Here is a 72,089-nt window from a genome sequence, read left to right as displayed (position 1 = left end):
TGCGCCTGCGCAGGACACTCCCGGCAATGGGAGCGTGACCAAAGACGCGTGAGGCCAGAGCCGAGTAGCCACAGTGGCCATCAACGTTACGTATCAGTTGTTGAAAGTGAAACGGAACCGCAGCGGGGCGGGGGAATCTTTCCAGGTTGGCGCGGGCACAGGGTGGCTACAGGGGACTTGCAGAAGACTCAGGTAAGTGAAACTCTTTTTTTTTTTAAGTTTATTACAGGTTTCCTTTAAAGGGAACCCGAGGTGAGAGGGATAGGGAGGCAGACATGTTTATTTCCTTTTAGATAAGACACATTGCCTGGCAGCCCTGCTGATCCTCTGCCTCTAATCCTTTTAGCCACAGCCCCTGAACAAGCATGCAGCAGATCAGGTGTTCTGACTGAAGTCAGACTGGATTAGCTGCATCATGCTTGTTTCAGGTGTGTGATTCAGATACTACTGCAGCCAAAGAGATCAGCAGCCAAATAGATCAGCAGGGCTGCCAGGCAACTGGTATTGTTTAAAAACAAATAAATATGGCAGCCTCCATATCCCTCTCACTTCAGGTGTGCTTTAAAGGCACAGTTCAAACAAATTCATATGCCTTAAATTGCACCGTTTTATAGTCAATTACGCATAATCTGATTAGTAAAAAAAAAATGTAATTTAGTGAAATAAGGAGGTTTTACCACTTCGTAGATCTTTATCTTGCCCTTTATGACCCACTGCTGCCTGCTCACTCCCATTCAATCTGAGACACTTAAGTCACATGGGCATGCAGAGGGGACACAGAGGAGGCCACACCTCTCTGGTGCCTAGTAGCCTATCACTGTAAGTCTCTAGAAGAGAGACTTGGCTTTAGACTGGGAGTGACTGGCATGGACAGACAGCTGGACATTTCTGAGGAGGACATAAGGATATATAGGTTTCCTTTTATAATTTTGCCAAATTTTGTAATAACATTCTGAAATAAATAACACAAATGAAATAAACTTTTCCCGAGTATCTTACCTACAGCCAAGTGATGCAATATGTTGTATGGTGAAGTGGGGAGGAGCACAGACAAGACACGCCTCCAACTCACTCCCAGTGGCTTTATACAATAATACAATAACATTTCTATAGCGCTTTTCTCCCATAGGACTCAAAGCGCTTAGGCTCTCTCAGATTCAGTAATTAGTAGGATGAAGTATTCACACAACAAAAGTTATATTTCTGCAAATGCCAAACTGAACAGGTGGGTTTTCAGTCTGGATTTAAACACATCCAGGGATGGAGCTGTCCTGATCTGTTGAGGTAAGGAGTTCCAAAACGTAGGGGCAGCATGACAGAAGGCTCTGGGACCAAACGTTTCCAAGTGGACTCTGGGTATGACTAGATTATTAGAACCTGTGGATCTGAGAATGCAGGGATTGCTACGCAGCTGCAACATATCTTTCATGTATCCAGGGCCCAGATTATTCAGGGATTTAAATGTCAGTAGGCCGATCTTGAATAGGACCCTCCATTCTATAGGTCGCCAGTGAAGGGAGTGCAGGACTGGCGTTATGTGGCAGTGACGGGGTTGGTTGGTTAGCAGTCTGGCAGCAGTATTCTGTATCAGCTGTAGGCGGTACAAGGCCTTTTTTGGAAGGCCAGTGTAGAGAGCATTGCAGTAGTCCAGTCGGGAGGTAATGAAGGCGTGGACTAAGGTTGGCAGATCTTCTGGGGGGATGAGGTGCTTAATTTTTGCGATGTTCTTAACCCTCTGGGCGATACAATTACATCGCCCAGGAGGGGGCGCAGCACTTTTTTAATTTATTTTTTTTTAAATCATGTAGCTAGCCTAGCGCTAGCTACATGATAGCCGCTGTGCAGCGGCATCCCCCCACCCACTCCGATCGCCTTCGGCGATCAGAGTAAGCCGGAAATTCCCTGCTGGGCTTCCCCGGTCGCCATGGCGACGGGGCGGGATGACGTCATAGACGTCAGATGGAGTCCCAATCCACCCCTCAGCGCTGCCTGGCACTGATTGGCCAGGCTGCGCAAGGGGTCTGCGGGGGGGCTGTGCGGCACGGCGGGTAGCGGCGGATCAGCGGCGAGCGGCGGCGATCGGAAGTTACAAGCAGCTAGCAAAGTGTTAGCTGCATGTAACAAAAAAAAATTATGCAAATCGGTCCACCAGGGCCTGAGAAATCCTCCTGCGCGACATACCCCGAGCTCAGCTCGGGATTATCGCCCAGGAGGTTAAGGCATAGCTCCCAACTGTCCCTCTTTTGGAGGGACAGTCCCTCTTTGGGAGCCCCGTCCCTCTGTCCCTCTTTCCTCCTTATTTGTCCCTCTTTCAGAACTTTGTCCCTCTTTCTATATAAATATATATATTTCTATACTAAAAATGTGTTTGATTGACTCTAAACTTTATTCCCATCCTTTAAATTGATATATTACTAATTTTAAAATGTTACTATAAAAGAAAATGTACCAGGATAGAAAGGACCAGTGTGGTCTGAATTATAAAACATATTTTTCTTATGAAATCTTTATGGTATGCGTGACTAGGGGGTGTGGTGGGGGCATGGGCAGGGGTGTGGCAGGGGCGTGGCTTAAGTGTCCCTTTTTCTCATCTCAAAAAGTTGGGAGGTATGCTTGAGGCGAAAATAGGATGATTTCACCACAGCAGAGATGTGAGTTCTGAAGTTTAAATCCCCATCAATTAGAACTCCCAGGCTACGCACATCATCAGAGCTGCGTAGATCCGTCACTTCCAGTGGCTTTAACCCTTTAGCAGCCAATTTATTTAGAGACTTGCAAGTGCTCTAGGCCAATTTATTTTAACACCATTTTTTTTTTTACAATTCCTTGCTTCTAATTATTAGTACTGCTGTAATGTGTATTTATGTCATCTTGTCAATAGGTGGCAGTATGAGACAATAAAAGGCAATAACTTCTGCTTTCAGTTTATATATTTTCTGCTAGTAGAGCGAGATCAAAGCATTCCAAGAATTTACAGCCGACTGAGGTCAAAAGCAGCACATTTATCTCAAACGAGATATCTCTATTGATGCCGCTATTGGGTTAAAGCAACGCGCACACAGACAATTCCTCTGGTGGTGATGTAGTAAATCTGATTATTTTCAGATTATCAGCTCCTCCCCACTGCACTTCTAAAGTCTATTTTTAAAAGGTTATATTTAGGAATGGGAAGAATTCTGGAAAAGTTCATGTTTAGGTTTCCTCTTCCCTATAGATTCCGGACGTCCTGCGGTGTTGTTTTATTTTCCTGATATAATTACGGGTCTGGCAGCTTATGGAATAATTAGCCGCGCAGATAAATGAAACCTATACATCATTTAGGATTCGTTCTCGGCAGGAAGTCAGAGCAGCAAGTGGCGGATTTACAAAAGATTGAAGCCCTTAATGTCTTTCCAGCCTCATGTTGTTTTCCCCTCACAGCTCCAACTCCTGGAGGGTCCCTCCAACGCCACCGGAAATCATACATATACCGCAACCTCACCTTCATACGCAGGACGCCATTCATCAGATCCAAGCTGCCTGGCCCCCGAAATCCACCCAAGTCTGAGCGACGCAAATCCAAAAATACACAATTCTATGCTCGTTGTAGAAGACAATTTCTTAAGATGACACTGAAGCGAAAAAAAAAATTTATGATATAATGAATTGTTTGTTTAGTACGGGTAATTCATAGAACATTAGTAGTAAAGAAAAGAGTTTTGTATTTTTATTTTCACTTATATAGCTTTTTTTTCCCTAATAACATTGCATCATTCTCTAATATATACAGTTTACACACTACACTCTGCTTTTTAAACTATGAAACAGAGCAAAGCTAATGACCCTTTGAACTCTCCTGCAGTAAAACCTTATCTGACAATGTCTGTCACTGTTTCTTTGATGTATAAGTGCTTCAGAAAACAGCATTGCTCAAATTAGTCGGAAAGCTCAGTGAAGCTCTTTTGAATAGTCTAGATAACAACTGAAGTTTCTTAAGGCTACTTTCCCATCAGGACGTTGCGTCTGATGCGACGTTAAGGTCGCACAACGTGCCCCTAATGCAACGCATTGAAAGACTATAGCTTGGACGTTATAGTACATTCTTTAGCCCCGTGTTTGGTGCGCCGTTTTCATCGCATACTGATGGAAGGAAAACGACGCATGCACTACATTAAAAGAAAAAAATACATTACTGAGCATGTGCAACACACATAACATAACGCAACAGATTTATTGCTAAACGCACAGCATGCAGCACTGCTAAATATTGCTACACGTTACACACAACGCAACGTGTGCACTGTGATTGTGTCGCACAGACTTTGCATTGCTGTGCGTTAGTCCACGATAAAACATTTTCTAACGTGCGACTTTAACGTCCTACTGTGAAAGAGGCTTAACTCTTCCTGTCCTGGAAACAATATGAGACTCATATCTTTGCTACTAATGTTCTACGTCCTAGCTGTACGACAAATACAATTCATTATATCATAAGTATCATAAGTCAAACGTAACTTTTAATTTACATTTAAAATGGATTCCTCCTGTATTGCCCATAACGTTACAATGACTGGGTAGGAGGATGGGATTTGTGACTAAGCCCCCTTTTTGGACAAACTATTTAGTAATATTCAAAATAATAGGCTGCTATACCCTCTGCTCCACCCGCAATGAATGTACATTTACAAACACATCACCACCTAACCCAACATGTTTCACCCCATATACTTTATGGGCTTCGTCAGGGGAACATAACAGAGAGCAGAAGTGATAATTGTGCTTAAAAACAAACAACAAAACACATTCATAATGTCCCAGCAGCATAGCACAGCTAGCTTGTACATATAGCCAAAAGGCTATGCTACGCTGCTGGGACATTATGAATGTGCTTTATTATTTTTTTTTATTTATATATTATTATTATATATTTATTATTTTTATTTTTGTTTTAATATGCAAACCTAGGCAGTCACCTAGGGCCTGGAAAGAGAGTGTAGGGGCCTAGTGGATGCTAGCCCCCACCAAATCTTACATAAAAAAGCCAGATGACCATCAGAGGTGGACAAAATCTGCTCTCTGTCCCCATTTCTTCTTAAAGTGGACCTGAAGTCAGAACGTCCTCTCTGCTCTAAAAGATACACGACAGCATAATAACCTTTAAGCAAAAAACATTTCTTTGTTACAGCTAATATGAATCCTGCAATAAATCTGCAGTGTATCTACTTCCTGCTTTCATGGAAGCAGACATATTGTTAACAGCCTGTGCTTTCAAATGGGCTTATCTACCATCTCTGCCATGGTAGTCATGCAGGGCTGGGCCGAGGCAGAGGCGAGGGAAGCTCCAGCCTCAGGGCGCAGTGTAGGAGGGGGGGCAGGGCTGAGACAAAGGCGAGAGAGGCTCCAGCCTCAGGGCACAGTGTAGGAGGGGGCGCAGGGCGGGGCAGAGGAGAGAGAGGCTCCAGCCTCAGGGCGCAGTGTAGGAGGGGGGGCAGGGCTAAGGCAAAGGCGAGAGACGCTCCAGCCTCAGGGCAAAGTGTAGGAGGGGGCGCAGGGCGGGGCAGAGGAGAGAGAGGCTCCAGCCTCAGGGCGCAGTGTAGGAGGGGGCGCAGGGCGGGGCAGAGGAGAGAGAGGCTCCAGCCTCAGGGCACAGTGTAGGAGGGGGCGCAGGGCGGGGCAGAGGAGAGAGAGGCTCCAGTCTCAGGGCGCGGTATAGGAGGGGGCGCAGGGCAGAGCAGAGGAGAGAGAGGCTCCAGCCTCAGGGCACAGTGTAGGAGGGGGCGCAGGGCGGGGCAGAGGAGAGAGAGGCTCCAGCCTCAGGGCGCAGTGTAGGAGGGGGTGCAGGGCAGGGCAGAGGAGAGAGAGGCTCTAGCCTCAGGGCGCAGTGTAGGAGGGGGCGCAGGGCGGGGCAGAGGAGAGAGAGGCTCCAGCCTCAGGGCGCGGTATAGGAGGGGGCGCAGAGCAGAGGAGAGAGAGGCTCCAGCCTCAGGGCGCAGTGTAGGAGGGGGCGCAGGGCAGGGCAGAGGAGAGAGAGGATCCAGCCTCAGGGCGCAGTGTAGGAGGGGGCGCAGGGCGGAGCCGAGGCAGAGGCGAGAGAGGCTCCAGCCTCAGGGCGCAGTGTAGGAGGGGGGCGCAGGGCAGAGGCGAGAGAGGCTCCAGCCTCAGGGCGCAGTGTAGGAGGGGGCGCAGGGCAGGGCAGAGGAGAGAGAGGCTCCAGCCTCAGGGCGCAGTGTAGGAGGGGGCGCAGGGCGGGGCAGAGGAGAGAGAGGCTCCAGCCTCAGGGCGCAGTGTAGGAGGGGGTGCAGGGCTGGGCCGAGGCGAGAGAGGCTCCAGCCTCAGGGCGCATTGTAGGAGGGGGCGCAGGGCGGGACCGAGGCAGAGGCGAGAGAGGCTCCAGCCTCAGGGCGCATTGTAGGAGGGGGCGCAGGGCGGAGCCGAGGCAGAGGCGAGAGAGGCTCCAGCCTCAGGGCGCATTGTAGGAGGGGGCGCAGGGCGGAGCCGAGGCAGAGGCGAGAGAGGCTCCAGCCTCAGGGCGCATTGTAGGAGGGGGCGCAGGGCGGAGCCGAGGCAGAGGCGAGAGAGGCTCCAGCCTCAGGGCGCAGTGTAGGAGGGGGAGCAGGGTGGAGCAGAGGAGAGAGAGGCTCCAGCCTCAGGGCGCAGTGTAGGAGGGGGTGCAGGGCGGGGCAGAGGAGAGAGAGGCTCCAGCCTCAGGGCGCAGTGTAGGAGGGGGCACTTGGGTGCTGGAGGACCTTATCCCGGCTCTGCAGTCATGTGACTGATAGGGGACAGATCAAATTACAATTTGTGATTAGACACAAATGAGGGGGAATTAAACAGGCTAATCTCTCTAAATACATACAGAGTGCATTTCTCTATGTTTTCCTTCTGTCCCGTGCAAGAGTTCAGGTCCACTTTAATCCCTTTTCCTATTTCTTCTTAATCCATTTCTGACTAAAGTTACAAAGTTGTAACATGAAGATGTCATTGCCGATCTTTTTCTCTGCAATATTTGAATCTCCGTGCCGTAGAAGACAACACTCGGCCTGGCAATGCCGAAGACGCATAACAAAGCCGGCCGTGAGGCAGAAAACCTTCATCTCACACTGGCAAAATCTGCGCCTGCCGTTTCCATTTCACATCTCAGCACAAGAACTGTCCTGCGGGCTTCAGGCGAAATTGCCACCCTGCCTGATGATAGCGGAGGAGGCCACAGCGCAATTTTCCCTCTGACAGCGGGAGAGCGGCGGTAATAAAACAATCCACCTCTCCAGCACAAATACTGTGCAATCAATCAATCTTTATACTGCGCCTACACTCGCCAATCGCCGCTCTGGCCTCCAATCGGCGGATGACATGTCTTCTCGGTAAATTGCAGGCAGCATGGCCTGGCTTCTGATAGCCCTGCATCCCGCCTATCCCTCCCTTACTGTCCTCCACCCACCGGCAAGCGCTTATTTCTCTACAAATTCCTTTTATTCCCCCCCTTCCCTCTTCATGGCTGCCGGCGGCGCTGTGAAGTGGAGACTTTGGTTTCGCTACAGCGGGCCCCGTATGAATGTTTAACCACGTTCGGTGCCCCCAAGTCTCCTTCGCGAGCGGAGCAGATGGAGCTGTCAGCTTAGCTCATACCTAACCTCCTAGCGAAGCAGCCAGGCGCAGTGCGGAACACAATCCAAGATCCTCGCGGCGGCAGCTGCTCCACGCCTCACGCGGCAGTCACGTGGGAAAAATAACACTAATTAGCATTAATACATGCATAAAAATGTGGAATCAAATAATAACGATGAAAGGGAAACGAAAAAAAAAAAAAATTCCGAACAAACAAGGAAGGTGATTTTGTGGTTCAGATCAGCTTTTTTACGTAAGGTGCCGGCCTGGAGAGGCCGAGCACCTGCAGCGGGCGACGATTTAATGTGTCATTAAACAAAACAAAAATTGTCTGGGAAGCCCCCTTCCCTGCTAGCGGGGGGATACCTGCTGTGCCAGCGGCCCTCAGCCAGAACTCATCAGCGAGAATGGATGGCGTGCAGAGCGGCATTTATTGGGCAACAGAGTGAGATGAAGACATTAAACTGAACCGGTTCACGTCCGTGTCACAATGCAGCATGTGGCGTACTCCTCCTTGCGTGTCATACATGGCGCTCTGCGGCAGCAACGACTGATCCCAAACCTCACCCCCACCAGTCGTCTATAAGGGCCTTTCTCCACTACACAGCTGAATCGCACAATCACAAATCGCGAGTGAATTTTAAATGGCTGGGGTTGCTACTTTATCATAGAAATCATGAGAAGTATTTTCCACTATAGTGATTCGATGTGGAAATCGCAAATTGCAATTGCTTTCTGGAGCGATTTTTAGAGTGATAATGCAATGCAAATGAAAAATCGCAATCGCATAACAGAATTACTGAAAAATCGCAATTGCGATTGCTAGTGGAAAAAGGCCCTGAACGTGGGCTTCAAGTCAAATCTAAGAGCTGTCATGTTTAGAAATCTGAGTCATTAATGTGATGGGGAGCTGCAAACCCAGCGCAAAAAGAGCACAAATTTTGGCTAATTGAAAGGTTTGACGGGCTTCGGTGGAGCTCAAGGCCTTCACTTCTCATTATTACCGATCCTGTGGTCCAGTTATTGAGAGCCTTTACTTAACTCCTCCCACTCCACTTTCGAGTGTCCGATATGGAACAAGCCGGCTGCCGATGGCCGTGTAGCCGTTGTATCTGGTTTGGCGTGGCGTCAGGCCCCTCCTACCCCCTTTTTAGGTGTTGACTATAAATATAACGGGTCTTGTTTAGGCTCCCGCTGGCTGCACTGCTGTTGGATCTAGACCAACATGGTGTCACACCCTTAAAGGGCATCCAAGGTGAAAATTAACAAAGGAGATAAACAATTGTATCTATCCTCCTTTTTCCAAAAATGACCTTTTTTTAGATATCCCACAGTTTTATTTTATATTTAAATCTACTTTTTAAGTTTTTACTGTTCCATGACTTTTCTTCTCAATGACACATGCATTGAAGTACGCCAGAGCTAAAATCTATGAACAATTGACTCTTTATATCTCTTTTCTGCTCTAAAAAGCCATTTACTGCCAGGAAAGTGTTTAATGGCTTCAATTTCTTATCACTAAGGGTTACGCTATAACCTGACCCAGGCCTGACCCAGACAGAAACTATCACTTGCATACCTGATTTTTAACTCTTTCAGAAAGAGGAAAAAAAGGGAACACAGCATAGTTATTTATATTCTTGGCCCTGTACATACACATGTCTATCTCATCATGTCACATATCACCTCAGATTTCCTTTAAGAAGAAAGTGTTAGACCAAGCCCAACAAAATGATCTCCTCCATGATGTGCTGCACTGTGTGCTGAAATATTACATTGGCACGCATGCATTGTGGGATGGAGCTAGAGTGTGGGAACCGGCCCCGCCCCCTCTGACTGACGGGTCACCTCTTTGCACTACTGCAAGGAGGTGGTGAAGCCCCCCGTCACAGGCCACAAAGATCAGCCACATTTTCCTCGCACAGCGGATGCAGAAGTAAGAGGAGGGGGGTGGGGGGTGCATGGGCGATTGCATAAAAAGACTGGAAAGGGTTACTACAGACTAAAGACTGGTGATCATTGTAATCAGCTAATTACAATAACACAAAATTTCACGTACGTTTTTGCAATTATGCCCATACGTTAACTACATCTCCAGGCAAGCATTGTGGCAGTCTGAGGTGCTGATACCACCACGGAAGCATCAAGCAGAGGTCATTCCCTGGGGAACATGGCAAATCCCATATGGACATAGGGCTAGAGGAGCAGCCCCCCCCCCTTCCCCCGCCCCATATGTAGATAATGTTGCTCACCCCAAACTCCGGCCTTCCAACGGCACACTATATTACAAACCTCCCGTACGAGAAGGTTAATTTTAATTTTTTTTAGATTCAGGTGCTCAGTTGCCTTTAAGAGGAGGGACTAGGAGGGTGATAGGCGGGCACCTCATAGCAAGCCCGCCTCTTCCTGTATGAAAATTTGACTTTCACCAAAAGTAAAATTTTGCAAGGAGTGATTAGGGAGACTAGGGGTAACTAGGAGAGGAACGGACAATGCACAGGGGTATGTGGGTCCAGGATGAACATATCTCTGGGCTTAGCTTAGGTAACTTTATCTTTCATCATTGTGCTTTAATTTTTTTCCATGAGCACTGAAGAAAATAAAAGACAGGATTTTTAGTTTTAGTCAAGACAAGACAAGACAAATAACATTTATATTGCGCTTTTCTCCTGGCGGACTCAAAAGCGCCAGAGCAGAGCAGCAGCCACTAGGGCGCGCTCTATTGGCAGTAGCAGTGTTAGGGAGACTTGCCAAAGGTCTCCTACTGAATTAGCTTGTAAAAACGACTGTTCAGTAAGCCAGCACTAAGGATAGCATGAACATGGCAGAACGCGCTGCTTTAGGCTCCTGGGTTCCTTAGTTGTATTTCACATCTCTATGCAGTTGCATTCCTTGTGTTGTTTAAACTCGTGTTTATTGCATCACAAGATGACCTCCCAAACTTGCCTGGAAGCAACCAGGTAAACTTTATATAGGAAACTTGGCCTGGATGTCAGTTCTGTGATCCAGTAATAATTGTGGAGCTCCAGGTCATTGCAGGAATATGAGAAGTGTAGGTTTATTATTTATTGTGCCTTATCTATAAGTCAGAGGGAATGCAGCTCCTGTATCTCACGTCTTATAGAGGATGAGTTATATTGGATAACACGTCCGGGAGAGGGGGAGGAGGGAATGCAGCTCCTGTATCTCACCTCTTATAGAGGATGAGTTATATTGGATAACACGCCCGGGAGAGGGGGAGGAGGGAATGCAGCTCCTGTATCTCACCTCTTATAGAGGATGAGTTATATTATATAACACGCCCGGGAGAGGGGGAGGAGGGAATGCAGCTCCTGTATCTCACCTCTTATAGAGGATGAGTTATATTGGATAACACGCCCGGGAGAGGGGGAGGAGGGAATGCAGCTCCTGTATCTCACGTCTTATAGAGGATGAGTTATATTGGATAACACGCCCGGGAGAGGGGGAGGAGGGAATGCAGCTCCTGTATCTCACGTCTTATAGAGGATGAGTTATATTGGATAACACGTCCGGGAGAGGGGGAGGAGGGAATGCAGCTCCTGTATCTCACCTCTTATAGAGGATGAGTTATATTGGATAACACGCCCGGGAGAGGGGGAGGAGGGAATGCAGCTCCTGTATCTCACCTCTTATAGAGGATGAGTTATATTGGATAACACGCCCGGGAGAGGGGGAGGAGGGAATGCAGCTCCTGTATCTCACCTCTTATAGAGGATGAGTTATATTGGATAACACGCCCGGGAGAGGGGGAGGAGGGAATGCAGCTCCTGTATCTCACCTCTTATAGAGGATGAGTTATATTGGATAACACGCCCGGGAGAGGGGGAGGAGGGAATGCAGCTCCTGTATCTCACGTCTTATAGAGGATGAGTTATATTGGATAACACGTCCGGGAGAGGGGGAGGAGGGAATGCAGCTCCTGTATCTCACCTCTTATAGAGGATGAGTTATATTGGATAACACGCCCGGGAGAGGGGGAGGAGGGAATGCAGCTCCTGTATCTCACCTCTTATAGAGGATGAGTTATATTGGATAACACGCCCGGGAGAGGGGGAGGAGGGAATGCAGCTCCTGTATCTCACCTCTTATAGAGGATGAGTTATATTGGATAACACGCCCGGGAGAGGGGGAGGAGGGAATGCAGCTCCTGTATCTCACCTCTTATAGAGGATGAGTTATATTGGATAACACGTCCGGGAGAGGGGGAGGAGGGAATGCAGCTCCTGTATCTCACCTCTTATAGAGGATGAGTTATATTGGATAACACGTCCGGGAGAGGGGGAGGAGGGAATCCAGCTCCTGTATCTCACCTCTTATAGAGGATGAATTATATTGGATAACACGTCCGGGAGAGGGGGAGGAGGGAATGCAGCTCCTGAATCTCACCTCTTATAGAGGATGAGTTATATTGGATAACACGCCCGGGAGAGGGGGAGGAGGGAATGCAGCTCCTGTATCTCACCTCTTATAGAGGATGAGTTATATTGGATAACACGTCCGGGAGAGGGGGAGGAGGGAATGCAGCTCCTGTATCTCACCTCTTATAGAGGATGAGTTATATTGGATAACACGTCCGGGAGAGGGGGAGGAGGGAATGCAGCTCCTGTATCTCACCTCTTATAGAGGATGAGTTATATTGGATAACACGCCCGGGAGAGGGGGAGGAGGGAATGCAGCTCCTGTATCTCACCTCTTATAGAGGATGAGTTATATTGGATAACACGCCCGGGAGAGGGGGAGGAGGGAATGCAGCTCCTGTATCTCACCTCTTATAGAGGATGAGTTATATTGGATAACACGTCCGGGAGAGGGGGAGGAGGGAATGCAGCTCCTGTATCTCACGTCTTATAGAGGATGAGTTATATTGGATAACACGCCCGGGAGAGGGGGAGGAGGGAATGCAGCTCCTGAATCTCACCTCTTATAGAGGATGAGTTATATTGGATAACACGCCCGGGAGAGGGGGAGGAGGGAATCCAGCTCACGTCTAGCCCTTGGTAGTAATGGGGAACCAGAGCCGGGGGTAAAGGGAGTCAGTCTGTTAAAGCATAAATCTAGTATTTTTTATTTTATTTTTTACATTTGAATATACTGTATTTTAAAAGACTTATAACACAAGTAACTAGTGGGTTGAAGGCGCATAAAAAGAATAGAACACTTTTTTTGGTGGCCACCCAGCTTGATTGTGTATTAATACCGACTTCCTCCCAAGCTGGAGGTGGTGGTGGATCTTCTGGACCCAGCGTGGTACAAGACCAGTCACAGTCTGTAGGCGGGTCCAGGAGTTGAGCTGACAACCTTGTGCATGGGAAGCAGGAGCAGTACCTCTACATTTTGTAGTGTAGTGGGGGTGTCTCAACACCTTGCAGGGAAAAAAATATAGGAGACAAATACGGGAGCCCAATAGTGTAGTATATTAGTATGCAATTGAAAAAAGGAATTTCAATAAATTACTACTCACAAAAGGAGGTTGCAAGGGCAACCAACCGTAGGAAGCAGGTGGAGACCATAAACCCGACTCCACTCGGGGTAGTCCCAGCCGGGACCTGGATGTGGTCGCTCTCCTTGAAAAAGTAGGGACAGGTGTCCACTGTGGTGACCCACAGGTGGTCTGTCACCACCCCTCAAACACAGATTGTTTGGGGGTATAGCTATGCACAATTGAAGGTAAAGAGGCGCCCTGGTTGAAGTAAAAGCATCTAAAAACAGCTTAAAATCGAGGAAATAATATGAGGTGGCTTACCTCAATAACGAAATCCTTGTATATGACAAAAGGTTTTTATTTAGCACAGGCAACGCGTTTCGCAGGTCCAAGCCCGCTTCATCAGGACAATAAAAGTGCCTACAATAGTGAAAGAGCTCCTCAATATAACTGTATCGACAGTGTTATAGGTTAATACAATGAATACTTATGCATTATACATGTATATCCTAATAGTATACATACCATTACGGTTAAATGAAAAACAATCAAATGATTCAATAGATCCATCAATCAGAAAAACGATTTTTCAAAATAGTAAATATAACCTAATTTAAGGATCTGGACTGCTGATCAAAAATGGGAGATGGTAAATATGCAAATGCAGTGTCCCTACTTTTTCAAAGAGTGAAATTACGACTATACAAAATTTAAGCTGATATATATATATATATATATATATATATATATATATATATATATATATATATATATGCTATATATATATATATATATGCTATATATGCTATATATATATATATATATATATATATATATATATATATATATATATATATATATATATGCTATATATATATTAGGGATGGGACGACGAATCCGGCGAATCCACGAATCCCTCGAATATTAGGAAATATTCGAGATTCGTGGACTCGAATCCCGACGCCATTTTCCGCTCGCCGAATCCGCCGAATCCCGACGCTGCATCGCCGCGCATCCGCCGCTTCCCCCGCTCGCAATTGTCCTCCTCCCGCTCCCCGCAGCCGCCTCCGCTCGCCCGCCGCATAAATAAGATGAAGCAGCCTCTCACCTCCAGCGTGGAGCCCGGACTCCGGAGCGGCAGACCTCCTCCAGGCTTCCTTATTCCCCCTAGTGACCGGCTCTTACTACGCGTCATCAGTAAGAGCCGGTCAGGTGGCCACTAGGGGGAACTAGGAAGTGAAGGGAGAAGGCTGCTGCTCCGGGCTCCACGCTGATGCTGGAGGTGAGAGGCTGCTTCTCCTTATGTATGCAGGGGGACGAGTGGAGGAGGCTGCGGGGGGAGGAAGGAGGATATGTGCCACCCATAAGAAGCCCCCATAGCCTGCTATCTATACTTAAGCCCCCCATAGCCTGCTATCTATACTGAAGCCCCCCATAGCCTGCTACCTATACTAAAGCCCCCATAGCCTGCTATCTATACTGAAGCCCCCATAGCCTGCTACCTATACTGAAGCCCCCCATACTGAAGCCCCCCATAGCCTGCTATCTATACTGAAGCCCCCCATAGCCTGCTATCTATACTGAAGCCCCCATAGCCTGCTACCTATACTAAAGCCCCCATAGCCTGCTATCTATACTGAAGCCCCCCATAGCCTGCTACCTATACTAAAGCCCCCCATAGCCTGCTAACTATGCTGAAGCCCCCCATAGCCTGCTACCTATACTGAAGCCCCCCCATAGCCTTCTACCTATACTGAAGCCCCCCATAGCCTGCTACCTATACTAAAGCCCCCCATAGCCTGCTACCTATACTAAAGCCCCCATAGCCTGCTACCTATACTAAAGCCCCCCATAGCCTGCTAACTATGCTGAAGCCCCCCATAGCCTGCTACCTATACTGAAGCCCCCATAGCCTGCTACCTATACTGAAGCCCCCATAGCCTGTTACCTATACTAAAGCCCCCATAGCCTGCTAACTATACTGAAGCCCCCCATACTGAAGCCCCCCATAGCATGCTACCTATACTAAAGCCCCCCATAGCCTGCTAACTATGCTGAAGCCCCCCATACTGAAGCCCCCCATAGCCTGCTACCTACACTGAAGCCCCCCATAGCCTGCTACCTATACTGAAGCCCCCCATAGCCTGCTACCTATACTGAAGCTCCCCATAGCCTGCTATCTATACTGAAGCTCCCCATAGCCTGCTACCTACACTGAAGCCCCCATAGCCTGCTACCTACACTGAAGCCCCCCATAGCCTGCTACCTATACTGAAGCCCCCCGTAGCCTGTTACCTATACTGAAGCACCCCCATAGCCTGCTAACTATACTGAAGCCCCCCATATCCTGCTACCTATACTGAAGCCCCCCATAGCCTGTTACCTATACTGAAGCACCCCCATAGCCTGCTACCTATACTGAAGCACCCCCATAGCCTGCTAACTATACTGAAGCCCCCCATAGCCTGCTACCTATACTGAAGCACCCCCATAGCCTACTAACTATACTTAAGCCCCCCATAGCCTGCTACCTATACTGAAGCCCCCCATAGCCTGTTACCTATACTGAAGCACCCCCATAGCCTGCTACCTATACTGAAGCCCCCCACAGCCTGTTACCTATACTGAAGCACCCCCATAGCCTGCTACCTATACTGAAGGCCCCTATACCCTGCTACCTATACTGAAGGCCCCTATACCCTGCTACCTATACTGAAGGCCCCTATACCCTGCTACCTATACTGAAGCACCCCCATAGCCTGCTGCTTATACTGAAGGCCCATATACCCTGCTACCTATACTGAAGGCCCCTATGCCCTGCTACCTATACTGAAGGCCCCTATACCCCGCTACCTATACTGAAGGCCCCTATACCCTGCTACCTATACTGAAGGCCCCTATACCCTGCTGCTTATATGAAGGCCCATATACCCTGCTACCTATACTGAAGGCCCCTATACCCTGCTACCTATACTGAAGGCCCCTATACTCTGCTACCTATACTGAAGGTCCCTATACCCTGCTGCCTATACTGAAGGCACATATACCCTGCTACCTATACTGAAGGCACATATACCCTGCTACCTATACTGAAGCCCCCTATACCCTGCTACCTATACTGAAGGCCCATATACCCTGCTACCTATACTGAAGGCCCCTATACCCTGCTACCTATACTGAAGGCCCCTATACTCTGCTACCTATACTGAAGGTCCCTATACCCTGCTGCCTATACTGAAGGCCCCTATACCCTGCTACCTATACTGAAGCCCCCTATACTCTGCTACCTCTACTGAAGGCCCCTATAACCTGCTGCCTATACTGAAGGCCCCTATACCCTGCTACCTATACTGAAGCCCCCTATACCCTGCTGCCTATACTGAAGACCCATATACCCTGCTACCTATACTGAAGGTCCCTATACCCTGCTGCCTATACTGAAGGCCCCTATACCCTGCTACCTATACTGAAGCCCCCTATACCCTGCTGCCTATACTGAAGACCCCTATACCCTGCTGCCTATACTGAAGGCCACTATACCCGGCTGCCTATACTGAAGGCCCCTATACCCTGCTGCCTATACTGAAGGCCACTATACCCGGCTGCCTATACTGAAGGCCCCTATACCCTGCTGCCTATACTGAAGGCCCCTATACCCTGCTGCCTATACTGAAGGCCCCTATACCCTGCTGCCTATACTGAAGGCCACTATACCCGGCTGCCTATAATGAAGGCCCCTATACCTTGCTAGCTATACTGAAGCCCCCTATACCCTGCTGCCTATACTGAAGACCCCTATACCCTGCTGCCTATACTGAAGGCCCCTATACCGCGTACGTACGAAAAGGGCGTCGGGAAAAAAGGGCGCGTGGTATAAACGATAAATGGAAATATCGTTTATAGAAATTATTGTGTAGAATTTCGTTTATAAATAGTGTTTTAAGAATTTATAAATCACTAAATAATGTGTATGAGATCGGCAATTCTTAAAACGTTAATCTTCCCTGTTTGTAAAGTGAAACTTATATTTTCGTTTATTAAAAACCCTCCCTGTACCTATCCCTAACCCCTAGACCCCCTGTTGGTGCCTAAACCTAAGACCCCCCTGTTGGTGCCTAAACCTAAGACCCCCCTGTTGGTGCCTAAACCTAAGACCCCCCTGTTGGTGCCTAAACCTAAGTCCCCCCTGTTGGTGCCTAAACCTAAGACCCCCCTGTTGGTGCCTAAACCTAAGACCCCCCTGTTGGTGCCTAAACCTAAGTCCCCCCTGTTGGTGCCTAAACCTAAGACCCCCCTGTTGGTGCCTAAACCTAAGACCCCCCTGTTGGTGCCTAAACCTAAGTCCCCCATGTTGGTGCCTAAACCTAAGACCCCCCTGTTGGTGCCTAAACCTAAAACCCCCTGTTGGTGCCTAAACCTAAGTCCCCCATGTTGGTGCCTAAACCTAAGACCCCCCTGTTGGTGCCTAAACCTAAAACCCCCTATGGATAATAATGTTTTACAGACATTAATAAATAAAAAATGTAAAGAAAAAAAATGAAAATTATTTTTTTGGGTGGATAATAATGTGTTAGAAATGTTTTAGAAATAGTGATTTATTATCTTCATAAACGTTATTCGTCACGGGCTCATTTTGTAAACTTAAATCATCACAAACATAGTTATAAATCCTTAAAAATCTCCGGGCGCCGTTATAAATCCTTAAAAATCTCCGGCGCCTTATTTTCCCCGTTCAGCGCCCATTAAACGATATTTATAATGGAAGTGAATGGGGCGCCCTTTTTGTCCACTTGTCTCATGCGCCCAAATCTACTGCTTCCCCTATACCCTGCTACCTATAATGAAGGCCACTATACCCGGCTGCCTATAATGAAGGCCACTATACCCTGCTGCCTATACTGAAGCCCCCTATACCCTGCTGCCTATACTGAAGGCCACTATACCCTGCTGCCTATACTGAAGGCCCCTATACCCTGCTGCCTATACTGAAGGCCCCTATACCCTGCTACCTATAATGAAGGCCACTATACCCGGCTGCCTATAATGAAGGCCACTATACCCTGCTGCCTATACTGAAGGCCCCTATACCCTGCTGCCTATACTGAAGGCCACTATACCCTGCTGCCTATACTGAAGGCCCCTATACCCTGCTGCCTATACTGAAGGCCCCTATACCCTGCTACCTATAATGAAGGCCACTATACCCGGCTGCCTATAATGAAGGCCACTATACCCTGCTGCCTATACTGAAGACCCCTATACCCTGCTGCCTATACTGAAGGCCACTATACCCGACTGCCTATACTGAAGGCCACTATACCCTGCTGCCTATACTGAAGGCCACTATACCCGGCTGCCTATACTGAAGGCCACTATACCCTGCTGTCTATACTGAAGACCCCTATACCTTGCTGCCTATACTGAAGGCCACTATACCCGGCTGCCTATAATGAAGGCCACTATACCCTGCTGCCTATACTGAAGACCCCTATACCCTGCTGCCTATACTGAAGGCCACTATACCCGGCTGCCTATACTGAAGGCCACTATACCCTGCTGCCTATACTGAAGGCCACTATACCCGGCTGCCTATACTGAAGGCCACTATACCCTGCTGCCTATACTGAAGACCCCTATACCTTGCTGCCTATACTGAAGGCCACTATACCCGGCTGCCTATACTAAAGGCCACTATACCTTGCAACCTATAGTGAAGGCCCCTATACCTTGCTAGCTATACTGAAGACACCTTTACCTAGCTACCTATACTGCGGGCACCTATGCCTGGGTACCTATACTGCGGGCAACTATTGCATGGATCGCACAATTCTTATGTGCAGGATTCGTTAGATTCGGGATTCGAAAGGTTCGAGATATTCGAGGACCTTTTTAGATTTGGATCCGGATTCGGATTCGAAGAAATTGTGGATTCGTCCCATCCCTAATATATATATATATATATATATATATATATATATATATATATATATATATATATATATATATATATATATATATATATATATATATATGCTATATATATATATATATATATATATATATATATATATATATATATATATATATATATACACTAGCGGATGGCCCGGCATCCCCCGGGTATGTATTTGGCTGGTGTGGGCTCCACCCACTTTTTCTAACCCTAACACACTAAGGCCCAGTGCACACCGAGCGGTTTTTGGAGCGATCCGCCGGCCGCATCCGCCTGGAAAAATGCTTGGCTAATGTATTGCAATGGGATGGTGCACACCGGCGGTTTGAGGTTTTTGCCAAGCCGCAAACGCGCCTCCTGCTGCGCGCTTGCGGTTTGCTAAAAAACCTCAAACCGCCGGTGTGCACCACACATTGAAATACATTAGCCAAGCGTTTTCACTGGCTGATGCGGCTGGTGGATCGCATACAAAATCCGCTTGGTGTGCACCTGGCCAAATATCTGCTCTCTGCTCCCAAAACCGCTAGCGTTTTGACGATCTGCTAGCGGTTTTGGTGTGCACTGGGCCAGACACTCAATTACACAATGACCAAGTTTGTGAGCTTTGTTGTCTTTGGCATCAATAATTTGCATTGAAATGAAACAAATCTGATTGGCTGTTTGTGTCTCCACCCCCTTTTCTGAATTTGAATCCCAATGACTAACTGTACCAGGTTTGAGGCTTGTGCCATTAACAGTGTAAGAATGGCTGCAGTTTACATTTTCCCAGTGAAATTTGTATTTGTCTCCGCCCCCTTTTTGATTGTGGGGATAAAAAGTATCCTATACTTTATTCCAGGTAATGTACTATGTGTGTGCCAAATGTCATTCACATTGTTCAGCTATTGCTGCGTGATCGAGTAACAAACATCCAAACATCCAAACTTTCACATTTATGATATTAGTGAGATACTGTATACAGTATAAGTATATATATATATATATATATATATATATATATATATATATATATATATATATGACGTTGTCTGCATTTTCTAATCTATGTTTGCAGAGAGAGGTACAGTCATTTGCATTCCTAATTGTATCATATGACATATAGCCTCGCTTGCCATAAAACTAGGCGAGAGGCAATAATGTCGGAAGCGTCTTTCCCTCTGCAAATCGCATTATCGCCATTCGCCTGAAAATTACAGCTCCTTAACTCCTTGCGCGAGCTCTGCAGAGCGATATTGCTGGTGGGTTGGCTTCGAGTTAATTTGCGCCATTTGTCATCCAGCAGTCAGATGAGATCGCTGAGAGCTCTCCATTACACAAAGTGTCAGCTCTCCATTATCTATATACCGCGGCAATATCACAATTAAGTATCAGCTTATAAGTCTTGTCGGGAGCCTATATATCTCTGGAGAGGATTTATGTTATAACAGGGGACGTGGGATCATTGGTGATGAGAGGAGAGGTGGAGTTAAAGAGGAACTGTGAACTTCATTCCAATTAGTAGCGGATACCCCCTTTCCCATGAGAAATCTTTGGTGAAACCCCTCCCAAAGTGTGATGTCATGACCATGGTCCTGACAGTTTCCTGTCTGTGAATCTCATTGCATTAGGGGAAATAACGGCTGTTTTCAGCTGCCATACAACCAGTATCACCCTTTGTGCATATGTACAGTATATTCTGGTGTATAAGACTACTTTTTAACCCTTCAAAATCCTTTGAAAAATCAGGGGTTGTCTTATACGCCGGGTATAAATCAGGGGTTGTCATTGAGGCCGGGTGATACGCTCTATCCTGTTACCGTCTCTCAGATCTCACTGCTGAGGACTGTAGTGAAGCGGTGCAGGCGCACATGTGTGAGATCCTATCCTGTTACCGCCTCTCAGATCTCGCTGCTGAGGACTGTAGTGAAGCGGCGCAGGTGCACATGTGTGAGATCCTATCCTGTTACCGCCTCTCAGATCTCGCTGCTAAGGACTGTAGTGAAGCGGTGCAGGCACACATGTGTGAGATCCTATCCTGTTACCGCCTCTCAGATCTCGCTGCTGAGGACTGTAGTGAAGCGGTGCAGGCGCACATGTGTGAGATCCTATCCTGTTACTGCCTCTCAGATCTCGCTGCTGAGGACTGTAGTGAAGCGGGGCAGGTGCACATGTGTGAGATCCTATCCTGTTACCGCCTCTCAGATCTCGCTGCTGAGGACTGTAGTGAAGTGGCGCAGGCGCACATGTGCGAGATCCTATCCTGTTACTGCCTCTCAGATCTCGCTGCTGAGGACTGTAGTGAAGCGGCGCAGGCGCACATGTGTGAGATCCTATCCTGTTACCGCCTCTCAGATCTCGCTACTGAGGACTGTAGTGAAGCGGCGCAGGCACACATGTGCGAGACCCTATCCTGTTACCGCCTCTCAGATCTCGCTGCTGAGGACTGTAGTGAAGCGGCGCAGGCGCACATGTGCGAGATCCTATCCTGTTACCGCTTCTCAGATCTCGCTGCTGAGGACTGTAGTGAAGCGGTGCAGGCGCACATGTGTGAAATCCTATCCTGTTACCGCCTCTCAGATCTCACTGCTGAGGACTGTAGTGAAGCGGCGCAGGTGCACATGTGCGAGATCCTATCCTGTTACCTCCTCTCAGATCGCACTGCTGAGGACTGTAGTGAAGCGGCGCAGGCGCACATGTGTGAGATCCTATCCTGTTACCGCCTCTCAGATCTCGCTGCTGAGGACTGTAGTGAAGCGGCGCAGGCGCACATGTGTGAGATCCTATCGTGTTACCGCCTCTCGGATCTCGCTGCTGAGAACTGTAGTGAAGCGGCGCAGGCGCACATGTGTGAGATCCTAGCCTGTTACCGCCTCTCGGATCTCGCAGCTGAGGACTGTAGTGAAGCGGCGCAGGTGCACATGTGTGAGATCCTATCCTGTTACCGCCTCTCAGATCTCGCTGCTGAGGACTGTAGTGAAGCGGCACAGGCGCACATGTGTGAGATCCTATCCTGTTACCGCCTCTCAGATCTCGCTGCTGAGGACTGTAGTGAAGCGGCGCAGGTGCACATGTGTGAGATCCTATCCTGTTACCGCCTCTCAGATCTCGCTGCTGAGGACTGTAGTGAAGCGGTGCAGGCGCACATGTGCGAGATCCTATCCTGTTACCGCCTCTCAGATCTCGCTGCTGAGTACTGTAGAGAAGCGGTGCAGGCGCACATGTGTGAGATCCTATCCTGTTACCGCCTCTCAGATCTCGCTGCTGAGGACTGTAGTGAAGCAGCGCAGGTGCACATGTGTGAGATCCTATCCTGTTACTGCCTCTCAGATCTCGCTGCTGAGGACTGTAGTGAAGTGGTGCAGGCGCACATGTGTGAGATCCTATCCTGTTACCACCTCTCAGATCTCGCTGCTGAGGACTGTAGTGAAGCGGCGCAGACGCACATGTGCGAGATCCTATCCTGTTACCGCCTCTCAGATCTCGCTGCTGAGGACTGTAGTGAAGCGGTGCAGGCGCATATGTGTGAGATCCTATCCTGTTACCGCCTTTCAGATCTCGCTGCTGAGGACTGTAGTGAAGCAGCGCAGGCGCACATGTGCGAGATCCTATCCTGTTACCGCTTCTCAGATCTCGCTGCTGAGGACTGTAGTGAAGCGGTGCAGGCGCACATGTGTGAGATCCTATCCTGTTACCGCCTCTCGGATCTCGCTGCTGAGGACTGTAGTGAAGCGGCGCAGGTGCACATGTGCGAGATCCTATCCTGTTACCCCCTCTCAGATCTCGCTGCTGAGGACTGTAGTGAAGTGGCGCAGGCGCATATGTGTGAGATCCTATCCTGTTACCGCTTCTCAGATCTCGCTGCTGAGGACTGTAGTGAAGCAGCGCAGGCGCACATGTGTGAGATCCTATCCTGTTACCGCTTCTCAGATCTCGCTGCTGAGGACTGTAGTGATGCGGCGCAGGCGCACATGTGTGAGATCCTATCCTGTTACCGCCTCTCAGATCTCGCTGCTGAGGACTGTAGTGAAGCGGTGCAGGCGCACATGTGTGAGATCCTATCCTGTAACCGCCTCTCAGATCTCGCTGCTGAGGACTGTAGTGACGCGGCGCAGGCGCACATGTGTGAGATCCTATCCTGTTACCGCCTCTCAGATCTCGCTGCTGAGGACTGTAGTGAAGCGGCGCAGGCGCACATGTGTGAGATCCTATCCTGTTACCGCCTCTCAGATCTCGCTGCTGAGGACTGTAGTGAAGCGGCGCAGGCGCACATGTGTGAGATCCTATCCTGTTACCGCCTCTCAGATCTCGCTGCTGAGGACTGTAGTGAAGCGGCGCAGGCGCACATGTGCGAGATCCTATCCTGTTACCACCTCTCAGATCTCGCTGCTGAGGACTGTAGTGAAGCGGCGCAGGCGCACATGTGTGAGATCCTATCCTGTTACCGCCTCTCAGATCTCGCTGCTGAGGACTGTAGTGAAGCGGTGCAGGGGGCGCACATGTGTGAGATCCTATACTGTTACCTCCTCTCAGACCTCCCTGCTGAGGACTGTAGTGAAGCGGTGCAGGCACACATGTGTGAGATCCTATCCTGTTACCGCCTCTCAGATCTCGCTGCTGAGGACTGTAGTGAAGCGGTGCAGGCGCACATGTGTGAGATCCTATCCTGTTACCTCCTCTCAGATCTCACTGCTGAGGACTGTAGTGAAGCAGCGCAGGCGCACATGTGTGAGATCCTATCCTGTTACCGCCTCTCAGATCTCGCTGCTGAGGACTGTAGTGATGCGGCGCAGGCGCACATGTGTGAGATCCTATCCTGTTACCGCTTCTCAGATCTCGCTGCTGAGGACTGTAGTGAAGCGGTGCAGGCGCACATGTGTGAGATCCTATCCTGTTACCTCCTCTCAGATCGCACTGCTGAGGACTGTAGTGAAGCGGTGCAGGCGCATATGTGTGAGATCCTATCCTGTTACCGCCTTTCAGATCTCGCTGCTGAGGACTGTAGTGAAGCAGCGCAGGCGCACATGTGCGAGATCCTATCCTGTTACCGCCTCTCAGATCTCGCTGCTGAGGACTGTAGTGAAGCGGTGCAGGCGCACATGTGTGAGATCCTATCCTGTTACCGCCTCTCAGATCTCGCTGCTGAGGACTGTAGTGAAGCGGCGCAGGTGCACATGTGCGAGATCCTATCCTGTTACCCCCTCTCAGATCTCGCTGCTGAGGACTGTAGTGAAGTGGTGCAGGCGCACATGTGCGAGATCCTATCCTGTTACCGCCTCTCAGATCTCGCTGCTGAGGACTGTAGTGAAGTGGCGCAGGCGCATATGTGTGAGATCCTATCCTGTTACCGCTTCTCAGATCTCGCTGCTGAGGACTGTAGTGAAGCGGCGCAGGCGCACATGTGTGAGATCCTATCCTGTTACCGCTTCTCAGATCTCGCTGCTGAGGACTGTAGTGAAGCGGTGCAGGCGCACATGTGTGAGATCCTATCCTGTTACCGCTTCTCAGATCTCGCTGCTGAGGACTGTAGTGAAGCGGTGCAGGCGCACATGTGTGAGATCCTATCCTGTTACCTCCTCTCAGATCGCACTGCTGAGGACTGTAGTGAAGCGGCGCAGGCGCACATGTGTGAGATCCTATCCTGTTACCGCCTCTCAGATCTTGCTGCTGAGGACTGTAGTGAAGCGGCACAGGCGCACATGTGTGAGATCCTATCCTGTTACCGCCTCTCAGATATCACTGCTGAGGACAGTAGTGATGCGACGCAGGCGCACATGTGTGAGATCCTATCCTGTTACCGCCTCTCAGATCTCGCTGCTCAGGACTGTAGTGAAGCGGTGCAGGCGCACATGTGTGAGATCCTATCCCGTTACCGCCTCTCAGATCTCGCTGCTGAGGACTGTAGTGAAGCGGCGCAGGTGCACATGTGTGAGATCCTATCCTGTTACCGCCTCTCAGATCTCGCTGCTGAGGACTGTAGTGAAGCAGCGCAGGCGCACATGTGTGAGATCCTATCCTGTTACCGCCTCTCAGATCTCGCTGCTGAGGACTGTAGTGAAGCGGTGCAGGCGTACATGTGTGTGATCCTATCCTGTTACCGCCTCTCAGATCTCGCTGCTGAGGACTGTAGTGAAGCGGCGCAGGTGCACATGTGTGAGATCCTATCCTGTTACCGCCTCTCAGATCTCGCTGCTGAGGACTGTAGTGAAGCAGCGCAGGTGCACATGTGTGAGATCCTATCCTGTTACTGCCTCTCAGATCTCGCTGCTGAGGACTGTAGTGAAGTGGTGCAGGCGCACATGTGTGAGATCCTATCCTGTTACCACCTCTCAGATCTCGCTGCTGAGGACTGTAGTGAAGCGGCGCAGGCGCACATGTGCGAGATCCTATCCTGTTACCGCCTCTCAGATCTCGCTGCTGAGGACTGTAGTGAAGCGGTGCAGGCGCATATGTGTGAGATCCTATCCTGTTACCGCCTCTCAGATCTCGCTGCTGAGGACTGTAGTGAAGCGGCGCAGGCGCACATGTGCATGATCCTATCCTGTTACCGCCTCTCAGATCTCGCTGCTGAGGACTGTAGTGAAGCGGCGCAGGCGCACATGTGTGAGATCCTATCCTGTTACCGCCTCTCAGATCTCGCTGCTGAGGACTGTAGTGAAGCGGTGCAGGCGCACATGTGTGAGATCCTATCCTGTTACCGCCTCTCAGATCTCCCTGCTGAGGACTGTAGTGAAGCAGCGCAGGCGCACATGTGCGAGATCCTATCCTGTTACCGCTTCTCAGATCTCGCTGCTGAGGACTGTAGTGAAGCGGCGCAGGCGCACATGTGTTAGATCCTATCCTGTTACCTCCTCTCAGATCTCGCTGCTGAGGACTGTAGTGAAGCAGCGCAGGCGCACATGTGCGAGATCCTATCCTGTTACCGCTTCTCAGATCTCGCTGCTGAGGACTGTAGTGAAGCGGCGCAGGCGCACATGTGCGAGACCCTATCCTGTTACCGCCTCTCAGATCTCGCTGCTGAGGACTGTAGTGAAGCGGTGCAGGGGCACGTGTGTGAGATCCTATCCTGTTACCGCCTCTCAGATCTCGCTGCTGAGGACTGTAGTGAAGTGGCGCAGGCGCACATGTGTGAGATCCTATCCTGTTACCACCTCTCAGATCTCGCTTCTGAGGACTGTAGTGAAGCGGTGCAGGCGCACATGTGTGAGATCCTATCCTGTTACCGCCTCTCAGATCTCGCTGCTGAGGACTGTAGTGAAGCGGTGCAGGTGCACATGTGCGAGATCCTATCCTGTTACCTCCTCTCAGATCTCGCTGCTGAGGACTGTAGTGAAGCGGCGCAGGCGCACATGTGTGAGATCCTATCCTGTTACCGCCTCTCGGATCTCGCTGCTGAGGACTGTAGTGAAGCAGCGCAGGTGCACATGTGTGAGATCCTATCCTGTTACCGCCTCTCGGATCTCGCTGCTGAGGACTGTAGTGAAGCAGCGCAGGTGCACATGTGTGAGATCCTATCCTGTTACCGCCTCTCAGATCTCGCTGCTGAGGACTGTAGTGAAGCGGCACAGGCGCACATGTGTGAGATCCTATCCTGTTACCGCCTCTCAGATCTCGCTGCTGAGGACTGTAGTGAAGCGGCGCAGGTGCACATGTGTGAGATCCTATCCTGTTACCTCCTCTCAGATCTCACTGCTGAGGACTGTAGTGAAGCAGCGCAGGCGCACATGTGTGAGATCCTATCCTGTTACCGCCTCTCAGATCTCGCTGCTGAGGACTGTAGTGAAGCGGCGCAGGTGCACATGTGTGAGATCCTATCCTGTTACCGCCTCTCAGATCTCGCTGCTGAGGACTGTAGTGAAGCAGCGCAGGTGCACATGTGTGAGATCCTATCCTGTTACTGCCTCTCAGATCTCGCTGCTGAGGACTGTAGTGAAGTGGTGCAGGCGCACATGTGTGAGATCCTATCCTGTTACCACCTCTCAGATCTCGCTGCTGAGGACTGTAGTGAAGCGGCGCAGGCGCACATGTGCGAGATCCTATCCTGTTACCGCCTCTCAGATCTCGCTGCTGAGGACTGTAGTGAAGCGGTGCAGGCGCATATGTGTGAGATCCTATCCTGTTACCGCCTCTCAGATCTCGCTGCTGAGGACTGTAGTGAAGCGGTGCAGGCGCACATGTGCGTGATCCTATCCTGTTACCGCCTCTCAGATCTCGCTGCTGAGGACTGTAGTGAAGCGGCGCAGGCGCACATGTGTGAGATCCTATCCTGTTACCGCCTCTCAGATCTCGCTGCTGAGGACTGTAGTGAAGCGGTGCAGGCGCACATGTGTGAGATCCTATCCTGTTACCGCCTCTCAGATCTCCCTGCTGAGGACTGTAGTGAAGCAGCGCAGGCGCACATGTGCGAGATCCTATCCTGTTACCGCTTCTCAGATCTCGCTGCTGAGGACTGTAGTGAAGCGGCGCAGGCGCACATGTGTGAGATCCTTTCCTGTTACCTCCTCTCAGATCTCACTGCTGAGGACTGTAGTGAAGCAGCGCAGGCGCACATGTGTGAGATCCTATCCTGTTACCGCCTCTCAGATCTCGCTGCTGAGGACTGTAGTGAAGCGGCGCAGGCGCACATGTGTGAGATCCTATCCTGTTACCACCTCTCAGATCTCGCTGCTGAGGACTGTAGTGAAGCGGCGCAGGCGCACACGTGTGAGATCCTATCCTGTTACCGCCTCTCAGATCTCGCTGCTGAGGACTGTAGTGAAGCGGCGCAGGCGCACATGTGTGAGATCCTATCCTGTTACCGCCTCTCAGATCTCGCTGCTGAGGACTGTAGTGAAGCGGCGCAGGCGCACATGTGTGAGATCCTATCCTGTTACCGCCTCTCAGATCTCGCTGCTGAGGACTGTAGTGAAGCGGTGCAGGCGCATGTGTGAGATCCTATCCTGTTACCGCCTCTCAGATCTCGCTGCTGAGGACTGTAGTGAAGCGGCGCAGGCGCACATGTGTGAGATCCTATCCTGTTACCGCCTCTCAGATCTCGCTGCTGAGGACTGTAGTGAAGCGGTGCAGGCGCACATGTGTGAGATCCTATCCTGTTACCGCCTCTCAGATCTCGCTGCTGAGGACTCTAGTGAAGCAGTGCAGGCGCACATGTGCGAGATCCTATCCTGTTACCGCCTCTCAGATCTCGCTGCTGAGGACTGTAGTGAAGTGGCGCAGGCGCACATGTGTGAGATCCTGTCCTGTTACCGCCTCTCAGATCTCGCTGCTGAGGACTGTAGTGAAGCGGTGCAGGTGCACATGTGTGAGATCCTATCCTGTTACCGTCTCTCAGATCTCGCTGCTGAGGACTGTAGTGAAGCGGCGCAGGTGCACATGTGTGAGATGCATCACGCGTACCCTCGTATGCGTCATCACGTAGAGGACGTGAGGTCAGAGAAAGGGCGGAAGTACCACAAGGGTACTACCGCTGAACCGCCCGCTGCCTGGCCTCAACGCGTCATACTCGGACTCCTCCTCCTAGTCCTCACTCACACCACTGCCAGCCAGCCACTGCAGCAGCCACCACCGGTAATATTTAACTTTATGCCAACTTTTTTATGGGGAAGCGGGCAGAGGGGGGAGCGCTAGCGGAGGGGGTGGGGGGAATTTCCGACCCCCCCCCCGCAATCGGGGCATGCTCCCCCCTTATGCCTGCGACCCCATAGGGGGGCCATATTGCGGCATGTTCGGGTCCCCATTGACTTGCATTGAGTTCGGGGTTCGGGCCGAACATGCCGAACATCTGGCCCATGTTCGGCCTGTTCGGCCCGAACCCGAACATGCAGGTGTTCGCCCATCACTACTTAATACTGAGAGAACCTCTGGCTACCTAATACTAAATGCCACCTGTAGCTACCCATGACAGGCAAGGGAAATAAGTGAGGAGCGACAGCTGGGACAGACAGCACACTTGCGGTGCGGTCCGGCAGGGTTTGTAGGTCCATGGAGGGCGGAGTCTAAGGTGCCAGGAGATCTGTGCCTATAGGCTCCTGTGATGTAAATCCGGGCCTGCATGCATGGAGGGCGGAGTCTAGGGTGCCAGGAGATCTGTGCTTATAGGCTCCAGTGATGTAAATCCGGGCCTGCATGCATGGAGGGCGGAGTCTAAGGTGCCAGGAGATCTGTGCCTATAGGCTCCTGTGATGTAAATCCGGGCCTGCATGCATGGAGGGCGGAGTCTAGGGTGCCAGGACATCTGTGCCTATAGGCTCCTGTGATGTAAATCTGGGCCTGCATGCATGGAGGGCGGAGTCTAGGGTGCCAGGACATCTGTGCCTATAGGCTCCTGTGAGGTAAATCCGGGCCTGCATGCATGGAGGGCGGAGTCTAGGGTGCCAGGACATCGGTGCCTATAGGCTCCTGTGATGTAAATCCGGGCCTGCATGCATGGAGGGCGGAGTCTAGGGTGCCAGGACATCTGTGCCTATAGGCTCCTGTGATGTAAATCCGGGCCTGTGTATATCTGTATAAAAAAAGTTTAGCCTATGACATTGTTATGGGGTGTGGAATCGGCTTCTGACCTATCATACCGACAGCAGGGTGAGTGATCTGCGGTGGGGAAACAGCGGCGGGATCAGCGAGAGCAGCGAGAGCATGCGGCGATGAGTGAAATCTACGCCCTGGCAGGAATAACAGCTCCCAAACAGGGCATAGATTCCAATCACTGCCATTTGAAAGAGGTTAACAGATGTAGCAATAGCACATATGGGGGGCTCTGCTGTTAACCGCTAAAGGCAGCCCAAAATTACATGAAAATTACACGAAATTATGAATGATTACAATTACAGACGATTTTTTTTCTTAAATTTCACATTACGATTTTGCATTGTAATTGCGAATTTCGATGTGAAATTCCCCCTATGTAAAATGTGTGCTCATTACTGGTGAATCCAGCACATTCCTGGAGGGTAGGAGCACACTTGGCAGTGCGGGAAAGGTAGCGTTTTGCTCTGTGTGTTATGCGTTTGTACGTTTTTACAGCGTTTTCTGTGCATTTGCGTTTTTGTTCCACACGTGCGTTTTTCTTGCCTTTTGCGTGCGTTTTAATGCATTTGCGGTTCGCATATATAAATCGTATGTGCGCTTTGTATGTGTTTTGCATGCGTTTTTTAATGCATTTTATGCAAATCACTAGGAAGGCAATAGGAAGCGGAAATACATCCTCAGACTTTTTTTTTTAAAGTATACAACGCGCGTAATATACGAACTGAAACGCAATTCCTCTGCGTCACTATTGACTTTCTTTATGTGCGTTTCAGATGTGTTTTGGAAAAATATGCAGCAAGAAGACCAGAGTTTTAAAAAATGCAAACTGCAGAACGCAACGCAAGCATATGCGTGTTTTCATGCGGCCCATTGACTTGCATTATGTGCGTTTTCACGGCGTTTTCCGCATTGTGTTTCTGCCTAGTGTGTCACACCTAGGGGCGTTTTTGCCCTTTTTTCAAGCGCCGGCGATTTTGAAAATCACCCTAAAAAGCTTGTGCAATGATTCCCTATGAGAGAGTTCACAGCTGAGCGGTTCGCTTCCGATCTGCTCAGGAAAGCGCTGCCTGTACCATTTTCCGAGCGTTTATGCCCAATAGAAGGTATAGGGAAATCGCAAAGCGCTTAAAAAAGTGCTTGGTATAGCGATTTCCCCAGCGCTTTGATGAATTAATACATTGTATTTATTAATTTCCAGATCAGAGAGTTCACATCCTGACTAACGTCAGGAAGTGAAAAAAGCCGAATCGCTCTGCAAAAGCGCTTAGAAAAGTGCTTTAAAAACTGCAGTGCCCACCCGAGCGCCAGGAGGGGGAAAAAAACAAGGATGAGCAGAAACTACGCCAGTGCGAATTTACGCATCGTAGTTCGAAGGTGAAGTTTCAAAACTACGCTTACGAATTTACGCATAGCGAAGCACCGCTACACGTAGCTTACGCCCGCTATGCGTAGTTAACATGTGTATTGGGTAGTGAACTACGAATGCGTTACTCGCGTTTAATTTTCCGCATGCGATTGTATGCTTACAAATTTGGAAAGGGGAATGTACGCATAGAAGAGTTCACGGTATAAGCACTTAAAGAGAAATTAATGCGTAAAATTTTCTGCATACGGGCATAAGCATCCACATACATTATGCTTCGCACTACGCGTAATTGCGTATTTTAACGCGTAGTCTACAAAATGCATACAAAGCGAATATTTGATTGCGAAGCCGTAGTTTGGTGAAGTGTAATTGCGTAAAACTATGCTTAGTTCCAGCATAGCAAAGTTGGCTGACTATGACCATCCCTGGAAAAAAAAAACCCACAAAATTGAAAAACACTGCCATCACCAATTTTGTTTTTAGATTTGAACACAGCCTGAAAGAATCCAGAACTGGAGGCACCAGAGAGCTCCTGTTATTGGGTAGTATCGGAGCGCTCCGGCGTGTAACGGGTGTCCGGTGAAATGTTTTCCGTGCTTTGCGGTGGTAATAATCTTCTCCTGGAAGCCTTCCAGTAATTTATTTATAACTTTCCTGCGCTGAGCTGTTCCTCTGGAGATCTCGGCCTGTTTGTTTATCCCTCACTCGTGGCCTTCCGTCTCCTTTCATCAGCGCTGATAGCTGGAGCCACTCACATCCACTCAGAGGAGCCACGCCGGCCGCACCTGGAGGATTCCGCCTGTTATTACTGAACTTTATTGAGGAAGCACTAATATGTGGTTGTCGTGCGTCAAATAAAAGAATACAAATTGCAATTTCCAAACAGGATAAAAGACAAGGCCTCGGCTCAGGTGGGTTTACAATAAGAGGCGCGGGTGTGAAAAAAGGCACGACGGAGGCCGAGGGTGTCTGCAGAAACTGACTCACAAAAATGATGGGACTTTAAAGAGACTCCGTAACAAAAATTGCATCCTGTTTTTTATCATCCTACAAGTTCCAAAAGCTATTCTAATGTGTTCTGGCTTACTGCAGCACTTTCTACTATCACTGTCTCTGTAATAAATCAATGTATCTTTCCCCTGTCAGACTTGTCGGCCTGTGTCTGGAAGGCTGCCAAGTTCTTCAGTGTTGTGGTTCTGCTATGAACTCCCCCATCCAGGCCCCTCTCTGCACACTGCCTGTGTGTTATTTAGATTAGGGCAGCTTCTCTCTTCTCTCTTATCTTTTACAAGCTGGATAAATCGTCCTCTGAGCTGGCTGGGCTTTCACATACTGAGGAATTACAGACAAGGGCAAAGCTGTTTGCAGGAAGAAAAGAGCAGCCTGAAACTTCAGTGCATGAGAGATGCAGGGGGAAAGAAACACACAAATGATCTCTTGAGATTCAAAAGGAAGGCTGTATACAGCCTGCTTGTGTATGGATGTATTTTCTATGTGTGGACATACTGTACATCAACCTACTTCCTGTTTTGGTGGCCATTTTGTTTGTTTATAAACAAACTTTTTAAAACTGTTTTTAACCACTTTTAATGCGGCGAGGAGCTGCGAAATCGTGACAGAGGGTAATAGGAGATGTCCCCTAACGCACTGGTATGTTTACTTTTGTGCGATTTTAACAATACAGATTCTCTTTAAGTCCTGATGCAATTCGTTTTCTCATAAGTTATCTCACCTCCGGCCTGATGCAATTCCAAGAGTAGAAAACCTTGCCTCGTGTCAGTGAGCCCTATGCCTACATCACGTACGCTTTACCGCCTGGCAGAACTGGTAGAAGGTCCTGAGGCACCAAAGTGCGCCCCTCCATCCCTCCCCACTCCATCCATCACACACTGATTGCTATTAGACTAAGAGGCACCCCAGGGCCCCCAACACCTAAATCTCTAGTTATCTGGCCTGCAGTCACTGTCATGTATCCCCTTTTTTTTTATTTCTCTCTGCTTCAAACACAATAGGGGAATGATAGCTGAGTGAGTTGTGTGCCCCCTCCTACACTGCGCCCTGAGGCTGGAGCCTTTCTCACCTCTGCCTCGGCCCAGCTCCCTCCTACACTGCGCCCTGAGGCTGGAGCCTCTCTCGCCTCTGCCCCGCCCTGCTCCCCCTCCTACACTGCGCCCTGAGGCTGGAGCCTCTCTCACCTCTGCCTCGGCCCTGCACCCCCTCCTACACTGCTCCCTGAGGCTGGAGCCTCTTTTGCCTCGGCCCTGCACCCCCTCCTACACTGCGCCCTGAGGCTGGAGCCTCTCTCGCCTCTGCCTCGCCCTGCTCTGCGCCCCCTCCTTCACTGAGCCCTGAGGCTGGAGCCTCTCTCGCCTCTGCCTCGGCCCTGCACCCCCTCCTACACTGCACCCTGAGGCTGGAGCCTCTCTCGCCTCTGCCTCGCCCTGCCCTGCGCCCCCTCCTACACTGAGCCCTGAGGCTGGAGCCTCTCTCGCCTCTGCCTCGGCCCTGCACCCCCTCCTACACTGCGCCCTGAGGCTGGAGCCTCTCTCGCCTCTGCCTCGCCCTGCCCTGCGCCCCCTCCTACACTGAGTCCTGAGGCTGGAGCCTCTCTCGCCTCTGCCTCGGCCCTGCACCCCCTCCTACACTGCGCCCTGAGGCTGGAGCCCCTCTCGCCTCTGCCTCTTCCCAGCACCCCCTCCTACACTGCGCCCTGAGGCTGGAGCCTCTCTCGCCTTGGCCCTGCACCCCCTCCTACACTGTGCCCTGAGGCTGGAGCCCCTCTCGCCTCTGCCTCGGCTCGGCCCTGCCGTCTGGTCTCATCGCTAATCTGACACTGGTGATCAGGGGTTACTTCATGCCCCCCCTCCAACAAAACTTTGTAGGGCCCCTTGATACAAAAACACCCCTGCCTACACCCACTTCCTGAGCATGGCCTGCCTGTGCGTCCCAGGCCCTCCTTTATTCAGGGCAGCTTCACTTTCCCTTCCTCCAATAAAGGGCTACATTCCTCAGACAGGTGTGGCTACACTTGTTATGGGTGTGACTATCATGATGGCCACACCTGTTTTATGACTCTTGTGAGATGGCCCCTCCCCCAGGCTGTGAGGGTCACAAGGGGAGGCAAGGGAAGGGGTGTGAGATGAGCCCCCAGGCCGTGAGGGTCACAAGGGGAGGCAAGGGAAGGGATGTGACCATTGGGGGCCCATCAAAGTGTTGCCGGGGGGAAGGGCATGTGTAACCCCCAAAAGAAGGTTACAAAATATTATTACAGATTTGCCTTCTGTAAGATGGCAGCACTGAGTATCTCGGCCTATGGAACCAAAAAGGCGCATGAGAGGGAGAGTAAGCGTCAGAAAGGTCGCCTAGACTGTTACCAGGGATCAAATATGCAAATTGGGGGAATTTGCTGGAACTTTTCAGAAACCCGACGTGGCCAGTCAGAGAGTTACTGCGCAGGCTCAAAAGGGTGGAGAGACCAGAGAGAGCGCGCCAGAGAGGAGATAGAGAAGCATTTACGCCAGGAGCTGGTGGTGTGGAGCGGGTAAGAGGTGACAGAGAGAGGCCGTAGCAGTCGCCCGGACAGTGAGAGGGGATCCGGCGGCCATAGGAGAGTAAGTAAGGACATCGGCAGCAGGCTGGACAGTGACCGGAGGCCGGAGGAGGCAGACCCTGCCCGGACCTGAGCCAAACCAGAGGCCACAGACAGATGAGTACAGGCATGCGGGCAACCCCAAGCCACAGAGTGTGCTAGAGACTGTTAGTGTGAGAAAGCTTTCCACACACAGCGAAATTGTGCTAAGAGAAGCTACTGTTGATGATAAGAAGCACATTGCATGTTCAGGCCTAGCTGCTGCTCATAGACAATCGTAAGCCTCCCTAAAGTACCCGCATATCTGACACAGCCCCCGCCAGCATTAAGGTCTGGTTGATAAACAGACAGTGGCCTCAATTCACTAAGCTTTTCTCCTGTCTTTAATAACGTTTCTATAGTGATCACCATGGTGATAAGGCATGTCGTATTCAGGAAACATTTTACCTCCGGCAAACCTAAAGTTAACTCTTTTGTCTTTAAGTTAACTCTTCAACCCTTAAAATAACTGCAGAATTCTAGACAGGCTGTTTATTAACTGCGTGTGAAATTAACTACAGAGGAGGTAACTTAACAACAGAGGAGGTAACTTAACTACAGAGGAGGTAACTTAACCACCTGAGCGGTCTGGACGAGCTCAGCTCGTCCAACACCGCCGGAGGCTGCCGCTCAGGCCCTGCTGGGCCGATTTACATCAAATAAAAAGCAGCACACGCAGCCGGCACTTTGCCAGCCGCGTGTGCTGCCTGATCGCCGCCGCTCTGCGGCGATCCGCCGCGAGCAGCGGCGAAAGAGGGTCCCCCCAGCCGCCTGAGCCCAGCGTAGCCGGAACAAAAAGTTCCGGCCAGCGCTAAGGGCTGGATCGGAGGCGGCTGACGTCAGGACGTCGGCTGACGTCGATGACGTCACTCCGCTCGTCGCTATGGCGACGATATAAGCAAAACAAGGAAGGCCGCTCATTGCGGCCTTCCTTGTGTATTCTGGGCGCCGGAGGCGATCGGAAGATCGCCTCCGGAGCGCCCTCTAGTGGGCTTTCATGCAGCCAACTTTCAGTTGGCTGCATGAAATAGTTTTTTTTTTTATTTAAAAAAAACCCTCCCGCAGCCACCCTGGCGATTTAATCAGAACGCCAGGGTGGTTAAGGAATGAAGAGATAAGATAACTCTCTCACTGTGTGGAGGGAAGTTTTCTCTTGCCTTATTATCTCCAGCATGATCTTAGTGAATTGAGGCCAATTGTCAAGTCCGTTTGGAGTCAGGAGTTGAGTTGCAAGTTACAAGTTCTTCAGTTGATGTGTTTTGCAGAGTTAACAGGAGTGAGATATTTAAAGTGAACCTGTCAGCATTACAGTGGAAGAGTGGAAGAGGAGTCACATTGCATCATATGATATTACAGTGTGCTGCAGGAGCAACCAGGTGATATCTGAGCAAGATACAGAGTTAACAGATTTGGATTACACGTTTTGCATCAACAACTCTAATTCAGAGTTCATTCAGCTTTAACAACAAGGTGCACTTAAGCAGAGTCCTATGGTAGTGGGAAGGTGTTGATGGTATAGAGGGGTGCATCGGTCACTTTATATGTTATTTTGTTTACCTTTATTTTACTTGAACCCTTTTTGATTATTTGCTTAATCTTTTATTTTGTTTGTTATTTTTAGGGAGCCCAATCCTAAGGGGAGGTGTCTTGAGTAGAGTGTATTGAGTACTACAAATATTGCCTAAAGAGTCTACAGTCTTGGAATAAGGTGAATGTCCTGATTGGACCAACCAACCAACTGTCATCTATTCAGTATCATATTGCGAACTGTCACGAGTTTTCCCCAGGGTTTTGCTGAGCAATATAGATTGGACTTGGTGGCAAGGGACTGAGAACTGTTTAGGTATCGGACTGATTTGCTCAGTAGACCGGCCCTTTCCCCAGGCCACGCCCAACATCGGTACTGTGATCTGTATATGCTCTAAAATGGTTGAGTGTTGTACAAGAAGACCTGTTGTAGCTCACTATAATTTCTGTGTAACTAACTGTTTCCTTCCGCAGCTTTTACCGGTGCACCGGCAGTGATGACCAGAAGATTGTATTATTTGACCTTTGATGTGCAAGATAAGTGTATGTTGATAACTGATTCCTTTCTACAGTGACCATTGTTAGGTCACGAATAAATCTTTGATCATTTCTGGTTGATTCCACTTAGCTGAGTGCCTGGTGCTAGCGGATAAAGCAGATTACATATGATTTGTACTTTTGCCTTTGATGTACATACTTAAAGGGAACCAGAGAGGAAGCACCCTTGTGTATTTTACCATGTATATCAGTAAGAACATTAGAGAAAACACTTACCATGCTTTCTGTTTCATCCTCACTGCTAAAAGTGTCTGGTATCAGCTGTGATAAGAATCCTGGACTGAGCATTCAGTCTGGCTTTGCAGGGAATAATTATAGCTGAGTCATTATAGCAGAGCCACAAGGGGGCAGGCTTGGGCTTGAAAAGACACCAGAGAAGACAGACTCAGCTATAATCTTTCAGTAGCAAAGCTAGACTGAGTGCTCAGTCTGGGATTCTTATCAGAGGTGATAACAGTCAGATTACACAGAGAACAATGAAACAAAGAGCAGATTAGGTGTTTACTGTCATGTTCCCACTGATTTATAAGGTAAAATACAAGAGGGTGCTTCATCTCTGGTTCTCTTTAAGTCATTGTGGCACCGCTATCTCCTCTTCACTCTGCAGGGTGGCAGTGTGCAACAACATCCCCCCATAAGGCCCCGATCACGTGACATGCATTGGGACCCACTGATCATGTGACATGCATTGGGGCCTTATGTTGGTGCATGCTGCCGCGCTGCAGGGGGAAGGTGAGAGAGTGGAGCCACAGCGACATAAGTGCAAGCAGCTGCGCTGAATAAAAGGGGAGTGGAGAGTGACTAGCCCCCTAAGTCCCCGCCCCACCACCATGGTTGCCTAATTTTTCCATGTGCAGTAAAACAATTGGCTCAAACGTTAGGATTAGAGAACGTAATGCTGATATTCCCATTTTTTTGTAACAATTTTACACTGTTATTGGGCCTATCAAATCCAGCGGTTACTGTTGCTGGATTGGACCAATTCCAAGCTACAAAATTGCTTGGCCTTGGAAAATTAGCATCCCCGATCATCTCTAGTTAGGATGGTTGTTTTAGGTGTATTAGTGGCAATTATTCTTGCGTTTGGGAAAAATGTATTCTGTAGGGATGGTCGGAAATGGCGATTTCCAATTACGCGGCATTCTTCGGAAACCGGAATGTCGGATTACTGCGGAATATTTTTTCTTGCCATTTTTGTTAATAAAGTTTGGTAATTTTAAAAGTTTGTTTTTGTGGGAATCGGCTATATTTTGCGGATGTACGCTATAATGTGGACGTCTTCGGTACACTTCTGAATTCTCTGAGTGGCCAAATCCTTCAGAGCAGGAAATATTGGACAAATCACAGAATGCAAACGTTTACCGCGGACATCGGACTGTAGCGGAAATTTTAGGCTAATAACAAGACTCAGAAATACTTAGTAGAATTGGACCAATCAGAGAATGCTAAAGTTTACAGTGGAAATTTTAGGCCAAAAATTGTATCTTCTGATTGGTCCAATACTACCAAGTCTTGTGATTGGCCTAATGTTTCTGAGTCTCGGTAATGCGGTATTTCCAGGCAATTCTGATTTCTGTACTCCGATTTCTGATTACCACCGTAAAAAGACGATTTCCGGTCGGAAACTCAGAAATCGAAATTCCGCGGGAATTTTCCAACTACCCCTATTCTTTGGCATCACGTGCACTTGTTACTCACTACTTGGTAGGCTTAACATATTTTTTGTTTTTATTTTTCAAAATTTTTCCCTTCCAATCACAAAAAGCCCCTCCCCTCTGCTAACTCCATTGCCCCCTCCCCCTTTCTCCAACTTTTTATAACTCTTCCAATGCAGATTGGTGTTGCCAGAACAGTCTGGCCTATGTGTGGGTCTTCATCGTTTGAACGATATTAGTCGACATGGTTCTTGAAATTGGGAGATACTCTCAAGAGGAGGGTGGAAATCGAGGACATATTATTTGGCCAGCTGTAATTTGGGTGCAGAGAGAAGCTGAAAGATGGCTCTCCTTGTGATAGGTAATTTCGGAGGAGATAATAAATATATTCCTCTAACTGTTAACTAATTTCTTCCTTTGAATGTGTAATTCAGGTCTGGCTATTGGCGGTAACAGTGAGCGATATCGGGACAAGCGACGAACGCAACAGAACCCCAGCCCTGTCCCACCTAATGTCATATGTGCCCCCCGGTGGACTATACTTTACCTGTCTGTGTCCGCTGCTGGCTCCGGGCTCAGTACGCATACATGCGCCCCACGTGGTTGCCTGCGTATACGTGTGACATCACACACCCGCCCACGTTACGCTGGTAACCACGTGGGGTCCATGTGTAAGGACGGAGCCAGTGGCAGGCACAGACAGGTAAAATATATTGCACTGGGCACCAGGGGAGCATATTATACATTAGGGGGTACAGCGCCAGGGGTTCTGTCGAGTTTATCATTCATCCCGACATCACATCATGGCGTTACCACCGCACACCCAGGCAAGCATGTCGGGCCTACATCTTGCAGCATGTCCAATCAACGTGCTTGGCTCGAAATTGGTTGCATCATCAACCGGGGAAATGCTCTTGGCTGCACCAATTTACATCCAATTCGATTATAATAATCGAATTGGATGGTCAATTGTCTGTCAAGTCACCTGATGTATGGCCACTTTCATTGGCTCACTAATTGCTTAATTAGGAGTCAATGTGATCTTTTGTCCTGCAGCCAACAATATCAGTTAGCTTCAGTGAGGTGTAAATATGCATTGAAATGACACCAGAGCAGTCTTATAGTGTTTCATATTCATTTTTTACTGCGTTTAATGCATTAGGGCAAACATTTAATTGTGAGTGTTGAGTTCAATAGCAAAGTAAAAAATGTAAAAACAAAACGTAGCCTGTGAAACAGTGAGCAACAAGTGACGCATGGCGCTGAAGAAAAAAATGCTCACCAGAATGCCTTAAAGTGTACCCCAGGTAGTGATGAGCAGAAATTACGCCCATATGTAATTACGCATTGTAATACGCAATTACGCATTGTAACCGTAATGCATATTTTCGGGGAATAGCATAATTCATTTTGTAGGTAATTGTTACCATGCGTAACTTACGCGTAATTTCGTGCTGAATTTGGCGGTGAATAGCAAAACCCTCATACATGCGATTGCTACCACAATTGCTACATATGTTAAAGTGGACTCAAATTAAAAATACAAGATTTCAGAAATAAAATCTATTTTCTAAATTATAATAATAAATAGCAGCCTTTTTTCAGCTGCATGATGACAAATATAAAATATTTTACATTTATTGGAGGAACCCCTCCCTTCCTTTCATATTGCCGGGACAGAATCCGGCAGACTGGTGGAGTAGGAGGTTTCCAGCAATGGAGCAATTGCTAATGGCTGCCCCCAGTATAACCCTAGTTATGAAAAGAGAAGGGTGAAAATCAGTCACTGAAATGCTCATAGGTTTGAAGGAGAGTTCATTTATCTTTGTATGTGTCAGAGTGGTGCAACTAAATATTTTGAATTAAAAAAAATGTTTAGTTTGGGTCCGCTGTACGAGTTACAAAAAGAATTGTTCAAAAAGACCTTGTAGTTTTTGAGAAAATACATTTTAAAAATACAAAAAGAAATGGTTTTTAAACGGTTATTTTTCTGCGTCTAAAATCCATTTTCTCAAAAACTACAAGGTCTTTTTGAAAACTTTTTTAATCACTTATACCCACTACTCTCCTTAATATATACAGCCATTTTGGTAGCAATAACATTTATGGGGGCTTTGCAATTCTCCCCCAAAGTCGGCACAAAATTTCAGCATAAATTCCGCATAAATTCATGCGTACTTACGAATAATTATACAAAGTCAATTGAATTATGAATTTTCAATTCCGTATAGGCGTAATTGCGAAAATGTATGAGTAATTTTGCGTAATTGTAAATAGCAGATTACAATCATGACTAACCCAAGGTAGTTTTTAATATAAAGAAAGGGTCACAGAGACACGTTCCCATCTAAAGGCCATACCTCTGTGTGCCCTCTGTGCCGCTGTGACTGTCAGTCCCCCTGTGTCTTGCTAAACCCCCCCCCCCTTCCCCCCGACTCTGGTGACAAGGAGCTTGTCGGCAGACTAATAGGGAAGGGGCGGCCCTTACAGGAGAGGACCTCCTCCCTAACGCCCCTTCCCCGCCTCTAAGGGCCCGTTGTCACTTGCAAATGCAAAACGCTATTAATTAGCGCTAGCGTTTTGCGCTGGTGATTTTTGTGCTGCTTGACGCGGTAAAATCACTGTACACTCTACGATTTTTGAATGATCGCACTTTTTTAGCATTGTAAGCTCTACAATCGTGAGAAAATGCTGCATGTAGCATATTTGGTGATCACTGTTAATTGTGAATTGCCGGCGATCGTGGCAGTGAGATCACTGCCATTAGTTAAAATCCCTAGTTAAAAGCGCTAGCGATCGCAGGCGATTTGGCGATTAGTGGTAGACACCCGCTAATCGCCCGAGTCAGAATGGGCCCTAAAAACCTGTCACTTGCTCTCCTCTGCCTGCTCCCCGCCCCTCTCCCCGCCCCCCATGCTACTCACGTCCCTGTGCTCATATGCAGCGTTGTGACCCCTGGGGGCCACGAAAGTGAAAACGGCACATAGGAGCGGTGGGGAGAAGCAGCAACGGGCACTACCTGATCCAGCCACCCTCATGGAGCAGGCAGTGTGCTTTTTATTTTATGTCTATGACCGACTCAGGTTCTCTTTGAGGACTGGAACCTACTAGGAATCGCTGCAGCGCTTTAAAATTGCCGCAGCGCTGTGTGCAGCGATTCCTAGTGCGATTGCACTTGTGATTCCCCCGGCGCTTGGAATCGCTGTACAGTAAAATGTACAGCGTTTCCGATTTGTTTTTAATAAAACTTAATTACTCTTACCCGGCGTCCTTCTTCCGTCCGTAGCCCCACCCCCTAAAGGAAGAGGTCATAGGAGCTTCTCTAGGACCAATCAGAGAAGTGCCGGTGACCTCTTCCTTTAGGGGCGGAGCTACGGATGGAAGAAAGAAATCTGGACACACCAGGTAAGTATTTAAAGTTTTATTTAAATTGCGATCGCTCGGCCTCCCCAAAGCGCTGCATAATGCCTTTGATAAGCGATATATGCCGGGCTTATTTACTTTGCATGTCCTGCGATTGCGTTTACCCCTAATCACAATTGCGCTAATGGATTCCTCCTCACTCACTTACATTGGCAAAGCGTTTTTGGGAATTGCTGGCAATCCAAAAACGCTGCCAAAAACGCCCTAGTAGTGAGTTCCAGCATCCTAACTGGGGTGATCAGTGACACAGGAGAGGGAGGAAGCTGCTAAACTTTTTCTTTTATCCTATTTTAAAATAAAACGTTTAAAAAATACAAACCTCCTTTTGCTGCTCAGATAAAAAGGCTCTATCCTGAGCTGCTCTGATTAGCAGGATAAAAGCAGGTGATAAACTTTCTGCTCATCTTGGATGTCAGCGTCTCACACCTCTGACAGCTCGAATTGATTCAGGAAATAAAACCGGCGGGTCTTTAAAGCTGACGGCATTATCGGCGGGCGGCCTTTTACCACTCGGCCAGGCGGAAATGGATCGGCGCAGCGTTACCTCGGTTAATTACATCAGGCAAAAATACCTTCGCCTGTTTATCGGTTGCTGAGGCCACTAATTAATGCTGGGGACAGCTGTGACTGCACTCAGCCCCTTCATTTTAATCCGGGAAATTTTCTCAAGCGTTTTCTCACAGGAGATGTTTTTACTCATTCAGTAAAATACTTTTTCAGTCCCCAGCAAAAAAACAACAACAATAAAAAAAGTACTCCAAATGAATTATCTCAAATTAAATGATTCTCGAGGTGACATGTGACATGATGAGATAGACATGGGTATGTACAGTGCCTAACACACTAATAACTATGCTGTGTTCCTTTTTTTTCTTTCTTTGCCTGAAAGAGTTAAACATCAGGTATGCAAGTAACATTTTCTGTCCGGGTCGGGATTAGGTGAGACTACAGTGTGACCCTCACTGATAAGTAATTACAGCTATAAAACACTTTCCTAGCAGAAAATGTCTTCTGAGAGCAGGAAAAAGATAAAAAAAAAAAAGGGTTGATATTTTAAGATTTTATTACATGAAGAAACGATAAATGAAGGTTATACACAATATTATACAATTATAATGATTATACATATATTATCGTTTTTTAACAAACGTAATTATAAATTTCACTTTCAAAATAGGGAAGATTATCGTTTTCACAATTTGCGAACTCATACACATTATTTAATGTTTTTTAATTTGCAAAACATTATTGTAAACGAAATACAACACATTATTTTTTATAAACGCTATTGTCACTTATCGTTTACACCCCGCACCCTTTTTGCATGGACGCCTGGCATACTTCAATGAATGTGTCATTGAGCAAAGACAATAAAACAGTAAAAACTTAAAAAGTAGATTTAAATATAAAATAAAACTGTGGAATACCTTAAAAAGTCATTTTTAGGAGAAGGAAGATAGATACAATTGTTTATTCTATTTGTTTATTTTCACCTCCGGTTTCCTTTAACTCAAAGTTGCTATTACTTTTCTTACATTGTTTTCAGCAGTTTTCTATGTGCTGGGAGCTGAAAATGTATCAGTGACCAAATCAGGAGGAAAGAATATTACATCTAAATCTGAATCTAGTGCTACAGACTAGTATAACTTTTATTGATATGGCAAGAAAAACAATGTTATTCCTGTTTCACTGTTTCCTGGAAACTTTAAAGGGAATCTTAAGTGAGAGGTATGTGGAGGCTGCCATACTTGTTTCCATTCCAGTAGTGGCTGGATGGTGTAATGGTTAAGGGCTCTGCCTCTGACACAGGAGACCAGAGTTCGAATCTTGGATCTGCCTGTTCAGTAAGCCAGCACCTATTCAGTAGGAGACCTCAGGCAAGTCTCCCTAACACTGCTACTGCCTATAGAGCGCGTCCTAGTGGCTGCAGCTCTGGCGCTTTGAGTCCGGCAGGAGAAAAGCGCGATATAAATGTTATTTGTCTTGTCTTAAGCAATTCCAGTTGCCTGGCTATCCTGCTGATCCTTTGCCTCTAATACTTTTAGTCATAGACCCTGAACAAGCATGCAGCAGATCAGGTGTTTCTGACATTATTGTCAGATTAGCTGCTTACTTGATCCTGGTGTTATTCAGACACTGCTGCAGCCAAATAGATCAGCAGGGCTGCCAGGTAACTGGTATTATTTAAAAGTAAATAAATATGGTAGCCTCCATATACTTAACATTTCATGTTGCCTTCAAGTGAAAAAGTTTAGCCAGTTACTTATCTGGGGCTTCTTAGAGCCCTCTGAAGTCATCCTGTTCCCGTTGCGTTATTCCACATTGCTTTATTCCTCCACTTTCCCCCTCAGAACCCTACATGTGCGGCCCCCATGCCACGCACCTCCTCCATCCCCATGTGTGGGGTTTTATCCACAGTAGCACGTTTTACTTTACAACTATATTGTCTAAAAAAACTGAGAAATCATGATTTTTTTTTTGATTGATTCTTATTATTCACATTAAAATGCAGTGAGAATAAAATAATTCTTAGCAAAATGTACCAACCGCAAAAAGCCTATTTGGTGGGGAAAAAAACAAGATATAGATCATTTTGCTGTGATAAGTAGCGATAAAGTTATTGGCGAATGAAAGGGAGGTGCACTGAAATGTGAAATTATACTCTGGTGCATACAGGGAAAAACCGCTTAGTGGTGAACTGGTTAATGTTATACTCACCTCAGGCGGGGGGAAGAGGCGCAGAGGGGAAATGTCTTTGGGAAAATATCCTACCATACAGATCAGGACATTTGTAGCTGTCAGAGGAGTTCCGTAGCTCAGTAAGGTTCTCTCTCTCTTATAGTCCACCATGGAGTATTTATGGCACTCGGTCGCCTTCTTGCCATTTAAGTAAGGAATTGTCGCTCCCCTTGTGCCTGTGCTATGTTGGGCAAGATGATTAAACTCCGCAACGCAGCGATACAATGTAACACGCGGTGACAGTCGCCTGTAAGTCACCGGCGTAAAACGGCCAGATATAACTCACCAGCCATCCAATTCCTTTCAATTAAAATCCATAAATCTCTCTCCAGGACTGAGCGTTGAATCTTAGTGAAATTCACCGACTAGCGGTACGGTATTCCTGGCACGCCGGTGACAGCTGCCACTGTCTGCTGGGCATAAGCTCCAGGGTTTTTTCTTTTTAAATATTGCCAACGCTCTGCGGTGGAAACAAGGGTTAATAACTGGTGTCGAGCATCAAAATTCGCAATTACTATGTGAAGTTGTAATGCAAAATTTCCGTAAAATTTGTAATTAATTTTGTGTGTAACCGTATTCATGTTCCGTACTTTTCCGATTACACATAATTACGCAAAAAGGTGAAAATTGATTTATTGGGAGTTTTTGAGAAAATTGATTTTAAAGAAAAAATGTTTTTTTTTTTTAAACTCAGTAAAATGACATTTTGCTGGAGAACACTTTCATATCTAGGAGTGCAGATGGCCGTGCGATCCAAACGCAGCGCATCCGATCGCACGCCATCTGCGCCGCTGCCCGCTGCGCTGCTGATCCCATCCATTGACAGTGATGGGATCAGCTCTGTGCTTGCGGGCAAAATGCAAGCGCTTCCCAGTGCATCGTACTGCTGCGCAGCGCAGTAGATGTGAACGGTAGAAGGGCAGTCTATGCCCTTCTGCCGTTCCTGCGTTTCAGCACATCATATGTGCTTCCATATCCGCACGGAAGCGCGTATGATGTGAATGAGGCCTAACCCAGGGTCAGGAACCTTTTTGGCTGGGAGAGCCATAAACGCCACATATTTTAAAATGTAATTCCGTGAGAGCCATACAATATGTTTCAAACTGGGACAGTGCGCATGCGCAGCAGAGGACTCATGTCCCTGTTGCCATGGTGATGTGTGTACAGTTGATCCTCCAGGGGAGCAGAAGCGTCCAACATGTCTTCAGCTTCTCTTGGGTTTCAGCAACATCAGCAATTGCCCCGAGAGCCAAACAGGAGAAATACCGACTAACAGCTTGTACAATTAACTAACTGACTTGGGGCTTGATTCACAAAGCGGTGCTAACCTACTTAGCACGTCTAAAGTCTTTAGATGCACTAACCAGGGTGCTAAGTAGGTTAGCACCGGATTTCTCAATCAGATCACGCGCTAATTTTGCGCGCGTAAAGTTTTACGCGCGCAAAGTTTTACGCGCGCTAAGTCCCATAGGCTTTAATGGGCACTTCGCGCGGTGCGCCCTGCGCTCTGTGCAGTACGCGCGTAAAGTTTTACGCGCATAAAGTTTTGCACGCGTAAAGTTTTATGCGCGAAAAGCTTGTTTAGACGTGCTAAGGGGGTTTTCACAGGCGTGCTAACAGTTAGCACCGCTTTGTGAATCAAGCCCTTGGAGGGTTATTTAATTTATAGGGTGAGATCCCCGCACTTTGGTGAAGTGACAGACAGGCTATTGGGCCAATCAAAGTGCAGGAATCTCGTCCTACAAAGTCACTGGACCTGACAGGGCCCAGAGTGGGACAATTAGGGCAGCTGTTAGTTTTGGGATAGTGCGAGTAAGTTAGTAGTGCATGCTACAGCAGTAGCGTTCCTACTTTGAAAAGAAGCTGCGCTGTCACACTAAGCTGCGCTGCTTGAGCAGTGTAGCTTAGTGAATCAACCCTACTGATTTCTCTGTGAGCCAGATGAAGCCATCCAAAGAGCCACATCTGACTCCCGAGCCATAGGTTCCCTACCCCGGCTTTAACCACTAAATGCAAGAATGGACGTTTGTAAACATTCATTTTGCAGCAATGCTCCAGCACCCACATGCACATGGAGGAGCAGGAAAAAAGGGTGCCAGCTGAGGGTGGACGAAAAGGGCGCCACCATAGACTTTAATGCAATTATCGTTAATACGGCCAAAAAAGCAGAAAAAATATCGTTAACAACATTTAGAACATTAAAGTTTTTGAACTATGTTATCGTTTTAGAAGCTCGCAACGTTATAGTTTTTATCATTTTATTTTGATTGTATGTATAGATTTTACGTTATCAAAGATATTATCGTTTTCTATGTGGAAAAGGATGTTTCTGCAGAGGGAGGGGTGGTGGTTAGGCAACACTAGGGCGGTGGCTAGTTTTAGACAACACCAGGGGGAGTGCTTAGGGTTAGGCACCACCGGGGGGGTGGTTAGGGTTAGGCACCACCGGGGGGGTGGTTAGGGTTAGGCACCACCAGGGGGAGTGGTTAGGGTTAGGCACCACCGGGGGGGTGGTTAGGGTTAGGCACCACCGGGGGGGTGGTTAGGGTTAGGCACCACCGGGGGGGTGGTTAGGGTTAGGCACCACCGGGGGGGTGGTTAGGGTTAGGCACCACCAGGGGGAGTGGTTAGGGTTAGGCACCACCAGGGGAGATGTGTGTTAGAGTAGGGTTGGGTTAAGCTGTATTGTTGAAATGCGATTTGATTTATGATTTTTAAAGTTAATATCTTTTCATTATTATTTCTGTTTCTGTTTTAACAATGGTGTTTATCGTTAACCAAATCCGACAACGATGTTCATCTTTATCAGATTTTGTTATCCACTGGCGCCATTTCATTATCCAGCTGGGCCCTTTTTTCATGCACACGCACATGGGAGGGGAGTGTTTAATAAGTAAATGGGCGGGTGTAGGGTGGTTAATATACCAAGCCTCCCCTCCCTTCCCACAGTATAGGTAGCCAGTAAGCCCCTCCCCTCCTCTATATAGGTAGCCAGGGAGCCCCCATTGCCCATCCCTCCCCATCCCTCCCAGGGCCCCACCTACCCTCCCACAGTATAGGTAGCCAGTAAGCCCCTCCCCTCCTCTATATAGGTAGCCAGGGAGCCCCCATTGCCCATCCCTCCCCATCCCTCCCAGGGCCCCACCTACCCTCCCACAGTATAGGTAGCCAGTAAGCCCCTCCCCTCCTCTATATAGGTAGCCAGGGAGCCCCCATTGCCCATCCCTCCCCATCCCTCCCAGGGCCCCACCTACCCTCCCACAGTATAGGTAGCCAGGGAACCTGTAAGCGATAAATAACAATAGGCACAAAACAGTTTAATGGGCGCCTGATTCGTTCAGTTTTGTGCCCAATAGCCAATATTTAACATTAGAGTCAGTGTCAGCGCCCGCTTCCTCTTCTTCCTCCTTCTTCAGTCCCTTCTGTTGGATTGGTCACAACTCCCCCTTGTGGTGACATAAGAGCATGACACCACAGGGGACGCTATTACCAATGCAACAGAGCGAAAGAGGAAGAAGTTATTCTGCGTGTGGATCACAGACAGAGAGTTGCGTTACCGCTTCTCCCGACGCAATCACTTTCGCTTTCTAGAAAAATTACATTTTCGATTTTGAGAAAATTTTCATGTAAAATTTTGTATTTTTGTTGTTTTTGCGAAAAGATGAAAAATTGACATTTTACCATAAAAAGCCTGAAAACGCAGAAAAACGATATTTTTACAGTAAAAACACAACATTTTTACCGCCACAATTCGCAAAAAGCACGAAAAATAACAAAATTGATTTTTTTATGTCATTTTCACATTTTCGTGAAAATTAATGTGAAAAGAATATTGATGTAGTAAGGATACAGAGACGCCACAAGGATAAAAAGACGCTTAAAAATGAGGAGGTAGTGGTGGACTGACCTCCTCCGGGCAGACACAAGAAAATGTCGATCAATTTTCAGCAAAGCCATTTATTTACATACTGCAGTAAAATACAACGCGTTCCGCGGGAGTGACCCGCTTCCTCAGGCAATGGAGCATATACAAAAACAGGCCTGGTACTATGCCAAGCGCCTCTGTCTGTTTTTGTTCTGTGAAAAGAATATTGGCATTTTCGCTTATCACTGGTGCAGATCGCAAAAAAGACTGCCCCTTTATGTAGCAGTTAAAGAAAATGGCTAACGGGCGGAGAATGTGAGGAACAGCGATCTATGCCTTTAAATGAGCAATGCTGAGCTTTGGAGTTGACACAAATAACAGGAAAAAAAGTACTTGTTCTCTTCAGTTCTCTCCGTGGAGAAGGCAGCGAATGGAAGGCGGCCATTGTACACGGCTGCCTTTATTACTGTGAAATGTAAACTGATTGACGCGAGCCAGGAGCTGACCTGGGGAGTTGTGCTGTTGTGCTCTTCAATTTACTCTCAATATTGCAGTCAAGGAATGAGATTCCGAAGGGGATTGCTCCAATGAAGGGAACACTATTTTCCGATGCGCGTTCAGCCACTCATTTGTTTTCTTAATCACACAATCCACTCCTGCTGCATCCAGATGTGCCCAGCGAATGAGGAACGGGGGGTGCGGGGGGAGGCGGCAGTGCTCTGGGGGCCGCAGAGGGAGGAAAGAGCAATATCAGACTACAAGAGACCCTCCACCTCCATGTCACACTCTCTGCTGAGACCCTCCACCTCCGTGTCACACTCTCTGCTGAGACCCTCCACCTCCGTGTCACACTCTCTGCTGAGACCCTCCACCTCCGTGTCACACTCTCTGCTGAGACCCTCCACCTCCGTGTCACACTCTCTGCTGAGACCCTCCACCTCCGTGTCACACTCTCTGCCACTCTCTATAAGGGAGTATGGAGGCGGCAGTGCATCCCCCTCTTCCATGTGTATCATCCATGTACAGCAGCCCCTCCCATTCCATGTGCAGCCCCCTCCTCCATGTATATCATCCAAGTACAGCAACCCCCTTCGATTCCATGTGCAGCCCCCTCTTCCATGTGTATGATCCATGTACAGCAGCCCCTCCTTTTCCATGTGCAGCCTCCTCTCCCATGTGTATTATCCATGTACAGCACTCCCCTCCCATTCCATGTGCAGCAGCCCCCTCCCATTCCATGTGCAGCCTCCTTTTCCACGTGTAACATCCATATACAGCAGCCCCTCCTATTCCATGTGCAGCCCCCTCTTCCATATGTATCATTCCTGTACTGCGGCCCCTTTCATTCCATGTGCCACTCCCTCTTCCATGTGTAAAATTTCTGTTCTGCAGACCCTTCATATTCTATGTACTGCCCCCTCTTCCATGTGTAACATCCATGTACAGCAGCCCCCCTCCCATTCCATATGCAGCCCCCTCTTCCATGTATATCATGCTTGAACTGCAGCAGCCCCTCCCATTCCATGTGCAGCCTCCTCCCATTCCATGTGCGGCCCCCTCTTCCATGTATATCATCCATGTACTGCAGCCCCCTCCCATTCCATGTGCCACCCCCTCTTCCATGTGTATCATCCATGTACTGCAGCCCCCCTCCCATTCCATGTGCAGCCCCCTCTTCCATGTATATCATCCATGTACAGCAACTCCCTCCCATTCCATGTGCGGCCCCCTCTTCCACATGCATCATCCCTGTACAGCAGCCCCCTCCCACTCCATGTGCAGCCCCCTCTTCCATGTATATCATCCATGTACAGCAACCCCCTCCCATTCCATGTGCAGCCCCCTCTTCCACATGCATCATCCCTGTACAGCAGCCCCCTCCCATTCCATGTGCAGCCCCCTCTTCCATGTGTATCATCCATGTACTGCAGCCCCCTCCCACTCCATGTGCAGCCCCCTCTTCCATGTATATCATCCATGTACTGCAGCCCCCTCCCATTCCATGTGCAGCCCCCTCTTCCATGTATATCATCCATGTACAGCAGCCCCTCCCACTCCATGTGCCGCCCCCTCTTCCACATGCATCATCCCTGTACAGCAGCCCCTCTCTTTCATGCACAGCTCTCTTGGACATCAGCTTCCCTTTTTATGTGTTGCTCTTCTCATTGCAGCCTTTTCTTTCATATGTAGCAACTCCTATTTCATGTCTAGATGCCCCCTTGAGCTGCAGCTGCCCAAGGCCTAGGCCTAAGGTGACCTTTCCAGAAATCCGGCCGTTTGCTGGGTGAACCTGATGGTGCAAACTGCTTGTGTATGGTTAGCCGACCAACCGATGAACCCACGAGCAAGTGTTTACAGGTTCAGTGCTTCGCCAACCTGCACAACTATATGTGAATGAGGCTTTGCGAGTCACTATTGCGTCTATGCGGCTGGCTCAGGTCACCTCTTCCTCCCTTCCCGGAGACCCCATCTTACCATCCCGAAATTTGGCCTCAAACTTGCTGCAGTCGGTCATTAAGTGACTGGGGTTCAAATTCACTAAAGGGGTGGAGCCACAAACAGCCAATCAGATTTCCTTGGTGGATAAACTGCTTCCATTCACACAGTTTGATGCCAGGAACCTGAAAGCTCACACACTTGGCCATGAGCTACTGTGTGTCAAGGTTACACAAAGTGGGCGGAGCCAAAAACAAATTTTACTGGGAAAATATAAACTGCAGCCATTCTGACGCCGTTAATGGCAGGGTTCTCAAACTTTGCACAGTTGGTCATTGGGTGACTGAGATAAAGATTTTGGAAGGTGGGTGGAGTCTACAACAGCCAATAAAAATTCACCTTTTGATTTTCAAAAGGAATATTTAAGCTGCTACCATTCTCTTATACTGTTAATAGCAGATGCCTCAAACCTGATACAGTCAGTCACTGGGTGATTAGGGTCCAAATTCAGGAAGGGGGCGGAGCCACAAACAGCCAATCAGATTTGTTTATTTTTATTTATATTTATATTTATATTTTTTATGGGAATATACAAAGTATTGATACCAAGGACCCCAAAGCTGATAAACTTGATAACTGAGTGACTGTATGTCAAGGTTAGAAAAAGTGGGCGGTGCCAACAACTTCATTTTTTACATTGCAGGGTTCCCAAACTTTACACAATTGGCCACTGGGTGACTGGGATGAATATTCAGAAATGTGGGTGGAGCCTACAACAGCCAATCAAAATGTACCTATTGATTTTCAAGGGGGAACATTTACATTGCTACCATTCTTACACTGTTAATGGCAGAGGCCTCAAACCTGATACAGTCGGTCATTGGGTGACTGGGGTCCAAATTCACTAAAGGGGCGGGGCCACATACAGCCGATCAGATTTGTTAGATTGATTTCAGCCATTCTGTTATTGTCAGGGTTCTCAAACTTGACACAGTTGGCCACTGGGTGACTGGGACTAATATTCAGGAAAGTGGGTGGAGCCTACAGCAGCCAATCAAAATTCACCTGTTTATTTTCAAGGGGAATATTTACATTGCTGCCATTCATACACTCTTAATGGCAGAGGCCTGAAATCTGCTACAGTAAGTCACTGGGAGACTGGGGTTTAAATTCTGAAAAGGGAGCGGGCCAAAAACAGCCAATCAGATTTGTTTAATTTCAATGGTAAAATGCAACTTATTGATGCCAAGGACCCCAAAGCTCATAAACTTGGTCATTGAGTGATTGTATGTCAAGGTTAGAAATAGTGGGCAGAGCCAAAAACAACTAACTTTTTACATGGGAAAATATAAACTGCAGCCATTCTTACACTGTTATTGGCACGGTTCTCAAACTTGACACAGTTGGTCACTAGGTGACTTGGATTAATATTTGGAAAAGTAGGTGGAGCCTACAAGAGCCAATCAAAATTCACCTATTGATTTTCAAGGGGAATATTGAAACTGCTGTTATTCTTACACTGTTAATGGCAGAGGCCTCAAACCTGCTACAGGTCATTAAGTGACTGGGGTTCAAATTCACTAAAGGGGCAGAGCCACAAACAGCCAATCAGATTTGCTTTTCTGGATAAAGTGCTTCCATTCACACAATTTTGATACCAGGAACCTGAAAGCTCACAAACTTGGTCATTGAGTGACTGTGTGCCAAGGTTACAAAAAGTGGGTGGAGTCAAAAACAGATTTTTCTGGGAAATTGTAAACTGCAGCCATTCTTACACTGTTAATGGTAGGGTTCTCAAACTTTGCACAGTCGGTCACTGGGTAACTGGGATTAATATTCAGAAAAGTGGGTGGAGCCTAAAACAGCCAATCAAAATCACCTGTTGATTTTCAAGGGAAATATTGAAATTGCTGCCATTCTTGCACTGTTAATGGCACAAGCCTCAAACCTGGTACAGTTGGTCATTGGGTCATTGGAGTTCAAATTCAGAAAAGGGGACAGAGCCACAAACGGTTTCATTTCTTGGGAAAATACAAATTATTGATGCCAAGGACCCCAAAGCTCACAAACTTGGTCATTGAGTGACTGTGTGTCCAGGTTACAAAAAGTGGGCGGAGCCAAAACACATTTCACTGGGAAAATATAAACTGCAGTCCTTCTTACACTGTTAATGGCAGGGTTCTCAAACTTTGCCCAGATGGTAACTGGGTGACTGAGATTAATATTCAGGGAAGTGGGTGGAGCCTATAATAGCCAATTAAAATTCACCTGTTGATTTTCAAGGGGAATATTTAAATTGCTGCCATTTTTACACTGGTAATAGCAGATGCCTCAAACCTGCTATAGTTGGTCATCGAGTGTCTGGGGTTCAAATGCTGGAGAGGGGCGCAGCCACAAACAGCCAATCTGATTTGTTTAATTTCTATGGGAATATACAAATTATTGATGCCAAAGACCCCAAAGCTCATAAACTTGGTCATTGAGTGTTTGTGTGTCAGGGTTAGAAAAAGTGGGCGGAACCAACACCAGTCAAATACATACCCGGGCAACGCCGAGTCATCAGTGGGTGGAGACAAATATAAATTTAACTTGGAAAATGTAAACTGCAGCCATTCTTACATTGTTAATTCTTTCTTAAACTTTGCACAGTTGGTCACTCAGTGAATGGGATTAATATTCAGAAAAGTGGGTGGAGCCTACAAAAGTGAATAAAGCTTCACCTGTTACTTCTCAAGGGAATGTTTCATTGCTGCCATTCTTGCACTGTTAATGGCACAGGCCTCAAACCTGGTACAGTTGGTTATTGGGTGACTGGGGTTCAAATTCAGAAAAGGGGGTGGAGCCACAAACAACCCATCAGATTTTTTCATTTCAATGCAAAAGACCACAAAGCTCACAAACTTGGTCATTGAATAATTGTGTTTGGGTTAGAAAAAAGTGGGTGGAGCCGACACATATATTTATACAGTACCTGATCTAGGTAATAACAATAAGACGCTGGAAGTTCCTCTGGTTCCTTCATTATGTCCGGCCGTGTGGTCACTTGGTGAAACTCTGCCGGAGGAGAGACGTCCACCTCCCCAGAATCCACACCTGCTTCTATCATCTGTTCCATGAAACTATAAATCTGAAAGGTATACAATACAGCAAAGAAGGAACACAGAAATGTCCCCCTCGCTATTTACATCCCCAGGAAATACGATGCATGATTTATACTGTGTCTGGACTCGCGACGTGAAAATGAATTGGTCAGATCGTGTTTCTCTCTGTCTCCTGCCTCCGCACAATGCCATGGCCTTCAGGTGCTTATAAATAAGAGAACTGCCTGTGCCCCACGCCAGCCCGAGAGCACCGCTGTCCTGCCAAAAAAACTGGAAAACGGCAAGGAGGCCAAGGCTGAAGCTGAAGAACATTGGACCAGCGCCAGAGCTAAATCAGGCCCGGGGTAAGGCTGGAAACGGAGCCTCAGCCTGACAGGTTCTTTGCAGTAAACAGCCGGTCTTCAAGGACGACCCCTTATGTCTTCTACCTCAACAATCAAGTGTTTTATACCAGAGAAGCACGGTAACCAGGGGCGTAACTAAGAGCCACCGGGCCCCCCCTGCAGAGATTCTGATCTCCCTGCTCAGGGCCGTTTTGGGAGGCTGGAGGGGTCGCAGCATGAGGGGAAAGCCATGGCCACACTCGGCGTGGAGGGAGGACGGCCCTCACCTCGGGCTCTCCCCTCTGCGCTCCCCTCCAGCATCAATATCAGTCTCTGTGCAGGCGGCGGATTTGCATACCTTCCTGCGTTCCTCCGCGGATGTTCCTCACTCTAGTGTCTGACGATACTTCCTGTATAAACAGGAAGTAGCGTCAGACACTAGAGTGAGGAACGCTGGAGGGGAGCGCAGAGGTGAGGGACCGCCCCCCCTCCCTGCCGAGTGTGGCCATGGCTTTCCCCTCATGCTGCGACCCCTCCAGCGCCCTAAAACGGCCCTGAGCAGGCCCGGGGGGGGGGGGGGGGGGAATTGGCGGGCCGTTCTGGCCAATAATATCGCTTGTCTTTCTGTGTATTCCAAACACTCCCATGAAATAGTGTATCTAAAAGAGATTGTTCCCCCAAAATTGATGTCGCCACTAAAGCCTCATACACATGTACATACGAAAACTGTCGCCAGCAGTAGTTAGGGTACGAGGCTGCGCAGGCGCATCACTAGTCTGGCGGCTAGGAAAGGAGGGACGTTGCATGATACATAACAAAGCGTCTTCAAGCACACAGGACGAGTGGGAGAAAATTGCGCTTGTGGGTCGCTCAGACATGCTTGACCTCAATGCTAAGTACACACTTGCGACTATGGTCGTTGCTAACAGCGGCTTAACGATCGCTGTGCCGACAATCGGGAAAGGAGTTTACCAAACGATCATTAAATACAGTGAGCAGGGTCAGACTGGGACACTAAGGGCCCACCAAGGAAGTTTCAGCCTGAGGAAAGTACCCCTCCCCCTCCCCCCGCGATCCCCTCTCCTCCTCCCCCCCTTCCCCATTTTGGGCTCACATACACATGTACTCTAGAAAGTTTGCATGACTTTATGGTAGGAAATAGAATGTGAGCAGTTCTGAGGACAGTCTCCAATAGCGACATGTCCACATGCGGCGCATGCAGCGCGCCGCAGCGAAACTAAATGGGTGTCACTGGAACATCGGCGTGGTCATGATGAGTCATGGGTAGACTTAAAAAAACCAAAACAAAACACAAAATAAGTAGCGGTGTTATTCACAGAGATTAGGTCTGACCAGATACATTTTAGATAAAATAATCAAGTAATTACATGCCTCATGATAATTCATCAAGTAGTCAAGTGGCTGCAGATTTTCCGACAAAATGCAATCAGGTTGGCGGCAGATACCCCCACAAAATACAATCAGATTGGCGGCAGATACCCCCACAAAATGCCATCTGGTTGGCGTCAGATGCCCCCACAAAACGCAGTTTGGTTGGTGGCAGATACCCCCACAAAATGCAATCTGGCTGATGGCAGATAACCCCACAAAATCCAATCTGGCTGGCGGCAGATACCCCCACAAAATGCAATCTGGCTGGCGGCAGATAACCCCACAAAATGCAATCTGGCTGGCGGCAGATAACCCCACAAAATGCAATCTGGCTGGCGGCAGATACCCCCACAAAATGCAATCTGGCTGGCGGCAGATACCCCCACAAAATGCAATCTGGCTGGCGGCAGATACCCCCACAAAATGCAATCTGGCTGGCGGCAGATACCACCACAAAATGCAATCTGGCTGGCGTCAGATACCCCCACAAAGGCAGGTCCCAGTTAGTGGGGGCCCCCCAGAGCTGAGGAGGGGGGCACAGCACAGGAATGGGGGAAATTGTGCACAGAGCGGCAGGGAGGGGGGGAAGCTCCCCCCCCCTCCCTCACCTAGGGGCTCCCCCTTCCGCGCTTCCCCCCCCCCCCTCCAAAATTGCAGCCAGCCAGTGGCAGCAGCGATGAATCACTTACCGGCATGCTCAGAGGAGAGATAGCACTGTGTGCCGCTGGGCTGGTCTCCGTCTCCGTCTCCTGCACACTGACCAATCACGCTCTCGCAGACAGTACTTCCTGTGAGAGCGTGATTGGCCAGTGCAGGAGACAGAGACCAGCCCAGCGGCATGCAGCACTATCGCTCCTCTAAGCATGCCGATTCCTCACTACTGCCGCTGTCTAGCTGCAACTTTGGAGGGAGGGGGGGCGCGGAAGGGGGGGCCCTAGGTGAGAGGAGGGGGGGAGGCTTCCCCCCCTCCCCGCCACTCTGTGCACAGTTTCCCCCCTTCCTGCACTGTGCCCCCCTCCTCAGCTCTGGGGGGCCCCCCAGGAGGCAGGGCGGCCGGGGCCCACCAATGGTGGTTCGGTGGGTCAGTATGACCATGACAATCAGGAACGAGCAATATCGGCAAGAGGAACAAATCCGCCAGGATGGGTCATATTGAGCGACAATCGTTACAAAACAAAAGTGTGTATAGTGCTCTGCAGATAATGATCATTACAAGGGAATGTACGCATGCGTCAGAAAGTAACATTTCTACTACTTCCTGTTTAGCGCAACGTATAATGGTCCTTCTATTACTAATGTTTACTATTTGAACTATCGTTTGTATTAAACTTAACTATGATCTATTGTAATCTATTGTATCTCCATGTAACATCCGTTTGTGTGCGAATACTTCTCATTTTATCGTTCCTTTTCTTGAGAACTATTGATGGGTGTGTAACAGTTGCCTTTTATCATCATTGCATTCCAATCGTTCCTCCCTCATTCGTCGGCTAATTATCGGTTCTTTAGAATTACCGTTATCGCAAGTGTGTACTTAGCATTAGATTCTGGCAGCGCTAGCGGAGATCTTTATGTGCTGCCCAGAGCCAATTCTAGACTTTCTGCTACCTGAAGCAAACTTTGCAGGAACACTGAGAAATATACTGTATATATATATATATATATATATATATATATATATATATACCCCACCATATACACCTCATATCATATATACCCCATGTATAAACCCCATCACTGGCGAGAGATCACCATCACCAGTCAGAGGGGAAGCTTTGGCATGTGACATTGGGCCAATCACTGCACTCGATCCATAGCAGTGGCCTATCAGATGTCACTGCTACTGATCGGGTGAAGTGATTGGCCCAATGATGGTGCCAAGGTCCCGCCCGCGAGACCATCGGCACCAGCTAGTAAAAAGAAGCAGCAGACAGCTGTGATTGGCCGGTCTGGTGCCAGCACCCCCACTTGATTAGTCTTGGTAGGTGCCACCGTTCTAATGAGGGTGTGGATGAGGAGGGTAGTGTGTGTGCCAGGGAGGCGGGCGAGAGAGTGAAGAGGTGGCAGAAAAACTCCGCCCCCTAGATTTTACGTGATGTAGGTGGCTTTATGGTAGGTCCGCCCGCCCCTGCTGCCGCCCAATATTTTAATTCAACATGTGCACCTAGCTTGATTTGTGGATTCTGGACAGTTAATCTTAGGATAAGGACTGTTGTATACTGCACATTTCAAAACGCAATCGCACACACAATGCTGTTTTACGGTGATTGTGGTTTTAGCAGGACTCCTTTCCTATCACAACCTCTCCTTCCATATACAATTACTGCTAAATTGAGATGGCCCGAACTGTTCGCCGGCAAGCAGTATTCTGCGAACATCGGCTGTTCGCATTTGCGATTTGGTGTGTTTGACCCGCCCCCTATACATCATCATGAAGCCAGACTTTAACCCCTTACCTCACAGTCAGCAGACACATGGCAGTCAATCAGCTAACACCCCTTCCTGGACCCCCCACCCCCTATCAAAAAGCAGTTGTGGTGGCCATATTGGATCAATTCTCTGCTGGCTGCTGACTGTTAGTGAGAGCAGGGTCAGACTTGCTGCAGACAGGTAGGAAAAGCATTAGCTAGACCTGTGTTCTTTTTCCTCACTAGCTGTGAAAGTACCCCAAACAGCCCTTTTCAGGGCTAGCACATTGGCCTCCTGTGTTTTTTTTGTGTGTGTGACACTCCACAGCCCACTGACACCTAGAGCTGTGTGCACACTACTGCGGTTGCCTCATTACACTGCAGGCACAGAACCACTCCAGTGTATTATTATGTCACTGTATTCTGATAGCACTATTGTATCTCTCTGTGTGTGACACCCCACAGCCCACTGACACCCAGAGCTGTGCACACTACTGCTGTTACCTCATTACACTGCAGGCACAGAACCACTCCAGTGTATTATTATGTCACTGTATTCTGATAGTACTATTGTATCTCTCTGTGTGACACCCCACAGCCCACTGACACCCAGAGCTGTGTGCACACTACTGATGTTACCTCATTACACTGCAGGCACAGAACCACTCCAGTGTATTATTATGTCACTGTATTCTGATAGCACTATTGTATCTCTCTGTGTGAGGCACCCCACAGCCCACTGACACCTAGAGCTGTGTGCACACTACTGCGGTTGCCTCATTAAGTTGCAGGCACAGAACCACTCCACTCCATTATTATTTCACTGTATTCTAATAGTACTATTGCTTTTCTCTGTGTGAGACACTCCACAGCCCACTCACACCCAGAGCTGTGCATAATGTGATTTCTGCCCCATAGGGATTAAAACCCAACTTTGCGTCGACTAGGTAATTTCTGGTTGGACTTTAGCCATGGATCCCCCTCTGGCATGCCCCTGTTCAGGTGTCAGACCCCTTGAAAAAACTTTTTCATCACTTTTTGTGGCCAGAAACAGTCTTTGTAGGTTTTAAAAATTGTCCATTGCGCAACCCTAGGGACAAAAAGCTGATCTGCTAAGCTTTTGTATTGCCCTCTGAGGTATTTATACATATTAATCAGGTCACCTCTCAGTCAACTTTTTTCCAAGCTAAATAAGCCCAGTTCGTCCAACCTTTCTTGGTAAGTGAGAACTTCCATACATCTTATTTAGCTGCCTGTCTTTGTACCCGTTTTAGAAGGTCAATGTCCTTTCTATAGTGTGGTGACCAAAACTGTGTCCCATACTCCAGCTTGAGAGATTTCCGCATGCGATTTCGCACATCGGCAAAACGCATGCGATTTTCACAAGTGTGACCCCTGCCTCATAGCTTTGTATCATGTTCGATCTTCACTCAGCAGCATTGCAGAATCTCTCTTCCACCAGATTTTTGCTGCAATGAAGAACTTTTGACACATACGGAATATCCGCATCGCCATTCGCCAGTCGCTCCCTTCCGGACGTGTCTTGCAACATAAAGAGGCAAAAAGATGAAAAAAAAACATTTATAAGCTGAGGGCTCATTAATAAGCCAACCACATCTCTTCCATTAGAGCCCAACTTAGGGATATGAATCTGTAAATTCCTACGGAACGCGCGCATGTAACTCCCTCGTTTGAAATACGACCAGAAACAATAATCTCTCAAGCTATTTAATATCTGCACCAATAAACGCTTTTGTCCTTGTGTATTCTCCCAGGGCCGGCCTCCGACAGACAGAATTATTTGCATTCTTCAGTTGTGGAATAATTGCATCTGCCTGCTAAGCCCGAAACTTCCAGCCCGAAATTAAAAATCAGTCTGAGAGAGGTGATTGCGTGGCGGTACTGTCTCCGATTTGCAAAGCTGAGAACCCTCAAGTCGCTTTATCTTATTGCGAGGATTCATTAAGCTGTTGCTGGAGGCGCTGTGCGGCTATTTGTGGAGGACACATGCAGCGCAGCGCTGGGACGAGCGCACTGCAAATGTTTTAACGGCGGATTCCGGTAGCGCTTCAGAATTAATCCTCAGAACGTATTCATAGAATGCGACCCGTCTGCTGATCCTGTTCATAATCCGCGCAGGACTACAGCACTAATTCCAGGAATCAAGCAGCCCTCCTCGTATTCTGTAAACAGTGACATGTAAAACGGATCTCACACCACTCAACAAACCTCACATTTCTGCAAATATCAAAAAGTTCAAAAAAAAAAAGTTATGAACGGCAGCTATCAATGGGCACATTTGGGTTTATGCAGCTGGAGTACTGGCATAAAATTGGTGTACACTTAGTATAGACGCTAATCAGGCTGGTGAGAGTAGCAATATTGCTAATTTCTTTATTATGCAGTAGAATCTCATTATAGTAAACTCTGATATAGTAATCCCCTCCATATAGTAAACTCAGTCCTCCCCATGTCCAGGGCAGTTTCTAGGCTAAACTGCAGCCAGGGTGAAGGTGTAAAAATTGCACCTTAAAGACCCCCTCCCCATGGACTTGAGAACATTATTTTACCCTGAGTATAGGTAGCCAGATATAGGTGCCCCCAGTATAGGTAGCTAGGTATAGGTGCACCAGTATTGTTAGCCAGGTATAGGTTGCCCCAGTATAGGTTATCCAGGTATAAGTGCCCCAGTATAGGTTAGTCAGGTATAGGTGCCCGCAGTATAACTAGCCGGGTATAAGTGTTCCCAGTACAGGTTAGCAAGGTATAGGTGCCCCCAGTATAGATAGCCAGTAGCCAGGTATAGGTTCCCCAGTATAGCTAGCCAGGTATAAGTGCCCCCAGTATAGATAGCCAGGTATAGGTACTCTCAGTATGGATAGCCAGGTATAGGTGCCCCCAGTATAGGTAGCCAGGTATAGATGCCCCTAGTATACGTGGCCAGGCATTAGAGAGTTAAAGCCTATCTCATAGCTTCGGCCTATCTTCCTCTAGTCATCCCAGGCCACCAGTCTCTCCACGAATCTTGGCTTATCTTCCTCTAGTCATCCCAGGCCACCAGCCTCTCCCTGACTCTTGGCCTATCTTCCTCTAGACATCCCAGGCCACCAGCCTCTCCCTGACTCTTAGCCTATCTTCCTCTAGTCATCCCAGGCCACCAGCCTCTCCCTGACTCTTGGCTTATCTTCCTCTAGTCATCCCAGGCCACCAGCCTCTCCCTGACCCTTGGCCTATCTTCCTCTAGTCATCCCAGGCCACCAGCCTCTCCCTGACCCTTGGCCTATCTTCCTCTAGTCATCCCAGGCCACCAGCCTCTCCCTGACTCTTGGCTTATCTTCCTCTAGTCATCCCAGGCCACCAGTCTCTCCCTGACCCTTGGCCTATCTTCCTCTAGTCATCCCAGGCCACCAGCCTCTCCCTGACCCTTGGCCTATCTTCCTCTAGTCATCCCAGGCCACCAGTCTCTCCCTGACCCTTGGCCTATCTTCCTCTAGTCATCCCAGGCCACCAGTCTCTCCCTGACTCTTGGCCTATCTTCCTCTAGTCATCCCAGGCCACCAGCCTCTCCCTGACCCTTGGCCTATCTTCCTCTAGTCATCTCAGGCCACCAGTCTCTCCCTGACTCTTGGCCTATCTTCCTCTAGTCATCCCAGGCCACCAGCCTCTCCCTGACCCTTGGCCTATCTTCCTCTAGTCATCCCAGGCCACCAGCCTCTCCCTGACCCTTGGCCTATCTTCCCCTAGTCATCCCAGGCCACCAGCCTCTCCCTGACCCTTGGCCTATCTTCCTCTAGTCATCCCAGGCCACCAGCCTCTCCCTGACTCTTGGCTTATCTTCCTCTAGTCATCCCAGGCCACCAGCCTCTCCCTGACTCTTGACCTATCTTTATCTAGTCATCCCAGGCCACCAGCCTCTCCCTGACCCTTGGCCTATCTTCCTCTAGACATCCCAGGCCACCAGTCTCTCCCTGACTCTTAGCCTATCTTCCTCTAGTCATCCCAGGCCACCAGCCTCTCCCTGACTCTTGACCTACCTCCCTTTAATCATCCCAGGCCACCAGCCTCTCCCTGACTCTTGGCCTATCTTCCTCTAGTCATCCCAGGCCACCAGCCTCTCCCTGACCCTTGGCCTATCTTCCTCTAGACATCCCAGGCCACCAGCCTCTCCCTGACTCTTGGCCTATCTTCCTCTAGTCATCCCAGGCCACTAGCCTCTCCCTGACCCTTGGCCTATCTTCCTCTAGTCATCCCAAGCCACCAGTCTCTACCTGACCCTTGGCCTATCTTCCTCTAGTCATCCCAGGCCACCAGCCTCTCCCTGACTCTTGGCCTATCTTCCTCTAGACATCCCAGGCCACCAGCCTCTCCCTGACTCTTGGCCTATCTTCCTCTAGACATCCCAGGCCACCAGCCTCTCCCTGACTCTTGGCCTATCTTCCCCTAGTCATCCCAGGCCACCAGCCTCTCCCTGACTCTTGGCCTATCTTCCTCTAGACATCCCAGGCCACCAGCCTCTCCCTGACTCTTGGCCTATCTTCCTCTAGTCATCCCAGGCCTCCAGCCTCTCCCTGACTCTTGGCCTATCATCCTCTAGTCATCTCAGGCCACCAGCCTCTCCCTGACCCTTGGCTTATCTTCCTCTAGTCATCCCAGGCCACCAGCCTCTCCCTGACCCTTGGCTTATCTTCCTCTAGTCATCCCAGGCCACCAGCCTCTCCACGAATCTTAGCCTATCTTCCTCTAGTCATCCCAGGCCACCAGCCTCTCCCTGACCCTTGGCTTATCTTCCTCTAGTCATCCCAGGCCACCAGCCTCTCCCTGACCCTTGGCCTATCTTCCTCTAGTCATCCCAGGCCACCAGCCTCTCCCTGACCCTTGGCCTATCTTTATCTAGTCATCCCAGGCCACCAGCCTCTCCCTGACCCTTGGCCTATCTTCCTCTAGTCATCCCAGGCCACCAGCCTCTCCCTGACTCTTGGCCTATCTTCATCTAGTCATCCCAGGCCACCAGCCTCTCCCTGACCCTTGACCTATCTTTATCTAGTCATCCCAGGCCACCAGCCTCTCCCTGACCCTTGGCCTATCTTTCTCTAGTCATCCCAGGCCACCAGCCTCTCCCTGACCCTTGACCTATCTTCCTCTAGTCATCCCAGGCCACCAGCCTCTCCCTGACTCTTGGCCTATCTTTATCTAGTCATCCCAGGCCACCAGCCTCTCCCTGACCCTTGGCCTATCTTTATCTAGTCATCCCAGGCCACCAGCCTCTCCCTGACCCTTGACCTATCTTTATCTAGTCATCCCAGGCCACCAGCCTCTCCCTGACCCTTGGCCTATCTTTATCTAGTCATCCCAGGCCACCAGCCTCTCCCTGACCCTTGACCTATCTTTATCTAGTCATCCCAGGCCACCAGTCTCTCCCTGACTCTTGGCTTATCTTTATCTAGTCATCCCAGGCCACCAGCCTCTCCCTGACCCTTGGCCTATCTTCCTCTAGTCATCCCAGGCCACCAGCCTCTCCCTGACCCTTGACCTATCTTTATCTAGTCATCCCAGGCCACCGGCCTCTCCCTGACCCTTGGCCTATCTTCCTCTAGTCATCCCAGGCCACCAGCCTCTCCCTGACCCTTGGCCTATCTTCCTCTAGTCATCCCAGGCCACCAGCCTCTCCCTGACTCTTGGCTTATCTTCCTCTAGTCATCCCAGGCCACCAGCCTCTCCCTGACCCTTGGCCTATATTCCTCTAGTCATCCCAGGCCACCAGCCTCTCCCTGACCCTTGGCCTATCTTCCTCTAGTCATCCCAGGCCACCAGCCTCTCCCTGACCCTTGGCCTATCTTCCTCTAGTCATCCCAGGCCACCAGCCTCTCCCTGACCCTTGGCCTATCTTCCTCTAGTCATCCCAGGCCACCAGCCTCTCCCTGACCCTTGGCCTATCTTTCCCTAGTCATCCCAGGCCTCCAGCCTCTCCCTGACCCTTGGCCTATCTTCCCCTAGTCATCCCAGGCCACCAGCCTCTCCCTGACTATTGGCCTATCTTCCTCTAGACATCCCAGGCCACCAGCCTCTCCCTGACTCTTGGCTTATCTTCCTCTAATCATCCCAGGCCACCAGCCTCTCCCTGACTCTTGGCCTATCTTCCTCTAGTCATCGCAGGCCACCAGACTCTCCCTGACTCTTGGCCTATCTTCCTCTAGACATCCCAGGTCACCAGCCTCTCCCTGACCCTTGGCCTATCTTCCTCTAGACATCCCAGGCCACCAGCCTCTCCCTGACCCTTGGCCTATCTTCCTCTAGTCATCTCAGGCCACCAGCCTCTCCCTGACCCTTGGCTTATCTTCCTCTAGTCATCCCAGGCCACCAGCCTCTCCCTGACCCTTGGCCTATCTTCCTCTAGTCATCCCAGGCCACCAGCCTCTCCCTGACTCTTGGCCTATCTTCCTCTAGACATCCCAGGCCACCAGCCTCTCCCTGACCCTTGGCCTATCTTCCTCTAGACATCCCAGGCCACCAGCCTCTCCCTGACTCTTGGCTTATCTTCCTCCAGTCATCCCAGGCCACCAGCCTCTCCCTGACTCTTGGCCTATCTTCCTCTAGTCATCCCAGGCCACCAGCCTCTCCCTGACCCTTGGACTATCTTCCCCTAGACATCCCAGGCCACCAGCCTCTCCCTGACTCTTGGCCTATCTTCCTCTAGACATCCCAGGCCTCCAGCCTCTCCCTGACTCTTGGACTATCTTCCCCTAGACATCCCAGGCCACCAGCCTCTCCCTGACTCTTGGCCTATCTTCCTCTAGACATCCCAGGCCACCAGCCTCTCCCTGACTCTTGGCCTATCTTCCTCTAGTCATCCCAGGCCACCAGCCTCTCCCTGACTCTTGGCTTATCTTCCTCTAGACATCTCAGGCCACCAGCCTCTCCCTGACCCTTGGCCTATCTTCCTCTAATCATCCCAGGCCACCAGCCTCTCCCTGACCCTTGGACTATCTTCCTCTAGTCATCCCAGGCCACCAGCCTCTCCCTGACTCTTGGCCTATCTTCCTCTAGTCATCCCAGGCCACCAGTCTCTCCACGACTCTTGGCCTATCTTCCTCTAGACATCCCAGGCCACCAGCCTCTCCCTGACCCTTGACCTATCTTCCTCTAGTCATCCCAGGCCACTAGCCTCTCCCTGACCCTTGGACTATGTTCCCCTAGACATCCCAGGCCACCAGCCTCTCCCTGACTCTTGGCCTATCTTCCTCTAGACATCCCAGGCCACCAGCCTCTCCCTGACTCTTGGCCTATCTTCCTCTAGTCATCCCAGGCCACCAGCCTCTCCCTGACTCTTGGCTTATCTTCCTCTAGACATCTCAGGCCACCAGTCTCTCCACGACTCTTGGCCTATCTTCCTCTAGTCATCCCAGGCCACCAGCCTCTCCCTGACCCTTGGACTATCTTCCCCTAGACATCCCAGGCCACCAGCCTCTCCCTGACCCTTGACCTATCTTCCTCTAGTCATCCCAGGCCACCAGCCTCTCACTGACTCTTGGCCTATCTTCCTCTAGTCATCCCAGGCCACCAGCCTCTCCCTGACTCTTGGCTTATCTTCCTCTAGACATCTCAGGCCACCAGCCTCTCCCTGACTCTTGGCCTATCTTCCTCTAGTCATCCCAGGCCACCAGCCTCTCCCTGACCCTTGGCCTATCTTCCTCTAGACATCCCAGGCCACCAGCCTCTCCCTGACTCTTGGCCTATCTTCCTCTAGACATCCCAGGCCACCAGCCTCTCCCTGACTCTTGGCCTATCTTCCTCTAGTCATCCCAGGCCACCAGCCTCTCCCTGACCCTTGGCCTATATTCCTCTAGTCATCCCAGGCCACCAGCCTCTCCCTGACCCTTGGCCTATCTTCCTCTAGTCATCCCAGGCCACCAGCCTCTCCCTGACCCTTGGCCTATCTTCCTCTAGTCATCCCAGGCCACCAGCCTCTCCCTGACCCTTGGCCTATCTTCCTCTAGTCATCCCAGGCCACCAGCCTCTCCCTGACCCTTGGCCTATCTTTCCCTAGTCATCCCAGGCCTCCAGCCTCTCCCTGACCCTTGGCCTATCTTCCCCTAGTCATCCCAGGCCACCAGCCTCTCCCTGACTATTGGCCTATCTTCCTCTAGACATCCCAGGCCACCAGCCTCTCCCTGACTCTTGGCTTATCTTCCTCTAATCATCCCAGGCCACCAGCCTCTCCCTGACTCTTGGCCTATCTTCCTCTAGTCATCGCAGGCCACCAGACTCTCCCTGACTCTTGGCCTATCTTCCTCTAGACATCCCAGGTCACCAGCCTCTCCCTGACCCTTGGCCTATCTTCCTCTAGACATCCCAGGCCACCAGCCTCTCCCTGACCCTTGGCCTATCTTCCTCTAGTCATCTCAGGCCACCAGCCTCTCCCTGACCCTTGGCTTATCTTCCTCTAGTCATCCCAGGCCACCAGCCTCTCCCTGACCCTTGGCCTATCTTCCTCTAGTCATCCCAGGCCACCAGCCTCTCCCTGACTCTTGGCCTATCTTCCTCTAGACATCCCAGGCCACCAGCCTCTCCCTGACCCTTGGCCTATCTTCCTCTAGACATCCCAGGCCACCAGCCTCTCCCTGACTCTTGGCTTATCTTCCTCCAGTCATCCCAGGCCACCAGCCTCTCCCTGACTCTTGGCCTATCTTCCTCTAGTCATCCCAGGCCACCAGCCTCTCCCTGACCCTTGGACTATCTTCCCCTAGACATCCCAGGCCACCAGCCTCTCCCTGACTCTTGGCCTATCTTCCTCTAGACATCCCAGGCCTCCAGCCTCTCCCTGACTCTTGGACTATCTTCCCCTAGACATCCCAGGCCACCAGCCTCTCCCTGACTCTTGGCCTATCTTCCTCTAGACATCCCAGGCCACCAGCCTCTCCCTGACTCTTGGCCTATCTTCCTCTAGTCATCCCAGGCCACCAGCCTCTCCCTGACTCTTGGCTTATCTTCCTCTAGACATCTCAGGCCACCAGCCTCTCCCTGACCCTTGGCCTATCTTCCTCTAATCATCCCAGGCCACCAGCCTCTCCCTGACCCTTGGACTATCTTCCTCTAGTCATCCCAGGCCACCAGCCTCTCCCTGACTCTTGGCCTATCTTCCTCTAGTCATCCCAGGCCACCAGTCTCTCCACGACTCTTGGCCTATCTTCCTCTAGACATCCCAGGCCACCAGCCTCTCCCTGACCCTTGACCTATCTTCCTCTAGTCATCCCAGGCCACTAGCCTCTCCCTGACCCTTGGACTATGTTCCCCTAGACATCCCAGGCCACCAGCCTCTCCCTGACTCTTGGCCTATCTTCCTCTAGACATCCCAGGCCACCAGCCTCTCCCTGACTCTTGGCCTATCTTCCTCTAGTCATCCCAGGCCACCAGCCTCTCCCTGACTCTTGGCTTATCTTCCTCTAGACATCTCAGGCCACCAGTCTCTCCACGACTCTTGGCCTATCTTCCTCTAGTCATCCCAGGCCACCAGCCTCTCCCTGACCCTTGGACTATCTTCCCCTAGACATCCCAGGCCACCAGCCTCTCCCTGACCCTTGACCTATCTTCCTCTAGTCATCCCAGGCCACCAGCCTCTCACTGACTCTTGGCCTATCTTCCTCTAGTCATCCCAGGCCACCAGCCTCTCCCTGACTCTTGGCTTATCTTCCTCTAGACATCTCAGGCCACCAGCCTCTCCCTGACTCTTGGCCTATCTTCCTCTAGTCATCCCAGGCCACCAGCCTCTCCCTGACCCTTGGCCTATCTTCCTCTAGACATCCCAGGCCACCAGCCTCTCCCTGACTCTTGGCCTATCTTCCTCTAGACATCCCAGGCCACCAGCCTCTCCCTGACTCTTGGCCTATCTTCCTCTAGTCATCCCAGGCCACCAGCCTCTCCCTGACTCTTGGCCTATCTTCCTCTAGTCATCCCAGGCCACCAGCCTCTCCCTGACTCTTGGCCTATCTTCCTATAGTCATCCCAGGCCACCAGCCTCTCCCTGACCCTTGGCCTATCTTCCTCTAGTCATCCCAGGCCACCAGCCTCTCCCTGACTCTTGGCTTATCTTCCTCTAGACATCTCAGGCCACCAGCCTCTCCCTGACCCTTGGCCTATCTTCCTCTAATCATCCCAGGCCACCAGCCTCTCCCTGACCCTTGGACTATCTTCCTCTAGTCATCCCAGGCCACCAGCCTCTCCCTGACTCTTGGCCTATCTTCCTCTAGTCATCCCAGGCCACCAGTCTCTCCACGACTCTTGGCCTATCTTCCTCTAGACATCCCAGGCCACCAGCCTCTCCCTGACCCTTGACCTATCTTCCTCTAGTCATCCCAGGCCACTAGCCTCTCCCTGACCCTTGGACTATGTTCCCCTAGACATCCCAGGCCACCAGCCTCTCCCTGACTCTTGGCCTATCTTCCTCTAGACATCCCAGGCCACCAGCCTCTCCCTGACTCTTGGCCTATCTTCCTCTAGTCATCCCAGGCCACCAGCCTCTCCCTGACTCTTGGCTTATCTTCCTCTAGACATCTCAGGCCACCAGTCTCTCCACGACTCTTGGCCTATCTTCCTCTAGTCATCCCAGGCCACCAGCCTCTCCCTGACCCTTGGACTATCTTCCCCTAGACATCCCAGGCCACCAGCCTCTCCCTGACCCTTGACCTATCTTCCTCTAGTCATCCCAGGCCACCAGCCTCTCCCTGACTCTTGGCCTATCTTCCTCTAGTCATCCCAGGCCACCAGCCTCTCCCTGACTCTTGGCTTATCTTCCTCTAGACATCTCAGGCCACCAGCCTCTCCCTGACTCTTGGCCTATCTTCCTCTAGTCATCCCAGGCCACCAGCCTCTCCCTGACCCTTGGCCTATCTTCCTCTAGACATCCCAGGCCACCAGCCTCTCCCTGACTCTTGGCCTATCTTCCTCTAGACATCCCAGGCCACCAGCCTCTCCCTGACTCTTGGCCTATCTTCCTCTAGTCATCCCAGGCCACCAGCCTCTCCCTGACTCTTGGCCTATCTTCCTCTAGTCATCCCAGGCCACCAGCCTCTCCCTGACTCTTGGCCTATCTTCCTATAGTCATCCCAGGCCACCAGCCTCTCCCTGACCCTTGGCCTATCTTCCTCTAGTCATCCCAGGCCACCAGCCTCTCCCTGACCCTTGGCCTATCTTCCTCTAGACATCCCAGGCCACCAGCCTCTCCCTGACTCTTGGCCTATCTTCCTCTAGTCATCCCAGGCCACCAGCCTCTCCCTGACTCTTGGCCTATTTTCCTCTAGTCATCCCAGGCCACCAGCCTCTCCCTGACTCTTGGCCTATCTTCCTCTAGTCATCCCAGGCCACCAGTCTCTCCCTGACTCTTGGCTTATCTTCCTCTAATCATCCCAGGCCACCAGTCTCTCCCTGACCCGTGGCCTATCTTCCTCTAGTCATCCCAGGCCACCAGCCTCTCCCTGACCCTTGGACTATCTTCCTCTAGTCATCCCAGGCCACCAGCCTCTCCCTGACTCTTGGCCTATCTTCCTCTAGTCATCCCAGGCCACCAGCCTCTCCCTGACCCTTGGACTATCTTCCTCTAGTCATCCCAGGCCACCAGCCTCTCCCTGACTCTTGGCCTATCTTCCTCTAGTCATCCCAGGCCACCAGCCTCTCCCTGACCCTTGGCCTATCTTCCTCTAGACATCCCAGGCCACCAGCCTCTCCCTGACTCTTGGCCTATCTTCCTCTAGACATCCCAGGCCACCAGCCTCTCCCTGACTCTTGGCCTATCTTCCTCTAGTCATCCCAGGCCACCAGCCTCTCCCTGACTCTTGGCCTATCTTCCTCTAGACATCCCAGGCCACCAGCCTCTCCCTGACTCTTGGCCTATCTTCCTCTAGTCATCCCAGGCCACCAGCCTCTCCCTTACTCTTGGCCTATCTTCCTCTAGTCATCCCAGGCCACCAGCCTCTCCCTGACTCTTGGCCTATCTTCCTCTAGTCATCCCAGGCCACCAGTCTCTCCCTGACTCTTGGCTTATCTTCCTCTAATCATCCCAGGCCACCAGCCTCTCCCTGACCCTTGGACTATCTTCCTCTAGTCATCCCAGGCCACCAGCCTCTCCCTGACTCTTGGCCTATCTTCCTCTAGTCATCCCAGGCCACTAGCCTCTCCCTGACTCTTGGCTTATCTTCCTCTAGTCATCCCAGGCCACCAGCCTCTCCCTGACTCTTGGCCTATCTTCCTCTAGACATCCCAGGCCACCAGCCTCTCCCTGACCCGTGGCCTATCTTCCTCTAATCATCCCAGGCCACCAGCCTCTCCCTGACCCTTGGCCTATCTTCCTCTAGACATCCCAGGCCACCAGCCTCTCCCTGACCCTTGGCCTATCTTCCCCTAGTCATCCCAGGCCACCAGCCTCTCCCTGACCCTTGGCCTATCTTCCTCTAGACATCCCAGGCCACCAGCCTCTCCCTGACTCTTGGCCTATCTTCCTCTAGTCATCCCAGGCCACCAGCCTCTCCCTGACCCTTGGCCTATCTTCCTCTAGTCATCCCAGGCCACCAGCCTCTCCCTGACTCTTGGCCTATCTTCCTCTAGTCATCCCAGGCCACCAGCCTCTCCCTGACCCTTGGCCTATCTTCCTCTAGTCATCCCAGGCCACCAGCCTCTCCCTGACCCTTGGACTATCTTCCTCTAGTCATCCCAGGCCACCAGCCTCTCCCTGACCCTTGGCCTATCTTCCTCTAGTCATCCCAGGCCACCAGCCTCTCCCTGACTCTTGGCCTATCTTCCTCTAGTCATCCCAGGCCACCAGCCTCTCCCTGACTTTTGGCCTATCTTCCTATAGTCATCCCAGGCCACCAGCCTCTCCCTGACTCTTGGCTTATCTTCCTCTAATCATCCCAGAACACCAGCCTCTCCCTGACCCTTGGCCTATCTTCCTCTAGTCATCCCAGGCCACCAGCCTCTCCCTGACTCTTGGCCTATCTTCCTCTAGTCATCCCAGGCCACCAGCCTCTCCCTGACTCTTGGCCTATCTTCCTCTAGACATCCCAGGCCACCAGCCTCTCCCTGACCCTTGGCCTATCTTCCCCTAGTCATCCCAGGCCACCAGCCTCTCCCTGACCCTTGGCCTATCTTCCTCTAGACATCCCAGGCCACCAGCCTCTCCCTGACTCTTGGCCTATCTTCCTCTAGTCATCCCAGGCCACCAGCCTCTCCCTGACTCTTGGCCTATCTTCCTCTAGTCATCCCAGGCCACCAGTCTCTCCCTGACTCTTGGCCTATCTTCCTCTAGTCATCCCAGGCCACCAGTCTCTCCACGAATCTTGGCCTATCTTCCTCTAGTCATCCCAGGCCACCAGCCTCTCCCTGACCCTTGGCCTATCTTCCTCTAGTCATCCCAGGCCACCAGCCTCTCCCTGACCCTTGGCCTATCTTCCCCTAGTCATCCCAGGCCACCAGCCTCTCCCTGACCCTTGGCCTATCTTCCTCTAGTCATCCCAGGCCACCAGCCTCTCCCTGACTCTTGGCCTATCTTCCTCTAGACATCCCAGGCCACCAGCCTCTCCCTGACTCTTGGCCTATCTTCCTCTAGTCATCCCAGGCCACCAGCCTCTCCCTGACTCTTGGCCTATCTTCCTCTAGTCATCCCAGGCCACCAGTCTCTCCCTGACTCTTGGCCTATCTTCCTCTAGTCATCCCAGGCCACCAGTCTCTCCACGAATCTTGGCCTATCTTCCTCTAGTCATCCCAGGCCACCAGCCTCTCCCTGACCCTTGGCCTATCTTCCTCTAGTCATCCCAGGCCACCAGCCTCTCCCTGACCCTTGGCCTATCTTCCCCTAGTCATCCCAGGCCACCAGCCTCTCCCTGACCCTTGGCCTATCTTCCTCTAGACATCCCAGGCCACCAGCCTCTCCCTGACCCTTGGCCTATCTTCCTCTAGTCATCCCAGGCCACCAGCCTCTCCCTGACCCTTGGACTATCTTCCTCTAGTCATCCCAGGCCACCAGCCTCTCCCTGACTCTTGGCCTATCTTCCTCTAGTCATCCTAGGCCACCAGCCTCTCCCTGACTCTTGGCTTATCTTCCTCTAGACATCCCAGGCCACCAGCCTCTCCCTGACCCTTGGCCTATCTTCCTCTAGTCATCCCAGGCCACCAGCCTCTCCCTGACCCTTGGACTATCTTC

This window comes from Hyperolius riggenbachi, chromosome 8 (genome assembly GCF_040937935.1).
Source record: "Hyperolius riggenbachi isolate aHypRig1 chromosome 8, aHypRig1.pri, whole genome shotgun sequence".
NCBI lineage: Eukaryota > Metazoa > Chordata > Amphibia > Anura > Hyperoliidae > Hyperolius > Hyperolius riggenbachi.
Note: the sequence above shows the minus strand (reverse complement) of the source record.